Source organism: Porites lutea, chromosome 1 (genome assembly GCF_958299795.1).
Source record: "Porites lutea chromosome 1, jaPorLute2.1, whole genome shotgun sequence".
NCBI classification, from domain to species: Eukaryota; Metazoa; Cnidaria; class Anthozoa; order Scleractinia; family Poritidae; genus Porites; species Porites lutea.
The window spans coordinates 54,389,968-54,461,593 of record NC_133201.1 but is presented as its reverse complement, the minus strand read 5'-3'; the positions used below and the strand labels follow the sequence as shown (position 1 = coordinate 54,461,593).

At 38.8% G+C, this 71,626-nt stretch overlaps 5 protein-coding genes, 1 long non-coding RNA gene and 1 pseudogene across 6 annotated transcripts in view; 3 read left to right on the top strand and 4 right to left on the bottom strand.

The window, feature by feature from the left end:
- Window positions 1–4,083, bottom strand: part of LOC140922038 (uncharacterized) — a 4,973-nt gene extending 890 nt beyond the window's left edge. Inside the window, exons 1-2 of the long non-coding RNA XR_012164059.1 lie at window positions 3,819–4,083; window positions 1,805–1,840 (exon numbers count right to left, since the gene is read on the bottom strand). This is a non-coding gene — a long non-coding RNA (uncharacterized lncRNA). The remainder of the gene's footprint in view (window positions 1–1,804; window positions 1,841–3,818) is intronic.
- Window positions 4,084–15,423: 11,340 nt separating this feature from the next.
- On the top strand, window positions 15,424–16,671 carry LOC140921810 (uncharacterized; annotated as a pseudogene).
- Window positions 16,672–36,551: 19,880 nt separating this feature from the next.
- Window positions 36,552–49,166, top strand: LOC140921729 (mannosyl-oligosaccharide 1,2-alpha-mannosidase IA-like). The gene is made up of 12 exons (XM_073371740.1): window positions 36,552–36,839; window positions 36,957–37,264; window positions 38,777–38,992; window positions 39,682–39,762; window positions 40,579–40,673; window positions 42,167–42,290; window positions 42,655–42,748; window positions 43,511–43,626; window positions 44,103–44,201; window positions 45,402–45,519; window positions 45,865–46,037; window positions 46,685–49,166. The coding sequence occupies exons 1-12, from the start codon at window positions 36,584–36,586 to the stop codon at window positions 46,916–46,918; spliced, it is 1,914 nt and encodes a 637-aa protein (XP_073227841.1). The 5' UTR covers window positions 36,552–36,583; the 3' UTR covers window positions 46,919–49,166.
- On the bottom strand, window positions 49,044–52,569 carry LOC140921932 (uncharacterized). The gene is made up of 3 exons (XM_073371948.1): window positions 52,328–52,569; window positions 50,926–50,998; window positions 49,044–50,587 (listed from the first exon to the last, which is right to left on the bottom strand). The coding sequence occupies exons 1-3, from the start codon at window positions 52,561–52,563 to the stop codon at window positions 50,393–50,395; spliced, it is 504 nt and encodes a 167-aa protein (XP_073228049.1). The 5' UTR covers window positions 52,564–52,569; the 3' UTR covers window positions 49,044–50,392.
- A 6,871-nt stretch (window positions 52,570–59,440) lies between these two features.
- On the bottom strand, window positions 59,441–63,736 carry LOC140921739 (patched domain-containing protein 3-like). The gene is made up of 2 exons (XM_073371751.1): window positions 62,180–63,736; window positions 59,441–61,021 (listed from the first exon to the last, which is right to left on the bottom strand). The coding sequence occupies exons 1-2, from the start codon at window positions 63,276–63,278 to the stop codon at window positions 60,225–60,227; spliced, it is 1,896 nt and encodes a 631-aa protein (XP_073227852.1). The 5' UTR covers window positions 63,279–63,736; the 3' UTR covers window positions 59,441–60,224.
- A 3,969-nt stretch (window positions 63,737–67,705) lies between these two features.
- LOC140932262 (5-hydroxytryptamine receptor 7-like) lies at window positions 67,706–68,621 on the top strand. Its single transcript, XM_073381888.1, has one exon. It carries the CDS (start codon window positions 67,737–67,739, stop codon window positions 68,619–68,621), a length of 885 nt encoding a protein of 294 aa, XP_073237989.1. The 5' UTR covers window positions 67,706–67,736.
- Window positions 68,622–70,617: 1,996 nt separating this feature from the next.
- LOC140921532 (patched domain-containing protein 3-like) overlaps window positions 70,618–71,626 on the bottom strand; it is a 10,327-nt gene continuing 9,318 nt past the window's right edge. Inside the window, exon 5 of the mRNA XM_073371539.1 lies at window positions 70,618–71,626. This exon is cut by the window's right edge and continues 589 nt beyond it. Within this exon, the coding sequence (XP_073227640.1) occupies window positions 71,419–71,626 (208 nt within the window). The 3' untranslated portion in view covers window positions 70,618–71,418.

The following is a 71,626-nucleotide window of genomic DNA, read 5'->3' as shown; positions in this document are numbered from 1 at the left end:
GTGACAAAAGGGTGGACATCGAACAAGAGATCAACAACAAGTATAGTCAACAAGACTTAGTATCTTCATCTGGCATGAAGATACTACTTGTGAAAGATGAAGGTCTAAAAGTTGCCCCTTTTGTTTTGGAGCACTGGGTACTATTCTGAAGAAACTGGAGGTTTAACTGAAAAAACATAAATAATTCTGGGATTGAGTTGGCACTGCACTTCAAAGAACAGTCTTGCTGAGATCAGCAAGAATCCTCCAAAGTGTCCTTGAAGTTTAAGGTAGCTTGTTGCCACCCAATAAATTCAATGGGTTTGAAATTTCTGGCATTGACATACCTGCTGTGAGGCATGCACAAAAATAAATTGGGAATTGAAGGAAAAAGACAGGTGATTGTCCTCAATAACATTATTATTATCAACAGCCGAACAAAATAAGGGTACTAATAGACCTTTTTACCGATACGGTGGCCATATTGAATTAATTCAATTTAAGGAGTATTATAGGATGCCCAGGGGACATTAGCACATTTTGCTTGTATTTTGGAGCGCTTTTCGGGACATTTTTTTCTTAAAGTTTTCTTAGAATAACATTCTAATGGGAAAAAAGATCCTTGTGCCATGTTTGGATGTAATCATGATCACCTTTTTCCCGAGAAATATACAGTGAAAGACCATATTTCTAATGCTGAACTAGAAAAAGGCGATCATTATTACATCCAAACAGGGCACAAGGATCTTTTTTCCCATTACAATCTTATTCTAAGAAAACTTTATGAAAAAATGTCCCGAAAAGCACTCCAAAATACAAACTAAAAAAAAATTAATGTGCTCATGCCCCCTGGGCATCCTATAATACTCCTTAAATCGAATTAATTCAATATGGCTGCTGTATTGGTAAAAAGGTCTATTAAAAGCAGTTTACATATACACTGTAGATAAACTATCTCCAGATCATACGTACAGCTATTTCATACATTATTTTTTAAAAAGGTTAATTTGCACAGTGGTTCAAAAATAATAATATTGTCTATCTTAAATGCACAAAAAATTTTAACTAACGGTAATTTGGACAAAACCTGGAGCTGAGATACAGTGTTTTTGAAAAAGCAAAGCCGAATCAATGAAGGGTGAAATGAAATGTAATGCTGTATTGGTATAAAATAGATTCTCAATAATTGCAAATCTATTTTGTCAATGCAGTTTTTATAAAACAGCTTGTGTGTTTATAAATCAAGCACTACACCTACTGGAAAACGTGACTGCATGTACCGCTACAATGAAGAGGTCCCATAACAAAATACCATATTTATTTGATTAAGTGCCTTGCCTGGGTGCTCACTAAAGTTTTGCACCTTGAGAGTGGGCTATTATTCAAGTTGGTCACTTAAATGCGTGTATTTGGGCTGGGTGTTTAATGAATTCTCACAGTTTTCATCAAAAGTAATTTTGTTGGAGATAGAGTAATTTTGTTTGAGTTCCAAAGCAGATTTTTAACTGTTCATTGAAAGTTTCTTTGAAATACTGTACTAAGAAAACTTGGTCTCTTAATTTAGTAGAACTTAGTCTTTTTCAATCTAGCTGGTATGGGGTAGGCACTTATTCGAGGTTAGGAGATAATTCATTTTTTTTCTGCCTATAAGGTGGAGGGTTATTGGAGGTGGGCAGTTACTTGAGGTTGAGCACTTTATCAAATAAATAATAAGGTATTCTATTTTCTTTTCAGCATTTGTTGTTACATGTAATTACAAATTCTCAGTAACATTGACTTTTCTTCTAATTTCTGGTACAAACCCCTCAACCCCAGTGTCACTTACCTGCACAATATTGTATAGTGCTCCTAAGATGTTTGCCTAGTATTGAAAGGAAAATCAGGAATCAATGAAGTTCACTTGTCACTGCTGCCTTAATTACCCACTGAAATGTAAGATACTGAGTATTTTTACAAATTAATGTACAGGGCCTGTGCCACCACAGTCTTACTTCACTTTGTTAATATTAAACAATAAATGGTGTGGGATGAGGTTTTGTGATAGCCAGAAATAATCAAGGGAGAGGTTTGACTAAATGATATCAGCTGAGCCGAAGGCCGAGGCTGATAACACTTACTGAGACCTTGATTATTCCAAATATCACCTGGTCTCCCTGGTCTTGATCAATGATCAATGATCACTGTCGTGTAAACAAAAAATCATAAGTTTTGTTGAAAATATACATGGTCGAGTTTGAAATGTGACGCGGTAAGTGGAAAAATGCACCAAGTATTGGCTCAGGCATTCAAGCTTAAAAAAAAGTAGCAATGTAGGAAAATGTGTCCCGTGTATGTATAGTTTTATTCACAGCGTTGAGTTGAAAATTGTATAGTTCTACTATGTAACTGTAATTTGATGAAGCGAGTTGAAAATACACAGCGAGCAAGGTCAAATAGAAGAGTTGGGTTTAAAAGCTAATGTTGAATTTAAAATTCAAACCATAAATTTTCGTGGGGATCTTACACTATACGGACTGAAAAACACTTTCACAACTTGCAAAGCAGTCACCTTGTGTGGTAGTTCAGAGGTGAAAAGTGAACCAGTATAGAGAATAATATTCAATAACTGAAAAAAATATATCTCATGCCTCTTAGTTTTTCTCACATATCGTATTTGTCCTTGCAAAATCGAAGGCACACTACCTGCATTACTGTGTAAATGTAAATTTTTAACCAACAACAATGCGTTTTGTACTTTTCTAAGTATCATGATTCAGGACGATTGCAAGCGGCGTACTCTTTTTCGTGTTTTCACTGAGGGGCCATGTCATCTTTGAAGGTATTTATTTCTTCTCCTGTATATGTGACAATCGACCCCAGCACTTCCTCCATTGTCACTTCTCCGTTTTGTTTGGTTGAACTTTGGCTTGCCATTTTCTGGGCCATGTTCACAAGATTTTCTTCTTCTCTCGTTGTCGCGAGCGAAATGCCTCTCCGAGAATTTGTAGTTCAGTTCAAAACAAGGAAGAACCTCCGGCTCACTATAAAAACGCTTTTGTTTGTTTTGAACTCTTCAAAAGGTGACAATGGTTTTGAAAACATTTTAAAATGACATTGTAGAAAACCTTTTTAGCAGTTGTTGTTTTAGAATTTGACGATAGTTGTTACCTACATGTAGATGCGAAACAATATTGCGTAGCCTCGTTTTCAACTCGCAATTCCACACTAAATACTTCGCTTCTTTAACCAATCAGAATGCGAGATTTTACTCAGTTATGCGATTCTCAGTAGAACCTAGTGTAAGTGAAGAAATATTACTTGAAAATACGACATCACTGTTTCATGTAAACAAATTTGTCCTGAAGCATTACATTTTTATCAAAAGTTACAGGCAAAAAGGATGAACTTTAGGCCACAAGTTTTCGAAAACCTCTATTCTTGGCTTGCAACCACATGACAAGGCGGTCATATTGGTGGTGTGTTGGAGGTCATTACAATAGAATGTTTTTTTTTTGAAGAATTTACATGAAAATAGGGTTTAGTTCCCGGAGGAGAGAAAAACTTTTGTTCTTAACCCTAACACACCACTAATATGGCTGCTGTGACGTCAAGTGCAAACCAGCAATTGCAATCCATTTTAATCTTCTTCAAGTTTGTCTATCTGAACCTCCTTTTGTATTTGCTGTCTTGTTTATACCTTCTTCAACTGTTGTGAGTAGTTATTTTTATGTTTCAGTCAATATGGTGGCGGTTTCATCTGTTTAAATTTTGATAAATTTCGTGCCACAGCTCCTTTATAAAACATTGATTTCATTGAAAACTTAAAATGATTTAAATAGTTTGAAAACAGGGCAGCTTACCTTTTCTTGCTATCTAATTTTCCAGCAAAATCCTGAGTCTTGAAGCGCTTTAGTAGTACAGTCCTTAGTATACTTCGGTGTTCAAATTCTCAGTCTGCTTGACTGCGTCTCCTGTGTCGAAAGGGTTGCCTCTTAAGATCTATCGACAACTGAAGGTTGAACGTTCGATGATAATGTGTTACAATCCTCAGACGTCCTGTGATGCTATCGAGAAGCATAATTATGGACTCAAACTTCTGAGGGAAATCAAACAAGTTGGCGTGATCGAAACAATCGATTTCAAACTTTCAAAATGGACGCCAAATCGGAACCTGAAAGAGCATGTGCAAAGCGAATACCCGCTGACCAGTTGCTTTGCTGTATTGTTTCATTTCCAGGCCTCATTCGAACGTATAACCCCCAGGTTTTTTCTTCTTTTTTCTTCTCCTTACAGAGGCGATACCCGGGAAGCGATAAAGGCAGTCCAAAAAACAATGTAGTATTTGTAGAAAGTTAGTCAATACTCCGTTGAAATTAAGTAGCCATAGTTTTTCGAGAATGCCGTCTGTCGTTCATCGTAACTGAGGAAATAGTTATCACGCATGTTCTTTCTGTTTTGAATTTGTTTTCGTTCAACTGGTTGTGACAAAGACACTGTATTATTTTTCAAGAGTAAGTGACAGGCCATTTATGTTAAGTTAATACTGCCTTCCATGCCAGTCACCCGAACAGAATTACACGATCTCCAAAAACAACAAGCCAACGATTCTCATCGTTAGCGGCGTGAAAACTACTTCGGTCATGCTAAAAACAACAAAGAAAACAGATCCTGCTACCAGAGTGCACGTGGCAACCTTACAGATACTCAACTTTCATATCTCGCGTAAGAGCATGAGCGTAAAGTTGTTGCAACTTTATGTTACCTTCATTCAACCTTTAAGCCAAGTGCGTAAATCTTTACCAACCTCGGCGTACCTTGGAAAGTTTGCGTAAATGAGTTAGTTGTGTTTTTATTAGGTAACGTTTAATTTTTCCTAAATTTCAGTTTTCACGCCATTTTACCTCACTGTCGAAAGTCGACATAGCTTTGGCTAACTGATATCGTTAAGAATCAGAGCTCGTATATTTCTTGACACACCGCAGAAGACGTGTCCGGGCCACGATTTGTCCTGATTTTTCACGACAGAGGTATCGGGGACACGGACACCCTCTGAAACGCCGCGTTTCATGACACCTCGCGTGTCGGTATACGATTTGCTAAGTGCCATGGGAGTATCGTGGCCCTGTAAATTCCACTAAATTACTTATTTCACGCAGTGACCTCTTCGGAGCCCATGTTGAAACATGGATATGGTTGAGTTTGAAGAGAAAAGGAACAGACTTGATCCTGATTACATTTGATAAGCTCAAGGAGTTCACAGAAAGTGACGTTAAAGAAATATCGGTCTGTAATTCTCAGGGTTATATCTTAAACCATTTTTGTAGATGCAGGACTGAGACGTTCGCGTCCTTCCAAGCCGATGGCAGCTTACCAGATTGTGAATCGAGCGACTGTTGGAAAATTTCGGCCGGAATGTGAGCTAACGCAGATGCAGCCTCTTTAAGAACTCTTGCAGGGATGAGATCAGGTCCACATGCTTTGGCCGGTAAGGTTAACGTTATTTTCGGAAGCAGCTTCTTTTATTCTTCGGTAACAATCTTCTAGCACTTTTCGTTTTTCAGCTGCTTCGGCAAGTTTTTCCTCCACAGCGCGGCGTTTTTCTTCGATGAATCTTTTTCCAGGGGACAGTAATTTTGGTCTAATCGTTGGGCGGGAGACGCTGGCTTCACGTTGAAACCACTGTGCTTCTTGTCCAACACTTGCCTCGGTAACACCTCAGACAGTTTTTTTCCTCGTTTTAGAAGTTGAACGTTTCTCTGAGGATGAGGGGAACTTAGTTTACGGTCTTTCACGTACGGGCGTTCTCAGACGGCTAACCATATTTAAGATAAGTCTTTTATGTCCTTCAGGGATTCCCGCTAGATCGTTTTCTGTTAGATACTTTGCGCTCGCTGTTGACGTAGAACCATTGCTTCGTAATTCACCAGCATATATTAATAAATCTTCATCCACTTCTTTAAGAAAGTCCTCGATATTTTTTTAGCTTTCAATACCAGTGAAGAGTTTTTCGCTGATTTTTCACTGATTTCTTGACCGCGCTGACAGTGAACAGTCAAGAGAACAGAGTGAGCCACGAGAACACCGACACTACCGAGGGAACTTCACATTTGGGCGGAAAAACGTCAAAGTTTGACACCGGAAACTCAGACGTTTGACGTCACGTGAAAACATGTTTTGCGCGCGTGCGTTCACCGGTAGGTGCAATCGACGGTAATCTAATTTAATTTACAGAAAATGGTGTCTGGTTTAGGGACGGACCATTAGAAAAGTTATGGGGGGGGAGGGGGGGGGGGCGGGCGAAGTACAAAAAAAAAAACTCATGCAAGGGAAAATTAAGAGAAAAAAAATTCATGCATGCAGAGTAGACCAGGAAAAAAATTCCTGCATTGGCCTTCCACACAGTTCACTCTTATAATTTTGGGTCTGTAAGTCACTATCCGTGATAATTTAACATTCTGCAAAGAAAACTGACTAGCTGGGCCCAGCCTGATATAGCATTGCAGAAAAACATTACACTCACGGACTAAAGAAAATTGCCTGGTTATTCACATCCAGAAGGCACTTCGGAGAAAATTGGAACCCTTATTCAGCTGTAATAAAAAAGCTCTACGCTTCAAAAGAGGTCAAAGAAAATGCGCTTGCATCAGAGAGCAAATCCTGCCGACCAGAAAATAATAACTACAGTCAATCGATATGTATGTCATGACCTCTCAGTGTGAAACATGTGGCTAAAATCACATTTGCTCAGTATAAATGCAGAACCTTCCAGAGTAAAATCTACCCAGCAGATAAAAACAATTTTATTGGAATAAGCAGCATTTTGGCATGAGGAAAAAGTCGTGTAGGCCTACCACCCCCTTTTATTGCTATCATTTGGTCTCACGTTTTGGAGTGGGGGGCACTATAGAGGAGCTGTAACCATCAATGGCACCTGGAATTACTATGATGGACTATGGGAGAGGCACAATAAAGGCCAGGGACTCAAAAAATGTGCAGCAAATGTCCCATCTACTCCCACTGGCTTTCTCCTGTCCCACTGTGTCTATATTGTGTCAGATCTTTTATAGTGGTTGGACATAAATTATTTTATGTATCCTTTAAGAACGCCACAGTCAACTTTTTCTAGGACGGACACCTTTGGGGTCGGTACTAAGTGTCCATCGTAGAGAGATGTCTGTCTTATAAAGAGTCAAATAAAAGGAGTAAGAAAGGCAGGAACCAACTGTGGGTGTCCGTTTTACAGAGGTGTCCGTTAAGAGAGAGTCAACTGTACACTCTTTTAGAATGCCTTATTTATAATGCTGTTTACATGTAAAAGTTCAGCAATGCAATATGAACCCGCGCAGTACCAATGCACGTACAATACAGGATACCTTGTTTATAAAAGGCTATTGTGAACTGTACCTTAGAATATGTATCAATTTACTTTCGCATACGTGCCCAGGTAGCCTGTATTTAAATTATACCCTTGGTTAAGTGAACAACTGAATGATTTAATATGTTTTTAGTTTAGTGTTACTTCAAGGAAAAAAAAATATTCGTGCACAACATCTTGACAAAAAAAAATTCATTCACGGGAAACATTAAAGAAAAAAAATTCCTGCAGCTCGAAAATTCCCCGCTCCCCCCCATAACTTTCTAATGGTCCGTCCCTTAGACAAGGTAGTGAATTTCAAGGACTTTTCAAGACCTATTGAAGAAATCAAGTGCTTTTCAAGGACCTTAAGTAAATTTATCGACTTTTCAAGACGACCACTCACGTTCAAGACTTTTTCAAGGATGCTTACCATGTTTAACTTACCTTATCTTATTATATGGCTGAGTCTGTTTTCGCCATGCAATTGGTCAATTTGCGGTCCGTAACTTGCTATACGGACCAAGAGCCATAATGGGGCAGAGACGAAAACGCCCAGTCTAGCCCTTGGGATATGTGAATTTCACCAAAGTTATTTTTAGACTAATTAAACGCTTGAATTAATCGGAAATTGGTTTCCCGAGAAGTCTGCAAACTTTTATTCAGCGCTGTCAAGAAATAATGGCGTCCAGCGTGGTGCGTTTCATCAACCAAAGTGATTTTGTAAACAAACAAAATGGTTTTGTCTTCAAAAGTTGTCCCGAATGGGAGCTAGATTCCACGATTTCGTTGGAAATGACTGATTTGCTAGATGATATATCAGTTTATTAGGAGGAATTGAAGTCCGCGGACAGCGATCCTAATCATGAAATTTCAATTTCGGTACTGGAACCTCGGGAGGAAGAAATAAACAACAGCAAAAGGCAAACAGAGGAGTGGGAATAATCGTCGCACAAAACAATCCAAGCAGCCAAACGCCAATTCCAGTGAAGCGACGTCGACGCGCAATTCGAACGAAAACGCTAAAATGCAAGCAAATCACAGCAGAAATTAAAACAGGAAAGCAGCAGAGGTGCTAACAAAAAAAGGCGGACTAGAAAGTAAACTTCATCCCATGTGTCAGAACTTCGTATCAGAACAGCTCTAACAATAAGTCATGAAAAATTGGGAAACCAATCGAAAGCTAATGGCTAATCGAAGAAATATATCTAAAACTTGTTTCTTCAGTGGCAGAGGACGCAAACAAAACCCGCCAAGTTCATTTGACATTCGAGGTTGTGGGCCCAGCGTGTCAAAACATTGCGGGAAACCATCACGTTCGAGGACGAAAGAAAATCGCTTTTAGTTAATCAGATCTAGGGGGCACTTTGGAGAAAATCAAACAACCTAAAACCTTATTTAGCCGCAACAAAGGGCGTTATTTGGATCAGAGGGCCAATCCTGCCGACCAGAAACAAAACCCACAGAAAATCAATATGCGTGTCATGACCTCTCAGTGTGAAACAAGCGGCAAAAATCACATTTGTCAAATCAAAACTTACAACCCTCCAGAGCATAATCTACCCGCCAGAAGGAAAAAACCTATTGGAACAAGCAGCATCATTTTTAAGCATTTTAGTTAATTCTTTGACTTTCGTCTGTTTCGTTTCATAATTAGGCGGACTTCTTCTCACGGCTTTCTCACGAGGGAAACATAATTTGAGTCCTCTTCGGACAAATCATCGCTTATCCTACGCTTGTGAGTAGGAACGCTAACTTCAATTTCTTAAACTGAAATGTGCTCATCAGGCTCATCCAAATAGTGATGCCGAAATCTAGACACCTGTAAATCTCACTCGAAAAGGGTCATGTTCAATATTCAAAAGTCCATCGCCATCACAATATTCTGCTTTGTTTGCTTTAAGGCAGTCACGCGTGGACTTGATGATGTTTCAAACAATCGATTAAAATGAGCGGACGTCCCAGGAATTAAACTTCCGTTTAATTACAAGCTCTAAAAATAACTTTAGTGAAATTCACATATCCCGGCCAACGGCCTAAAATTCCCTCTCTGTCCCATTATGGCTCTTGATACGGACCAAATTTTTTAAAGAAAATGCTCATTTAGGAGCTCTAAATCTCTTTACCTCGCAAAAAAGGTTTAAATAAAGTTATAAGACGCCTGTCAACCTTTAGGGCCTGGATGTTGACTTTGGCCTTCAACATCTTAAACTGTGTTTATTTGTGAACGAAAGCGCTGAAGAAACTAACTCGTAAACTTATCAAAGAGGATTCCAGTCAGTGTTTGAAAATTTTATCGTAGTACACAGTTAAGAAGACGAAAATCGACTGGCAGAGATTTGAGATGTTTTGCCTAAGAGAAAATGAGTAATTTCTCCGACAAATATGATAACATACCTGCACCCGATTATCTTGACAAGCTAGCTTCTTTGCCATTTGTAGTGTTTTTTCAAAGACCAACGAAAGAAAGATAGAAGCGAGCTCCAGCCAGACACAATGTCCAGATTACAGTACTTACAGCGTAGGTTATAAAACTAGTGAAGCGACATCACGAGCCGCCTTTTTGTGCTTTACTTTAGAGGTTTTCCTGGCTGACTTGCTTGATTCTCCCTTCAGATGTTTTGTCTGAATAACAAAATTCACTTTTCCCTAGCTTAACGCTAATAATAGCGCAAGTTTTAAAAGAAAAATGGTTAAAAATCACCGGTTTTGCTCATTCACAACAACAAACAAACTTTTGAATTAAGCTGGTAACGATTCCGCCCGGGTTAAAAGGCAAGGTCGTAAAAAACTGCCTGCTCTCGGAACCAATTAGGTTGCAGGATTTGAAGAAAAAAAAAAGGGAGAGAGCTGAAGGAGAGAAACGCCTGACACAGATGCTTTTACTGGAGTCTTCCACCCCCAAACAGCATGATTCGATACCATCCAATCAAAGTCACTTCCGGTCATTGGGTTGTCAGCTTCACGAGTCAAAAAGCTCACCTAAAATAAATCTCACTTTACGGTCTGGCCGAACTCCGGTGCTTGTGTTCCATAAAAGTATCACATACCGGTAACATGAAATCATAACACCTAGGAAAAATTTCAATGGCTTCTCCTTGCCGATCGCTCTTGCGGTCGGTGACGTCAGGGGGTATTTAACAATTATTCCACGAGAGCGCGTTGGATATGAGATGATAGAAAGCCAACGAGGCGCGTAGCGCCGAGTTGGCTATAATCATCTCATATCCAACAAGTGCGAGTGGAATAATTGTTTTACTAAAAACGCCCACAAAATCTCGTTGAATCTCCCCGACTAGAACAAACCGGACAAGACAAGAGACTTCCGCTATTCACATGTCACACGTCTATCAAAACTGTCAACGCGCGAACGGACTCGCCTGGACTGCATGAATGAAAAATCAAAACATTGTAGCGATGATTTAAAAAACTCATCGGGATTCTAGGATTTTACACAGCAGAACAGCTAAAAAAAACCTGGCAGATAATGTGAAGAAGAAGAATTTTTAAGTGACAGCCGTCGAAATTACTGTAAATTTGGATTTTCGGTGCAGTTATAAAAGTAAGAACAGGGTTTTTGTCTTTTTTCTTTCGATGAAATTGCATTTCTAGTATTCTAAGAAATGAATTAAAACGATTTGCTTCGGGCGCCGTTCTATCCTTCGCGAAAAAAAATATCAGCTAGCTTCCAATTTTAAACTGACGCTTTCACCGACCATATATGGAGAGCATGGTATAATAGCTCATATACCATAACGGCTAAGCCAATCAAAATGCTAGAATTGCATTATCCAATGATTCAGTTTTTAATAATGTGTGTTATCCAATCACTGCCACATCCAGATTTTGGATGTGTCACACGATTTGCTGAATGGTTTTGTGTCAGGCCTTCCTTTCTCTTCTCCCCCTCCCCCCTCCCGCATCTAACATCTCCTCTCCCCTAGCCCCTTAGGAAGGCTTGATATTCAGGCTAGGACCGGAAACAAGGGCAGGACGCACGATTTGACAGTCATTTGACAGGTGTCAAAAAACAAATCTTTTTATTGGCACACGAAAACAATAGCACATAACAAAGGCTTTCCGAGAAAGAAAAAACAAATTCACCATGTCGAAAAAATTCATTCGGTCAAAACTAAGAACACTGTAAGTTTTACCTCTTTAATGTAACGCTGGAGTATTTTGGAAACCGGACACTGTGTCTGTGTAGAAGTCGTTTCCATCTTTCCTCCCTTTGTCCTTGTAAAAAAAAAACGCAAAAGGCAAAGAAGCTTTTCAAGGTAAGTTTGTTGTCATTGTCGAAGGATTCGCTAGTAAATTGTTTTTGTGACAACCTCTCTTTCTGCAAGTTCATTCTCGTCTTCATGTGAGCTGTGTTAAAATGTTCAAACACTGGCTAGCATTCTCTTCCTCGGTAAGGTTACGATTCAGTTTCTACACCAGCTTCGTTCTCATTAAAACAAAGCTAGGTTAAAATTTGGAAAGGCAAAGTCAACATCCCAGTCCTCAGAATTTACCGACATATTTTAAAGTTTATTCGGTCAAAACTAAGAACACTGTAAGTATTCACTCGTTAATATGACGCGGGAGTCTTTTGAAAACTGGACATTGTGTCTGGCTGGAGCTCGCTTCTATCTTTCTTTCGTTGTCTTTGAAAAAACACTGCAAATGGCAAAGAAGCTTGTCAAGATAATCGGGTGCAGGTATGTTTGTTATCATATTTGTCGAAGGAATTACTCATTTTCTCTTAGGCAAAACATCTCGAATCTCTGCCAGTCGATTTTCGTCTTCTTAACTGTGTACTACGATAAAATTTTCAAACACTGACTAGAATCCTCTTCGAAAAGTTTACGAGTCAGTTTCTTCATTGCCTTGGTTCACAAATAAACACAGTTTAAAATATTGAAGGCCAAAGTCATCATCTAAGTCCTAAAGGTTGACAGGCGTCTTATACCTTTATTTAAACCTTTTTTTGCGAGATAAAGAGATTTAGAGCTCCTAAATTATATTTCCTTTAAAAAAATTGGTCCGTATAGCAAGTTATTATATACGTACTGAGAAATACTCGCCAAAAAGCCATGTCGTAAATTTTCGTACGCAAATTAGTTCTAGCCAATCAGAGGAGCGAACGATGGTTTTCACACGTGAAAAAAATGATACGTCCAATCAGAATCGCGAACGATGTTTTTTCACGCGTGAGAAAAATGATACGTCCAATCAGAAGCTTCAGAGGTGTGTGAGTTTCGCGCCAAAATTCCCGCCTTTTATTGCAGCTTGCAGCGCCGCTTCGCACACATTCAACGAGAAAAGTTTTACTCAAAGAGTTTTTCGCTAAAAAAGCGAAAAACATTTCGGAAATGGAGTGGAATAGTTTCGTTTAATTCATTGTCGATAAAGAAAACGGTAGAGAGCCGGCGAAACAACAACGGGAAAGGGATAAACAGAACGAGACGTAAGCTTTTGTTGTGCTTTTTGTCGGAGCTACTTTGCCCTTCATTTAAGCTTTATGCTTATATTGAAACCGGCCATTTTACTTAAATTCACTCATTTTTAATTGCGCATTGACAACAAACAGTTAAGATTACTTATAGTTCTTGGATTACCTCATATCCTTACATTTATGTTTTTAACAAACGTTTTTACTAAAAAGCTGATACTTCGTTTTCGTGGTCATTTTGCGGTAAGTGTGTAGCGGCAAGTTTTAGCATTTTTGAAAGATTTACAATAAAAAGGCCGCCAAATGATGAATGTCTCAGTATGTATATAATAAACACAATACGACATGGAAAGTGCTTTGTACGGTATTTACGCACTCGTTGTTTTTGTATCAGAAATCTCACTCGTTCGCTGCGCTCACTCGTTCGATTTCTGATACGTCAACAACTCGTGCGTAAATACCGTACGCCAGCACTTTCCATGAAGTATTCTCTATTTACGGACCGCAAATTGACCAACTGCATGGCGAAAATAGACTCAGCCATATAATAAGGTAAGGTAAATTAAACATGGTAAGCAACCTTGAAAAGGTCTTGAACGTGAGTGGTCGTCTTGAAAAGTCGATAAATTTGCCTAAGGTCCTTTGAAAAGCACTTGATTTCTTCAACAGGTCTTGAAAAGTCCTTGAAATTCACTACCTTGTCTAAGCCAGACACCATTTTCTGTAAAGTAAATTAGATTATTTCACCGAGGAAAATTTGGCCCATCCTCGGGGTAAAAACCTGTAAAACTAATCGGGCAGATGGGTAACCTAAATCATTTTTGTGCATAAACAATATTTTAACGTATTTCTGTTTCTTTTTTTAAAGTGTCACTTCTGTACCTCAGATGCAATTGCAAGTCATACACAGTCAGTTTGCAAAGCGTTGTTGAGGAAAGTGGTATATGATCAACCACGGCTGAAGAAGTAAAAATTGTAAATGACTGCACCACGTGTTTTAGCCAATAATTAAGGGTGCTCAAAAAAGGGATAAAGCATGCCGATTTATTGAGTAAAACGCAGCCCTTGAAAAATGTAATTTATTATTGAAAATCCATGAAAAGTCCTTGAAATTTGATTGTCTGAAGTTGTACAAGCCATGTGTCTAGTAAAGAGTTGGCACTAAGGTCCTTGAGATCTGAGGACTGCAACGGCGGCGTAAACGTCACTTGAAAAGTCAATTGGCGTTTCTTTTCAATTTTCACCGCGATTATTGTAACTCGAATGTAGGCAAACTCTCTTGAAGATTAATTCTTAAGAAAAATATTCAAGCCCAAAAAAGGAAGAAAATCTTCACCGCGATTATTGTAACTCGAATGTAGGCAAACTCTCTTGAAGATGAATTCCTAAGAAAAATATTCAAGTCCAAAAAAGGAAGAAAATTTCGTCGTCTTTTTGTTTAAGGTGATGTTCCACGAGACTATTCTCAACGACGATTTTAAAAGCAACGCAAGTACAGCGTTGCAATGTTGGATCAATATTACAACTATTTAAGACAGGGTTGCAACAATGTTGTAATACTGTGTCCCACTGAAAATCGTCGTTGCAAATTGTTGTCCCTTCTCCGTGTAACATCACTTTCTGCACTTTTACGTCCTCCATAAAACGTGAAATTATAGTCATTTTAATAGAACGTCGTAGTCGTACAGTGACGACAAAAATAATGTACAAAAAGCATGATGCACGTGCAGAGTTGTTGTTTTGGTTATTAGGTCACGTCCACTCGAGTCCGGATATTTTTGAAACTACAGATTTTCGAAACGAATCGGCCTTTACACGAAAGCAGTGAAACCGCCCACCGAAACAGCATCCGCTTGAAACCTCGTTCCAAAGTGGTTTAGGTCTCTGTCAACGCCAATCTGGATAACAAAATATGCGGTTTCAAAAATGTCCCGATCCGTGTGAACGGGGCCAAGACCTGTGATTGTTTCTTTTCTTTTCTTTTTTTTTTTTTGACGTCATTCGTTGCATTTGCTGTTGCCATCGTCGGATCTTAAGGTCCCTAATTTTCCTAGGGGAGGTTTCATAAGAGCGGTTGCTGTGAGGAGACAATTGTCACCTTAAATTATTTTCAATCATATTCCCGCACTGCTTTCTTGTGTTTATAAGTTTGGACGATTAGGAAATATGATAAATTAGATGAATTTCTGACGATATTGAGCGGAAAGCACAGACAAAAGACAAAAATCAGTGCAAACTAAGGTAAAATATTTTCTTATTTCTAATACTTCTGTATACATGTGTATCAAAAGTCGTGCCAAGTGGTAATGATTTTCATCTTTACGTACAATATTTAAATTTAAAAAGCTGGAAGAAGTGCCACTGCGTCGTTTTCTGTACATGTTTGGGTGACTTTTGTCATGGTTTATGCTCTATTAACTTTGCGGATTTCCATTTCGCCATTGTCCCTTTCGGTTGAGATTTTAGTTTTTTAGATTTTCAGCTTTCATTTTTGAGTTGTCAAGTTTCATTTCACTTTTTGCTCTAACTTCTCTATTTTCCGTTTTTGTTTTTGTTTTTATTTTTGCCTTAACTTCCTCTATTGTCACATAACTGAGTTTCGCTCATTGTTTTCAATGTTTCCATTAATAACAATGTAGACGCTTTCTTTTTACATTGGCCACCTTGTCAGCTTCCTGATAGTTCCTGCATGGCAACACTGACTGGCTTTTAACTTTTCGACACTGGCCATGAAAAGGCGACAGCTAAATTGTATGACCTTTCTATCAAGGTCTTGCGGACGTCGAAAGATCTCAACAAGGAATCTTTTATGGTTGTTAGTCTTGTGTTACGTGTTTTTTGTTGTGCTTCTTATGCATAAGTTTGCTCTCCGCATGAGACATGTTGTTGACAAGAAATTCATCTATGAAATTAACTATTCATCTGGCCAACCAAAGATAAACTTCTCCGTAGTTACACTGAAGCTTAAACCAAACTCGTCGCTCTCTGCGGATACAAGGAAAATTAATACCGCGACTCTACAAACTGCGAGAACAACCGATGGGAGAGAGAGAAATGCCACCATACCAACGAAGAAAATTAATTGTCAAAGCTGGTGCCACTTAAAAGAAAACTCATCGAAGCCTTTCTTTTTAACAGCCGTGCTTCTTGTGCGAATTTACTATACAGACCTCGCGAAATTAACCACTCGGGAAATGAGACATTGGCTTTATTATCTTCGGTATGCTGGATTTGAACACGTTTATATTTATGATGCTTGCGTGCTTAAGAACGAGTCACAAGTACTAGCTTTGAAATCGCTTATTGACGAAGGATTTGTTACTTATGTAGACTGGAGTCACAGAGCATATCCATATTCTATCGACGGCACACAGAGTGCCGCTTATCAGGACTGTATTGAGTGATTTGGGCATGAAACTATGTGGCAATCAGCGATTGATATCGACGAGTACCCTTTCAGCCCGGCGGATCAACAACCTATGTTCGTGCAAAGAGCTGTAAAGCAGTTTAGTAAAACGGTGCCCCAAGCATCAGAATTAACCATGCAAAACTTTTTATTTCTAGGAAAACCACTGGATGATAGCAAACACCCCCTGCTTGTCGATAGGTTATGGCGGAGAACACATGGACCCGCAAACGCACTTGTTAAGCCGATATACAAACCCGCTCATGTGAGACGGGCCGCAATACACCACAACCATCTTGCGAAGGGAACATCCAAGGATTTTCCCGAAGATCTACTTCGTTTAAATCATTATTGGGGAGCTAGACTACAGAATTGGGGAGAAGACACCCCCGAAATTATTGCGAAAACAGAACCGGATCATTCAATGAAATATATTGTACAAACCTTAAACGTCTGCTTACAAGAGTGTTTAACGAGCCCCGAATTTGTTTACCACAAACAGTGGAACTGATTGGATGGCTTCAAATAATCAGAAGCACTGGGTCTGGGTAAAGTGTCCCGTCATCAGTTTTCGAATTTCTGTGCTTGTTCCTTGGACGTCATTAAACAGTATAATATTCCGCCCACTGCATACTTATTGTCCCGTCACGGGGAACTAATTAATAGGGACCTTACGAAACTACGACAGCAACGGCAACGGGAACGTCGAGAAAGCAAACAGGTTTAATGAGCAAAACAACAACTTTGCACGTGTATCACTTTTTTTGTATATCTCTTTGCCACCCCCAGTCCGGGATCGTTATCAAATTTGATAACCTCGACCAAAACAAACCACGAGCCAATCGCTGTTCAAATTTTCGTTCACGTGACCTAATTTGGGGGAAAGCGTTATTGAATTCAATATGGCGGAAGATGTCGAGATGTTTTCAGAAATAGAAAGGAGTATTGCCGAGACAGCAACTCACGTACATGGCAATTTTTCATAACAGACATCTCGCAGTAGATTGTAAAACTGGTGAAACTGCATTTGAGACGTATTTTTCCAAATAACACCTCTGCGGAAAGCTTCGTGTATTTCAAACAAATCATCAAACTCATACGTCATTTGTTTCTACTGAAATGTTCAAATTAAAGAGACACAGTGATGGAAGACAATGGTTATTCTGTTAAGGATAGAGGTTTTATTTTTAACATCGTCTACAGAAGTTTGCTTTTTCGAAGTTCATTCTGTGTTTTCCTCTTGTCACGAGGAGATGATGTAGATGATGGTTGTTGTCCATAGATCTGTCAATGAAACAAAAACGGAACATGCAGACAATGAGTATGCCTTCCATTGATTAGCACATACAAATAACTGTTTAATTTTTTTATTGTACAGGTAGCGAAAGCCGTTGTAGCGGAAAACTGAAAATTCCCGACTTTTCAAATGGCCACCATGTTGTGACGTCACCTGGCTATCAAATTTGATAACGATCCTGGACTGATCCCTGCACAACTACGACGTAAAATGGCCAAATTTTACGTTCACTTGAGAACGGGAACGTCAAGGCGATAAATTCTAGCATCTTTGTCCGAATTCGGGGGCGGTCCCCTCTCTTACGTCAGCTCCAACATAAATTTCCTTCTTTTCAGTATTTGGGCGACTTGGCATAATCGCGAAAAAGTTAAAGGATGCGAAGTCTTTTTTTCAACTATGTTTTCATTGACGTCACCGTTGTCGGGTCGTAAATTACCTAATTTATGGGAGGAAACCTCTCCTACCCCAGCCACTATGGTGTCTTTTATACTACAGGCGCATTGGGACAAACCAATATCGAGAAAAAGACCTCCAGACACCTGTAGTCCTTCCATTACTCAAAAATCCCAACCTCAGCTACACTCGCATTAGAATTGAACAACACGAAATGTGAGAGTTTACAGATTTCACAAGTTAGGGTAATTACGACAACCTACGATCCGACATGGCGTAATTTGCATCAACATTCATGTCATCAACTTTAAGAAACAACAGTTTTGGGAAACAAACCTGGCCCGTTGTCTCTGGTGTCCGAGGCGATTGGTGTCCCGCAACCCCCCATTACCACAGAACAATAGAATCCATACACTTGATTCTTCTAAGACGGAGGCTCTTCGTGAGCAATTTGACACTGCGTTCAGAGATGAGGACTTGTCATCCATACCCTCTCCTGGAATCTCTCCTTGCGATAGTATGCCTAATATTCGCATTTCTCTGCAAGGTGTCAAGAAACAGCAAGAGAATATCGCTGTAACCAAAGCATGTGGACCTGATCTCATCTCTGCAAGAGTTCTTAATGAGGCTGCATCTGAGTTAGGTCACATTCTGACCGAAATTTTCCAACAGTCGCTCGATTCTGGCAAGCTGCCATCGGCTTGAAAGGACGCGAACGTCTCAGTCGTGCATCTACAAAAATGGTTTAAGATATAACCCTGAGAATTACAGACCGATATTTCTTTAACGTCACCTTCTGTGAACTCCTCGAGCTTATCAAATGTAACCAGGATCAAGTCTGTTCCTTTTCACAGTTCAAACTCAGCCATATCCATGTTTCAACATGGGTTCCGAAGAGGTGTCTCCTGTGAGACACAGCTGATTTCTTTATAGTTCACGAGTGGTTAAATGTACTAAAAGAGCGAGGCCAAGTTGACGTCGTCTTCCTAAACTTTGCAAAGACGTTCGATTAGTCGTGCCACACCAGCGGTTAATCAGAAAAGTTGATTATTGTGGTATCCGGGGTAACTTAAAGCTTTGGATTAAAGACTTTCTTAATTACTGATCGCCGGCAGCGTGTAGTCGTTGATGGTTCGTACTCCAGCTGGTCTCCGCTCAAATCTGGCGTACCACAAGGAAGTGTATTGGGTCCAACAAAGTGCCACATGTTACGTATAACGTTAAAAGGGTATCAGTCAGAACCAGCTTGTTCGTGGCAGCTCGATTTACATTGAGACAACCCTAAACTCCCGCGAGGAGTGAAACGAATTTTCAGACCTATCATTATGCCAGACAGTTGCCAGACAGGAGACTCTTTGTCCTGTTGCACTCGCTCATTAGACCGTTGTATTTATTCAAGTTTATGTTTTTATACCTCTCATACGTACTAGCGCTTTTTTCACACATTTTGATTTACAGCGTTCTTTCATATGTATAACAACACTTAATACGCTGAACATTTTACATATACCTAACGATGCCGTTGATCAGCGAAAGCTCGGAATCTAATTTTTATTTTAGAACAAAGCAGTTAAAGACCTCACTCGAAATACATTTTCCTTTCTAACTTTTATAGTTTTGATAGAATGGAATTTTCCATGAAACATAAGAGCTAACTTGCCCCAATTTTCCAACAAAGGTTCAGGCCATGTTGTTATTGTTTGATAAAAGCGAAACTTAGAATGTGCGGAGACTGTTGTTTCAAACTTGGGTGAAATTTATTTGCCATCCTTTCCTATAGCGAAATCATTTAAACCTCTGAAATTATGTAACAATTCGGGAAGAACCAATAAACCTCTTTAGCTAGCTTTCGTAGCTGGCGGGATTAGCGCGGGAATGGTGTTTTGGCGGCGGAACGGCGAGAAGAGTGGGTACAAGTCAATTTGAAGTTCCCAATACAGGTCTACTTCGTGGTATTCACGTGACTATCTATGCATGATTTATGAAAAGGCAAAGGATCAAGTTCCCCTGGAACCTCTATTGGGGAAACAAAACATACAAGCTAAAGAGGTTTATTGGCACATGCCGAAAGGTACCCCTAGTTTCAAGTAGACACTACTATATATATAGAAAATACTTCATTGACAGTGCTTGCGTACGGTATTTACACACGAGTTGTTAACGTATCAGAAATCGAACTAGTGAGCACAGCGAACGAGTAAGATTTCTGATACAAAAACAACGAGTGCGTAAATACCGTACAAAGCACTTTCCATGTGGTATTGTGTTTATTATATACATACTGAGACATTCATCATTTTGGCAGCGTTTTTATTTTAAATCTTTCAAAAATGCTTAAATTTGCCGCTACACACTTACCTCAAAAGGACAACGAAAACGAAGTATCAGCTTTTTAGTAAAAACGTTTGTTAAAAACCTAAATGATGGTGAGGATATGAGGTAATCCAAAAACTCTACTGTTTGTTCTCACTGCGCAATTGAAAATGAGTGAATTTAAGTAAAATGAGCGGTTTCAATATAAGCTTAAGCTTAAATGAAAGGCAAAGTAGCTCCGACAAAAAGCACAACAAAAGTTTACGTCTCGTTCTGTTTTTCCCTTTTCGCTGTTGTTTCGCCGGCTCTCTACCGTTTTCTTTATCGACAGTGAAACAAACGAAACTATTCCACTCCATTTCCGAGATGTTTCTCACTTTTTTAGCGAGAAAAAGTCTTTGAGTAAAACGTTCTCTTTGAACGCGTGCGAAGGGGCGCCGCAAGCTGCAATAAAAGGCGGGAATTTTGGCGCGAAACTCACACACCTCTGTGCCTTCTGATTGGACGTATCATTTTTCTCACACGTGAAAAAACATCGTTCGCGATTCTGATTGGACGTATCATTTTTTTCACGTGTGAAAACCATCGTTCGCTCCTCTGACTGACTAGAACTAATTTGCTTGCGAAAATTTACGACATAGCTTTCTGGTGAGTATTTCTCAGTATATAATAAGTATATATAACGTCTGTTGTCCGGCGCGTACTATCTCCTTCATACCCCATAAATATCTACGGGAATCTCAAGTGGAAATCAGGAGGTCCAACGAAAATGCCGCTGACCATAAACATCCCCTCACACGTATTCCTAAACGTGAGATTATGATATCCTGGCTTCACTCTTGTCGAAACGGTATCAAACTGATCAAATCCGTAGGTTTCCGAAAAATAAACAGCTGTATTATTATCGTTATCAAGCCAAATGGTAGCATTACATCGTTTGTTCATGACCATAACTGTCACGGACCGCGAACGGATCGGAAGATCTTTAACTTTCAGATCTGGAACGAAGACACTTAGTTTAAGGTAACTAAACCTTTTCTCCCCACACCAACCGCCAAAGGCATCTGGACGAAGCGGTTTGTTCTTGCTTTTTAGTTTTAAACACATTGAAAAGCCTACGTTATCTACAATTTTAAATTTTAGACTTGGGTGGTGAATCGGTTTAGACGCATCTGGCGTTTTTCCTGTCCAACACAGTGGTTGTCTCAAAATTTCTGATTCGCTTTTGATAAACAGAATTTTCGGTAACTTGATGTCTTTGGTTTTCAGCACTTGACCAATGCCTTTGTTAATATCGCTTATTACTTCCTTGAAAACACTTCTTACATACTTAATCATCATCGTTGCCACAAGCGCGTGCGCGTTAATGTTCATATGTTTGCCATCTGTACCAGTCGTGTTCTTAATCACAGCTCTCCATTCTCCCTTTTCTTTATGGCAAAGCAATTCTCTTAAACTCAGTGAAGTAATATTGTAATAGCGTGCGAGCTTAGTTTGACCAAAACATTCGAGATTTTCACATAGACTGTTATTGCGGCTACCCTTATAACGTACGAGGTTAATAAACAGTACCGCTGGCATCGACGGATGCGTCAGGACTTGTCGAGTTAATTGCTCCAGTGGCATAATCTTGTTGTCGTCATTGACAGAGACTTCTATAAGGACAATATCAATCTTTTCGCGAGCTGCAAGGAACGTTTGGTAGCAGTAAGAATAAAAGTAACTTCCACTTGCCCCAATAGCCAGTTGAATTTCTTTCATAAGGGCCTTTGTTATACTACCAATCGATAAATTCCACCAATCGATAAAAACTCTGAAGTATAATCCCTCTAAGCTCTTCTCATCTCCTCCGAAATAACCTCCTGCACTATTTGACCCTCCCAGCACGACAAGTTTGATATTTTCGCCCCCCAAAGCCTTTTTTAGAACCTTCTTCATTCTGCCAGTATTACCAGCTTTAATGGCGTTTGACATCAACTTGTCTTCAAAGTTCCATGGACTGAACACATCGTCATCGTTTTCTAGCGCACCTTGTACTTCGTCGAGTTTTCCATACTGCAGCAAAGTAGATTTTAAAGAGCTGGGCTTGACGATGTACATAGAATACAGGAACAGGATGACACAAGCGAAGAAGGCAAATAAATACTTGCTCAAACGCCTCATGGTTTTTCTTGTCCACGCGGAGACTGTAATTGTTGCGTAGGATATATTCTTGGATGCGAGTGTTTCCTTTAATTTCTCGTCTAGAAGAAAAAGCAGTCTATATTCCAGGCCTTGTAAGGACTTTTCTATTATTTTTATTATTATGAAAAACTACAATTATTATTAACTTAAATTATTATTATAATTATTTGTAAAATAATACCAGGCTCTAGGACAACAAGAGTGCCATGTGACATTAAGAATGTAAATATTGACGTCGAAGTTGTTGAAGGAGCCATTCAATCGAACTAGTGATGAGCTTCCTTTCTTTTAAATGGCAAATATTCGTCATTAACACATTGTGGACGCTATTTAATTTTCCCCCTTTTTAGTGATTATCTTAGTAAGAATTCAATTGACCTTGAAAATAGTTTCTTCTGTTCTTTAATCGAAATGAGTTGTTTTAATTGAAATGAAATGTTCTTAATTTGAATAAACTTTGTTTAATGAAATGAATTTTTTCTAATCAAAACTAAGGGGTTTTTTTAACGTGAAGAAAATAGTGTTTTGACGAAATAGTTTTTTTTTTTAAGTGAATTAATTGTCAATAGGATTTTAATAGTTAGCACTGTTCTCAATAAAATATGTTCGATCAGTATTTGTAAAATTATTATGTTTCCAGTTAGTGCCGATGGCGCTAGAACGACCAGACACAATAATAAAGGGCTATGTATGTATGTATGTATGTATGTATGTATGTTCAGTAGATAAGCACCGAAAGCGTGAGTTACTAGCGGTTTAATTTGGTGGGCATGCACTACTCAGGTTGGGCCCCCAATCATTCATTCATTCATCTCTGAGCTTAAAAGCGTCATTGTCTGAGAAAGTGTTCCAGGGGCCAAAGTGGTCAACCGATTTGGCTGAAGCTTGGCACGGAATTTGGGTGTGATTAGATATTTTAGAAGCCGGTTTGGTTCACTTCTCTGAGTTTCAGTTCTGGAGTTACAGGGGAGTCTCTTTTTTTTGCCCTTTGAGAACCAAAAAATTAAATCCAGCCTTCCAGGGGGCATTTTGAAAGTGCCATAAGACCCTACTGGTACGTATACATTGTGCTGCCAAATGAATTTGACCATGAACTCTACTATAATAGAACTTTCAGTTTATGCATGAAACTTTGTCCTCAAGGTATTGAACAGAGAGGAGCCTTGGGCTAGAGTTAGGCCAAAATTGACGTTAAAATTACAACCCAAAATACTACCCATTTTTCAAAATTTCAGTATATTCACCTGCCTTCTTGCATAACTTCCATACCTACTTGCTTCCTACCTGCTTTAGTCACCCAATCATCAAAATCAGTTGAGAAAAATTTGGCTTATTATGGTCTATTGAATTTTTGGAACAAACACTTCATGCCCCTCTAAGGCAAAATGGAATTTTGAGCATAACTCCGGCCATAAACAAACCATATTGTTAACAAGAAACCGTTATTCTGTATTTGGTAAGTGAAAATGAATTGTCAAAACCAAATCTGAAGTTCCGTTGATTAGAAATACACCAAAAAAAAAATGATCTAAAACGGTTCTCTTATTAGCACAACAAACACATGATTTAGTAAAACAAGGGTGATTTTTTTCTTTGAAAACCTAGTAACCATCATAGAACACAAATGATGATATTCTCACCTAGACATAACGATCTTTTTACAAGATGTTTAAATTTTTCTTTGATTAATATTCAGTTTCATGTCATATTTCTAAGCATTACTCCAAGCATGGAAAGTCTTCATACTTTGTCAGGCCCATTTTCTTATATTTTTACCAGATAAAGTTACCTTAACAAAACGTTCGTTAACATATAATCTTCGTCTGACGTTGTAATAGCCTGAATATAGTTGTTGTAAATGCCCATCAGCAAAGGAGCATGATGACCATACAATACACAGATTACACAAACAAATATAAACTTCACTGAGCAGTAGAAACTGAATATTAATCAGAGAAAAATTTAAGCATCTTGTAAAAAGATCGTTATATCTAGGTGAGAACATCATCATTTGTGTTCTATGATGGTTACTAGGTTTTCAAAGAAAAAAATCACCCTTGTTTTACTAAATCATGTGTTTGTTGTGCTAATAAGAGAACCGTTTTAGATCATTTTCACTCTAAGGCAAAATGGAATTTTGAGCATAACTCAGGCCATAAACAAACCATATTGTTAACAAGAAACCGTTATTCTGTATTTGGTAAGTGAAAATGAATTGTCAAAACCAAATCTGAAGTTCCGTTGATTAGAAATACACCAAAAAAAATGATCTAAAACGGTTCTCTTATTAGCACAACAAACACATGATTTAGTAAAACAAGGGTGATTTTTTTCTGTGAAAACCTAGTAACCATCATAGAACACAAATGATGATGTTCTCACCTAGATATAACGATCTTTTTACAAGATGCTTAAATTTTTCTTTGATTAATATTCAGTTTCTACTGCTCAGTGAAGTTTATATTTGTTTGTGTAATCTGTGTATTGTATGGTCATCATGCTCCTTTGCTGATGGGCATTTACAACAACTATATTCAGGCTATTACAACGTCAGACGAAAATTATATGTTAACGAACTTTTTTTTTAAGGTAACTTTATCTGGTAAAAATATAAGAAAATGGGCCTGACAAAGTATGGAGACTTTCCATGCTTGGAGTAATGCTTAGAAATATGACATGAAACTGAATATTAATCAAAGAAAAATTTAATCATCTTGTAAAAAGATCGTTATGTCTAGGTGAGAATATCATCATTTGTGTTCTATGATGACTACTAGGTTTTCAAAAGAAAAAAATCACCCTTGTTTTGCTAAATCATGCGTTTGTTGTGCTAATCAGAGACCCGTTTTAGATCAATTTTAAGGTAAGGTTCGGTGTATTTCTAAACAACGAAACTGATTTGGCTTTGACAATCCATTTTTACTTACCAAATACAGAATAAGGGCTTCTTGTCAACATTTTTTTTTTTTATGGCCTGAATTATGCTCAAAATTCCATTTTGCATCGCCTTAGGGAGGCATGAAGTGTTTGTGCCAAAAATTCAATAAACCACAATTAGCCAAATTTTTCTCCACTGTATTTGATAATTGGGTGACTAAAGTAAACAGTGGTGTAGGTATAGAAGTTATGCAAGAGGGCAGGTGATTATACTGAAACTTTGAAAAACAGCTATTTTATGTTGTAATTTTAACATCAATTTTGGCCAAACTCTAGCCCCAGACTCCTCTCTGTTCAATACCTTGAGGACAAAGTTTCATGCATAAAACTGAAAGCTCTATTATAGCAGAGTTCATGGTCAAATTCATTTGGCAGCACAATGTACCAGTGAGGCCTTATGGCACTTTCAAAATGCCCCCTGGAAGGCTACTTAAAGGGCAAAAAATGAGATCCCCCCTCCCTCACCCTTGTAACTCCAAAACTAAAAGTCAAGGAACTGAGCCAAAGTGGCTTTTGAAATATCTCTTCACATCCAACTTCTGTACCAAGTTTCAGTTAAATCGTTTGACCACAACTTTTGGCCCCTGGAACACTTTCTCAGATAATGACACTTAAGCATTAGAAAGATGTGACTTTGCCAGATACATACATGTGTGGTTTCTGTGAATTTGGTATTTTTCAATTATGCAAGTGTTTTCACGTGACTCCTCATGGCCAGAACATAATAAAAAGTCTTTACACAAAAAAGGCAGCCCTTTTGGTTGTGAGTTATTAAACTGGACTGGTTTAGGACAATGTGTAAAGCAAGCATCTACAAAACTGTGCCCGGCATTTTTTTTTTTTTCTTTTTTACTGTTTTAGAAAATAAACAGTTTTTTCCACTAGACCCAGTCCCCCAAGGTAATTTTATCGGATCGTAACGCCTTTGCTTTTAAATATCTACACAAGGCCAAGCACAGAGGTGCTATATTAAACGGCCTTAACATTATGCAACCGGTAAAATAATTGCGGACACACGAAAAAGTGTTGCCGTTTCAAGAACAAGCTTTTTCAGTCGATGGAGGTTACGTCACCTAATTTGCAAAATTTTAATTGGTACAAACTAAAAATGTGTGCAGCTGGCAAAGTTTTATGGGTCTACATCTAAAGCTCTTAGACATAGACCATCCCCTCACTTTTGAAGTACGCAAATTGAGGTCCATGGCCTAATTTACTTGAAGACAGAAAATTTTGAAACATTGAGTTAATGTGGCATTACCATTTCGAGTCATCTTACAGGCCATCTATCTAATACTATCTACCTATCTGATACTAGGTATGCATATAATGCTACCAAAGGTAATTACTTTCTCAGAAAGAAACTGACTTGGAAATTCTTAAACGCTTATTTTCGAGAACTGGAGCAAAAGTATCGAACCTATTTTAAATTCCTTCTGATTGGAGAGATCAACTTCTCATAGAAAATTTAAAATTCCAGGATTTCTTTTCCATACTCTCATTTGGATAAGGGATACTATTTTGAAGTCGACGCTTAAGTTCTAAGTAAAATCCTCAAGCTCTTCAAAATAGATACGATGTATTGAATATATTTTTCTATTCTTAACAAATATTATTACTAATTTTCTCTGTGCAGAAACTTCAAATTTTGTTCCCTTCATAAAATTATTATTACCGGTCTAGCTTTTTTTATTTTCTTTCTTGTCCACTTCACCAGTCCCACCTTGATTAGCTTAAGCTAACTGCGGGTTGCGTGAAATATTTCCTTTTTCCTTTCTATTCTACTTTAATTTAATCCTTGTAAAGTGTTTCGCGTGCAATAAAGTTGTTGTTGTAACATGATATAAAATGAATCGTATTTTGAACCGCGGATAAAGATTCGCAGTATGTAGAATGAACAACCCAAGCGGTAATTATTGAAATTGGGGTAATAGATTCAAAAAGATAAATACTCACTGGAACGCTGCACTTTTCTTGGTTTGGTGTTTTCTTTCTGCCTGTGTGGTTATTTTCCCGATCCGATGCTTATTAGTGATTTCTTACTGGTGCGGAAAAAAGGGGTTGAAAGAAATCGTAACCACACGAAAGCAAAAAACACCAAACAAATAAGGTAAAGCGTTTTTTTATGGAAAATTCCAGCGAGTACTTTATCTTCTTGAGTCTATTACCCGAGTTCCCATACAAATCCTTTATGTTCACGGCCATATTTAGGATTACGCAGTATGATACCACCCGTATCAATTTTTTATTGATACTGAGCTTGGGCTGCCTGTGATCTACAGGGAAAAAGTCCTTTGTCAACAATGTTGGGTTGTTGACGTCGTTATTGTAACTTAACGTAAATCAAGAGACATCGTTGTTCATAACAAACGAAACGCGGCTAATTATTTTGATAACAACTAGAAAAATAGGAAAATCGTTTTCTTGCTTAAGAAATTTTCCGGAATAATTTAAAATTTATTTATATTCTGGAGTTTTAAATCATTCCGGAATGCACACTTGATTGACTTCCGGCATAACAAGTTATGTTGATAAATGTGGGCGATTGGTTAACAGAATTAAAAGCTTGCTCTTTGTGCTTGGATTTTTAAACTTAAATATTGAAAATCTTGTTCTGAGAGTATTTAGCGTTGAGAAGTTTGTGAAAAGGACGTGATGGAACATCAACTACTTCGCTATTTCAAAAAGTCAGCATAAGTTTGTGGCTTACTTTATGCAGCACTACCAGAGCCGAGCCTTCCCTAAAAAGGGTTTCAATGGGACTGTTGTAATCTCAGTTTTTTTTAACTCTTCGTGAACAAGTATCTAGTCTAGCTTTAATTCTCTTGATATACCTTTGATATTCTGAGCAGAAAGGATAAAACTTAGAATTTACTCTGTAGAGTCAAATGAATTATTAATAGACCACCTCATTTAAACTCCACTGAGCACTTCATTTCGAATTTTAAGAATAAAATCTCTGTTCTATCCTTTGTTAAGGGGCTGGCTAAAAATTAAGGTGTATGTGCCGTTTCCTTTTACTCTGACCATTACCTGCGAGCAAGCTCTCTCTTTGTGGATCAGCTCTTTCTGTTGTTTTGTGCCATAAGCTCGGCGTAAAGCATCTAACTGTGAAATCATTTACGAAAACATGCTAATTTTCAACACATTCCTTTTTCCTAGTATCGAAAATAATAACAATTAGTTCATGCGTCAGCGTCCATATGGCGAGATATTGAGCACGCGGAAAGTTAGTCCAGTCAATCTAGGCATTTTTGAGGCTCAACGTCAAACTAATTGCAACAGAATTGTTTTCAACGCCATTTAAGTAAGGGTGGCCTATCTAGCAACATACTAAAAATCCGCCAAAATCCGTTCGGTGGAACATGTCAAAATTAAGCGTTAAACATTTGAGCTTTTAACACAGGGCACCCACGTTAGCTGAAATTATACGTTCAAACAAAAAAACGCACGAAATGTGTTTGTTACTTTCATGGAAAAGTGAAAGAAGAAAGAATAACTGCTACTGGTTATTTTCCCGATCCGATACTTATTAGTGATTTCTTACTGGTGCGGAAACAAGGGGTTGAAAGAAATCGTAACCACACGAAAGCAAAAAACTCCAAATAAATAAGGTAAAGCGTTTTTTTTATTGAAAATTCCAGCGAGTACTTTATCTTCTTGAGTCTATTACCCGAGTTCCCATACAAATCCTTTATGTTCACGGCCATATTTAGGATTACGCAGTATGATACCACCCGTATCAATTTTTTATTGATACTGAGCTTGGGCTGCCTGTAATCTACAAGGAAAAATCCTTTGTCAACAATAGGGAACTTAAGAACCACGACGACGGCTTTGTTGACGACGACCGGAAGTGAGATACCGTGCACTGCGCAAGCGCAGTTAACAAATTTCGTCGTCGTAGAGTCGTCGACGACGCCAAACACATAGTACAGTCACGTCGTCCTGCAGTCCACAAGCTTCGGCAGGTATAACTCCCTGTTTTTAAGCGATTTTTCAAGGGCTTTGTATTTTTTCACCTCGTAAATCCAGGTATCCTTTCTTTTTTCTGCTAACAAGCGATGTTGATTTAAAATTTGACTGATGAATTGTGTTTACTTCGAAGACAACACTGAGCTGTGCAGGCCGAGCGAGCGAGCTCGTAAGTGACAAATTTATTTGTACGTATTTAGGTCAGGCAAATCATATATCTTTAATATAGAGGAAATGAACTTTATATAGAAAACAGCCATCGCATCGGAATGTCTCTTTTTCCAAATCTAAACTCTGACAGACAATCGGACTCGGTCATGTCATTCAGATTGAACGTTGAATAACCTTCGTACGGAAAGCAGAGATTTTTCCATTCGAAAAGGTCAGACAACACTAAACATTCTTCATCGTCAATGAAAGTAGACGTACGGCTTATAAAATAAGATCTTGCATCGTCTTAAAAGACGCCTTTGCGAAAAAACTTTGTTGCGAACGAACATCACAGTTGTACTACTTCTACATGTTTGCTGACATTCAGTGTCGTCGTCGTCGACCTACCGATCTACTGCATCTTAAGTTTCCTTTTTCCCGCCGAAACTGACGTTCTCGTTCCAGTCCTTTCCCAGTCAACAGACGTCGTCGTCGTGAACTTCGTCGTGGTTGTTAAGTTCCCTAATGATGGGTTGTTGACGTCGTTATTGTAGCTTAACGTAAATCAAGAGCCATGGCTGTTCATAACAAACAAGACGCGGCTAATTATTTTGATATTTCAAAAAGTATTTATATTCTGGAGTTTTAGATCATTCCGAAAAGCACACTTGATTGACTTCTGGCATGACAAGTTATGTTTGATAAATGAGGGCAATTGGTTAACAGAATTAAAACCTTGCTCTTTGTGCTTGAATTTTTAAACTTAAATATTGAAAATCTTGCTGTGAGAGTATTTAGCGTTGAGAAGTTTGTGAAAAGGACGACGTGATGGAACATCAACTGCCCCGCTGTTTCAAAAGGTCAGCATAAGTGTATGGCTTACTTTATGCAGCACTACCAGAGCTGAGCCTTCCCTAAAGAGGGTTTCCATGGGACTGTTGTAATCTCAGTTTTTTTAACTCTTCGTGAACAAGTATCTACTTTAGCTTTAATTCTCTTAATATACCTTTGATATTCTGAGCACAAAGGATAAAACATAGAATTTACTCTAAAGAGTCAAATGCATTATTAATAGATCACCACAGTTAAACTCCACTGAGCACTTCATTTCGAATTTTAAGAATTAAATCTCTGTTCTATCCTTTGTCAAGGGGCTGGCTAAAAATTAAGTTATATGTGCCGTTTCCCAGTTTTACTCTGACCATTACCTGCTAGCAAGTTCTCTCTTTGTGGATCAGCTCTTTCTGCCGTTTTGTGTGATAAGCTTGGTGTAAAGCATCTAACGGTGAAATCATTTACGAAAACATGCTAATTTTCAACACATGCCTCATTTCCTAGTATCAAAAATAAATTAACAATTAGTTCATCCGTAAGCGTCCGTATGTTGAGATATTGAGCACGCGGAAAGTTTGTAGGGCACGAAAGAGGCGTAATAGTCCAGTAGCCGAGGTCAGAAAATTGTCGTTTCGTTCACCCCATTTTATTTAGAATTTTAGGCTTATGAAGAAACTAGCGTCTACTTTTTTCTGTGAAAGTTGATCAACAAAGAAGAACGCTTTCTAAGCAAGGGATGGGATTGTGTGGAAAAATTACCTTGCTTAACATGTTTGATAACGCGACATTATTCCTAACAAATTCTCGATTCCTTACATGCCTTACTTCAGGGGCACCCAACGACGGTTTTCCTCAAAATACGTTGAAAACACTTTTTAGGCTATCTGGAGTACTTTTAGATCTCCAGAAATGCATTCTAAGCGGCGCTACAAAATTTTTACCTGTTCGGTCATCCTAGGGGAAATTACAAGGGCTTCAGTACTATTTTTCCGAAAATTTTAGGTGTAATTTAACATTTTACGAAAATGAAAATTTTTCTGATTCCTCTCTCCATTACATTTTGGAATCTGAAAATTTTAGTTTTCCTTTTTAGAAAGATAGTGTAACCTAGGAAGTAAAATATGAAATATTCAACTTCAGAAAATAGTAGGGAATTTATTGAATGAGCTTCGAAAATTGTACATGAATGGAACATCCACCTAGAAATTTTTAGCCGTCCTCAAGCAAAAGATAATTCTAGGCAGTGTTTGCTTCTCCTGACAGCTAGATATTTTAAAGAAAGCACTTTGTGAATCTGTGTTGATCCTTGCTGTATTGCAGTTACTGCTGCAGTTGCCGTACTGAGAGTCTGCATAATTGATCTTCGACAATCGCTGTTGTACAAGAGAGTTGCAATTTCGATCACTCGTTCGGCGGTAAGCGAGTCCTGGTCTTCTTCCAAACACCTTTGATAAACTTTTGGATTCTTTAGACCGTGGAGAATAGCGTCCATGAGAGCCATGTCCTTAGCGTCTTCTGGCCATCCGCATGCATCAGTGATTTGCCTGCACTTTTCGATGTACTCTGGGAATTCCATATCACCTTGAGTGAGCACTTTGTACTGTGTAGCCGCGACTAGTTTGCTCCCTCTGGGTTTGCATTGCTCCTCCACCTTTCCGCGATGTATCTCCCATTTCTTGCGCGCGATTATCGGATGAAATTGTTGCCTTGTCCAAAATATTTTGTGAAAGGTTTGAACCCAGGAGTCATTTCAAAAGAAGGTTGAGTTTAATCGTTCGGGTGAACGTAGTCCTCAATAATACTGTTGTTGTTGAAAGTGACTGACGTTTGGACAACCTGTGTGGTAGTCATCTTCAGAGTCAAAGTGAGTTGTATCACGTCAGTTGATGGTATTATACTCTGGTTATTGATCTGATTGGTCAATTACGTCGCAATGTTATTGGTCGTCTGTCAGTTAAGCCGTGATGTTATTGGCTATGAAGACTCGTAATCAGTAATTGGTGCTTTTCGATCCGTCTATTGTCACAGTTAAACAGTCGTCTATTGTTAGTCAAATTGCCAGTCATTCTCTCGTAATTAGTTTTGCTTGATCTCGTCAATAAGTCGTTTGTACTGCGCTGGTAACTGTTGGCTACGATTCAGTGGCGTTTGTTCTAAGTTGGTAAACCAGCTTTCTAAAGTAAGACGTTGATAGTAGTCTGTAGAATACGTTATACATGTCGTAGCCATGTCGTAGGTATGAGGCGGTTAAGGCAGTACCAGTCATACAACTTCTGAAGGATGACGTTTAAGACAATAGCAACCATATAAGGCAAGAGAGGATAAAGGAGACAGAGAAGGCATCTCCCATACACACCCTATTCCATAGGTAATTCGTCTCGAGTTATTTTTAACACCACAGATCTCAAGGGGGATTACCAATCACATAGCGCCAATGTGTTGCGCGTGGATGACCCACGCTCAGAGCCACGCGCCCTTCACGAATTGACGCAGAACAAAATGGCGGAAGACGCGAAGAGCGATATTGCTATTCGTTTTGTCGACGAAAACAACTACAGAGGGATTTCTGCTAAAGTTGTGTCTGCGAAACGGAAATTAAAAAAGAATCGCCCTTCCTCTCTTGTATAGAGCTAACAGTACAGCAGGGAAATCCTTAACACACTGAATATTCTCTCAGGATCATTTATAACTTACAGTTTGAAGAGAGTAATTTCTGGTTTGATATTTATTCTTTTATTAGTCTTTTATTATTCAACAAAAATAACACTTGGCGTCCTACTTGCTTTATTAGGGAGCTTTAGCAACGACGACGGCGACGGCAAAGAGGACGTCAAAAAAGCAATTGGTTTTCTAGGCAAAACAACAACTTTGTACGTACATCACGTTTTTTTGTACATTTCTTTACCGTCCTTGCACGACTACGACGTGAAAATGCCTAATTGCAAGTTTTATGGAGGACGTAAACAAGCGACGACGAATCTCTTTTTCTCCCTCCAAGTTTGAGTGCGGTCCTCAAAAAATCAATTCCAGAGAAATTCGCCTACACTTGCCATTTTCAGCAAATTGGAAAAAACGCGACAAAGATTGAAAAAACAGGAATTCATTTTAAAACTGACGTTTTCGCTGCCGTTGCCATCGTCGATGCTAAAGCTCCCTATTGTAAAAACGACCGGTTTCAATAGACCGGCGAAATTTCTCATTTTATTAAAGCACTGAGGTTACGACAACTTCGAGTTGAACTGATTTCACGGGTTGTCAAAGAGTCCAGCGATTCCCGTTTCCAAGGTAAGCGCGGACTCATTTCGCTTCAATATTCAGGAATGCTCTCGATCTCTTTACGCTTTCATTGCCTTTCTCCCGACATGTTTTGCACGGCGTTTAGTCATGCGAAACCTCCACGAAACATCCACGCAGCGCGCGAGGTAACTTTATCCCGATTCTAAAAACAACTCGAGACGAATTACCTATGGAATAAGGTGGGTATGGGGGATGCCTTCTCTGTCCCCTTTATCCTCTCTTGATATAAGGAGAAGACGCAGTCGCGCAAATCGTAGTGTCGTCAGCATACATGTGAATTTCGCCATCACAATCCTCAATTATATCAAGCAGATCGTTGCAAACTGAAACAACAAAAACAGGGTCGACGAAGAGACAGCAACATACCTTGTAAAAAACTCTCCCAAGCCAGGACGTTTTTACACTATCCCAAAAATACACAAACCTGGTAACCCCGGCCGTCCAGTAGTATCTAACATCAGTCACCCCACAGAATGAATTTCACAGTTCATCGACTTCCATCTTCAACCGCTAGTTACCAAACTCCCCTCCTACACTACCCACTTTCTCAAAAAACTCAATAATATCGGCTAATTACCAGACGGTGCTCTACTCATTACCCTTGATGTATCTTCACTTTATACCAACATACCTCAAAGGACGGAATCCAAGCCTGCAGCGAATTTCTTGACAGTCGTATAAATCCCTCTATTCAGACAACCAGACTCTTTGATCTCATCTGTATGATCCTCACACATAACACTTTCATTTTCAACGGACAACACTACCAACAGGTTAATGGAACAGCGATGGGCTCGAAAATGGCTCCCTCTTACGCCTATTTCTTCATGGGGAAGTTTGAAGAACTAGCTCTAGCCGGTGCAACCCACTCCACCCTTATCTGGTGGCGTTATCAGTATTGACGACATCTTCCTTCTACTAGTGGTCACATGGCGAGGATAAATTACATGAATTCATCACGTACCTAAACAACCTACATCCCACAATCAAATTCACTAGTTCGTTTTCTCAATCTAAAATCCCTTTTCTTGATGTCAACGTTCTACTAATCAACGACAAATTACAAACCGACCTTTATGTCAACCGACCTTTATGTCAAGCCTACAGACAAGCAACCATAACTCCTCAATCCATCCCATCCATCCCACACTAAAAAATCGATCCCTTTCAGCATTGCATTGCGACTAAGAAGAATTTGCTCGAAAGATGATTTCTTTAACAAACGTCTCAACGCACTCACCACACATCTCATAAACAGAGGATATAAACACTGTCTCAGCCAGCAAGAAATAAACAAAGTACGCCTTATTCCAAGCAGCCAAGCCCTCAAAACATCCACAAGACAGGAATCTGACAGAGTACCATTTGTAGTAACATTCAATCCAGCTCTTCCCAACATAAACCATAATATTTCTGGCAATCTTAACATCCTTCATTCTTCACAACGATGCAAAGAAGCACTTCCTTCTCCTCCTCTTATATCCAACCGCCGTTGCAATAATCTACGTTACATCTTAGTCAGAGCCAAACACCGCAGACCACCCCCCAAAACACCTGGAGCTTTCCGCTGTAACAGAAGTAGGTGGAAGACGTGTCCTTTTTACAGAAGGAACCACGTCTCACACCTTCTCCTTTACCTGGACGAACAACGACGCATCCGACACCACATCTCCTGTTCATTTTCCAATCTCATTTGCATGATCCAGTACAACGAATGTAACATGCAATACCTGGGCGAAACTAAACGCCAGCTCAGTGACAGTTTTGAGCTGTTTTGGAGAGCACCGACGCTCCATAGAAAAAGCCAGAAATCCACATCACTTTTATCATCTTACCACCGTTTCAGACCACTTCTCCCCTCGAGATGATTCCATCAAGGACATAAAACTTATTCCATTAGAACTAATTAATTAAGAAAGGGACAGTATCCGTAAGGCCCGCGAAGGATTTTAAATATCTAAACTCAAAATACTTGAACCCCATAAGATGAACAGACGAGATAAAATTTAATCTATTGACATATACAGGATATATATTTTTTTATGTAACCGTCTTTATACAAGTTTTTGTCTATTGTATTTCCTCACCAATCAAATTTTATTTTTTATTTTTTAAAATTATTTTATGTAATCAAATGTAATCGTCTCACTTAGCTTTTCTAGCCCCTGATGAAGACTAGTTTTGTCTAGTCCAAATATTGGGCAAACAAATTTGTAAACCTTTATAATAGCTGTCCGATCAGCCTTGCCTTCAATTTTTACATGTAACTTCCGTTTATTATTTTACAGTAGTATATATTCTGTCAGGATATTCGTGGTTTTTCCTAATAAGCCCGATGAAGACTGGTATTGGCCAGTTGAAATATTGCATACCTCAGCCTTTTTTACGTTGCTTGATCAGTCTTTGCACAAGTCTTTTTGACTTTAATTCTATTTTTAATTGACAGTGTTCATTTTGGCGACATAAATCCCCGGGGGGTACTCTCTTACATTAACCTTATAGATATTGCTCTGAAATAGTATCAAGATTAAGGAGAGCAGGACAGCATATTTTATATTTATTTATTTATTTATTTATTTATTGATTTGTATTGCGCAAATATCAATCCAGGGAAAGAAATTTTCATCTGCGCATAACATTGACTCAACAAAATCCTAAAATCCTAGTACATATTCCAAAAAAAACAAAATTTACAGATCGTTCCCAAAAATTAGTAAAAATAACAATTTAAAAATAAAAATTAATCTTTAAAATCCTATATACAAATCCTTCTTAATAAAGAGAATAAAAACAATAAATTAGCTGGGAAACGCCTTCTGAAATAAATGAGTTTTAAGAGCCTGCTTGAAAGCATTAACTGAAGATATATTTCTAATAAAAAGGGGAAGATCGTTAACTGGGCTGCCTGTGGCGAGCATACCCCCACTACGACTTGCCAGAAATACCCCGAAGCTATGCTTGCCACAGGCAGCCCAGTTAATGATGCGCTTACGGGGGTCCTTGATAGCATTGTGTCAGCGGAGTTACCCATGATGGCGGCCTAAATCTTCGACCATGGCGATTTTGCCAACTCACCATAGCAGATTTCAGCCAATTCCCGTCCATAGATCCGGTCTTAGACTCAGAGAAAAGTATGTTTTGTTGTTAATTTTTATAGCTTTTCTTCTTTTATGCTTTGGAGCATTCTTCTTCGTCCCAGACTTGAGAGACCGGACTTACCTGGAGAACGCGTACAAAAAATTCGTAGGTGCCGGTGGCGATATTTTACCCATTAGACCCCCTAAAACACCCATTGTGAGGGATGTCGAAGGTAAATATCTGATATTTTTGTCAACTTAAAGACTTTTTGACTTGATTTAAGTAAACCTAAGGCGCTATTTTGCAGCCTTTGTCGCTAATCTTTAATGTGTTTTCGTTTCCACGCGAGAAGCCACCTCGCTGCCTAACAAGAGAGAAGCCGACGATCTAGGAGCTGAAAGTCAGAATGTTGAAGTTAATGTACCTGAGAAAACTCCGACAAAACTGTCCTTAAACCATAAGGAATTAATGGAAAAAATAAGAAAGGACAAAGAGAAGTTTAGAGAAGAGAAGAAATCTCAAAAGGAAGCTGAAAAGCGCGCTAAAATTGAGAAATTAGTGAACAATTCTAAGGTGGACGAGACTGGAGCGATGGGAATCACCGGGGGAGAACCTTCAGATGAAATAGCAAAGACACGAAGAAATTTTATAAAAAAGGTACGTTGATTGTTTGATGCCATAAGTACGTGGATAAGTTTAGTGCTTTGTATATGTAGTTACGCGTTTTCAGTATTCATAATCATTAGTCGGTACTGTTTATTAATGTTGACAGTCGAAGAAAAACTACAACCTGTAACCCAACTCAACGCAAGAGCGATCAGCTTTAATTTTGATCACCAATTCACTCTTAAAAGTTTAGGAGGTTATTTACTTTCCAGTCATCCTTTACAGCTCGAGAAAGATGTATCGTTCCAGAATATTCAAGTTTTATTAAACAGTGTAGTTAGTTTGTTAGTGACGTACACGCTAAGTTACGTTTCAGGTTGTCATTGGTAGCATTGAATTTAATCTTACATGGTTAAAATAAGCTACGATTTTACTTGAGAAGTCTGTACTTATTAAATGTGGGTCAAGTACTGATACTGCCTCAGTCATTATTCTTCTGAATATAAGTTTTGCAATAATTAATTTTGTTGCATGCTCAGCTTTGATATTTAGAATACTTTGATGTCACTGCTGAACAAATTTTATTGTTTACTCACCTGGTATATATCGTTAAACCAGATGTAACTTTGGTTTAGTTAGTTGCTGACTTTTCAAAAAGAAAAGAGCCACAGTGCTTTTAAGCTTTTGCTGATTGATTCTAATGTCTTGTGTGAGACTAACAACATCGATCACAACTTTTTTTAAACAATGGTGTATGAGGTTTTTGTGATATTCAGAATAATCAAGGTCGAGGTAGGTGTTATCGGCTGAGCCAAGTATAGTTTAAAAGGACAATTGATAATTTGGTCATGTGATCGATTATTCATGTTTGCTGTTTGCTGTAAAAAAGGTTCCAAAATTCTTTAAGTTGTAGAATTGAAAGGCTTACCCTCCTTGACTTATTGTGAATGGTCTTAACTACATTAGCCTGTGCTGCAAATGGAAGTCCGTCCATGAAACAGGGCTGAAATCCTTGTTCTGGGTCCCCACTTGTGCACCAGGGCCGGGTTGTTCAAAGCTTGGTTAAGATAACCCAGGGTTAGTGCAAAATTTGAATTCAAATATGAAAGCTTATAAAGTAAATTCAGTTTAATTCCTTTTTCTACAAGTTGATGATTCGATGCTCTATGAATATCAGAGAAAACTGTCCGAGAAAATGCTTTTGAACAAAAGAAAAAGAATCCCGGGTTAAATTTAACCCTGGGTTAAGTGCTAATCGGCCATCGAACAACTGGGCCCAGGATTTGAGTAGGCGCCAAAAAGTCAGATATAAAAAAATCATTGCTGATTTTTCAATCAAGATCAAAGGAAATTCAAAAAGCACTTCCGGTAATTTGTTGAGTCCTTTGAAGGTCCAGAACAAGAATCATGGTGCTGCTTCGCAGATATTACTAACCGAGGTTAAATTACGTCTTTGAGGCATGCTATAACTACACTTGCGGTGAATTAATTTGCGTAACAGTAAATCCAAAGAGCCTATGGAGAACATACAAGTGGCTTTTTGTTATCAAAATGTCTTACTAGATGATGGAACATGCCTGGACAGGATATGTTAATCATGCATGGGGTGCCAATGAGTTACGGCCAATAAGCAAGTCGGGACATTCAGCATCAATATTTGGAGCTTCTTCAATGGGTGCTACAATAGTTGACGCATTGGACACTTTATACATTATGGGAATGAAAGATGAGTTTGAGCGTGCAAGGAAGTGGGTGGCAGTATCACTTCACTTTAATCATGTGAGTACAAAAGAATCTTAATGTACAAATTACTCTGTTGCTTGGGCAATTCAATTACATGTACTGTACGGCAATTCAATTACATGTACAGTACATTCATGTTTGTTTGTTTCCAACTTGGCCACATGGCAGACTTAGTGATGATGGTGTTTTTTGAATGCTAATCTGCAGTCTATGTAGAATTCCAGTTCCTACTTTTGCAAGAAAAGGTTTTTGTCTTTGCTCTTAGCAGCCATTTATTTTCCCCTTTATCCTTAAGTATTAAATCGCAAATCAATCTCTGAGAGGCTTATTAATTTTAGAACTTTCTTTATCTAGACCTGGCATTATGTTTTTTGGGTGGGGGCAGGGGGGGGAGGTGCTTGTTGTTTAATCAAGGAAACACAATCTTCTTTTTTCATACCAAAAAGAGGCAATTATTCCAGGGACAGTGATTAATGAAGTGATTGCTTCATTGTGTTTACTTGCACGCCAGAAGATATACCCTTAATATTAATTTTTGTCTCATCATCCCATCTTAACATACCTGTATGTGTAAGATAATCACAGCAACTGAACATGGGTTTTCTTAATGTTCCTAATTAAGAAATTGGTTTCCTTGACTAAATTTTAATGCACTTGAATCAGCAACTTATATGTGAAAACCTCATCCAATTATTAATTTTTTTCATTGCCATTTCTCTAAACAGGCTTCAGATGTGTCTGTGTTTGAAACCACAATACGATTTCTTGGTGGACTTTTGTCTGCCTATGCTTTCAGTGGAGAAGAGGTATGAGCAACAATAATGTTTACTTGCTTTTGAATATGTAAAAGCTTATACAGTATAGTTTTAATAGTAACTGTTAGACATACATATATGTGTATTATTGGTTGATATCAACCCTCTAAAGTGCGCAAACTAAGTAGACGGCAGTGGAAACTGCATTACAAACTGTGGGCAATAGATCAGGAGCTCCCTTTGTGCATTTTACAGAGGCTCCTACTTGGTTTGCTTTAGTATTTGCTTCTTGCTTTCTGGCCTGTCAGGAAAGTCATTAATTGTTACTGTTAGTATAATTACCTGTATCAACCTCTCCCTCACTCTCCCCTCTCTGGTATGTGTCAAATTTTGATTAGTATCCCCTTGACTGGTTCAGTGTGATGGTTTGCCATAGATATGTTTATAGGTCAAAATTATATTCAGGTTGATATTTTTTAACCTAGGTTGATTCTCAATTTCCTTTGTCTTCCATCCCTAATTCATGAATTAAGGCTAGGAGAGATCTTAGGAAACTGGGAATCAACCTAAGTTAAAACATTTTAACCTAAATTTAATTTTGACCTGTAGCAGATACATGTGCAGTGTACCTCCTCCATGCTCGACAGCTGCCTGGCTCTACCAATCTTTCAGGCACCAGCTCCCTTGCTCATCTATTGTTGATTTAAGCCTATGCAATAAAACTCTAAGAAAGCTGCAAAAGCCCAGGGCTTGTAAATGTGGGGTTCTATCAATGATAACTTGCAGTATTAACCTGTACTTATATTTTGGCTAGTTTTATTAACGTACATATCATAATTTGTTATTTATACTGAATCTGTTTTACAGGTTTTCAAAGTGAAAGCTAAAGAAGTTGGCGACAAACTCCTGGCTGCATTTAACACACCGACAGGAATACCATGGGCAATGGTTAATTTTGCCAGGTTTGTATTTTAAGTACAGGGGAACCCTATTAATATGGACACCAAAGAAACATGCCATAGTGTCTATATATTATCTGGGTGTCCCTATTAAGCTGGCTCACTGAAAAAGCATCTCAGACTCATGCTGTATTGATATTGAGACTAAAAAAGACATAGAGGAGGTGTTTTATTTTATTTTATTTTATTAGATTCGCCAATTATTGGCAGGGTCACCGCAACAGCATGACGCCAATTACTGTGGGCCTGTAACAGTCCCTCTCCCCACACCGGGGACTATGTCTCCTACTCTCTACGAACAGTGTGTGGGTTCTTTAATGTCCCACAGAATTTACATATGCAAGGGTTGTGAGACGGGGCCTACGGTTTTTCGTCCTTATCCGAGTAGACTAGAAAGTCTAACCGTTTGCAGATTTCTTTACAAAGGCAGCACTTTCTCCTCAGTTATTTAAAGATCCTGAGTGTTGGTCCGACTGGGACTTGAACCAGCGGCCTCCCGCTTGGCAGACCAGCGCTTATCCAACTGAGCTAATTGGGCGGCAGTGTAGATAGAATGACTGCAGCAAAAAGCCAACAAAGTGAAAGTTGTGTAGTAGGAGACAAAAAATGTTTGATCAGGCTACAGTACAAGGGTCAAACACAGCGAAGAAAGATGGACTTATTGAAAGGAAACAATGTCACACTTATTTTGCTACTGTATTATTAAACTCCTTGAAATCCGTCATTATTGGAACATGGTACTTGTCTACAATAATTGTAGACACATGACTGTGACAAGGAAAAAAGACAATGCATAGATAACCAGTGTCCGTGAAGCGGAGTGGACAATTTGAGGGTTTGTGCTTCGGGACACAGAAAAGTGGCTGTGTCCGTTCTCTGTATTAACCAGTGTCCGTAATACTAATTAGGTGGTTAATATGAGAGAAAATACATATATATGTATATGTAATGTTTGAGCTTTTCATCAGGACAACTGAAGCTGTATGTCCATTATAATGCTGGTGTCTGTATTAAGTGGGTGTCCATAGAGGGGAGTTTCACTGTAGAATGATTCATAAGACAGGGGCACCTTTCATCATCCTAAGACAACTTTACATTTTAAAAATCTATTAGGTTCTTCTCATTGTTTTCCCAAACATCTTAGTAGATGCTCTTTAAAGGTTAAGGGAAACAAAGATTTTCTGATATCTTTTGTATACTATTTTTCACACCCAAAATCTTAGGGGTTTTATATATTAAGTTTTCTTTTATTATTTGCTCAAGTTACAGTAAAAAATAGGTGTTGTCGTTGTTGTCATCGTTGTTGTTATAAATTCACATAAAACTTATTTATTATTATTTGCTGCATTTGCTGAGCAAAGTTAACTTCTACAACAGTAGAACTGTTCTGTTTTCCTCAACGGTAATGTCATTTGAAAACAAACGTCTCATAATAAAAATTACTAGTAAACAGAGCTGTGCAAATTGTGTTGTAACATTTAATCTTTTATCTGCAGTGGCAGTGGACATAACTGGGGCTGGGCATCTGGTGGTTGTTCCATTCTCGCTGAATTTGGCACATTGCACTTGGAGTTTGTGTATCTATCAAAGATCACAGGAGATCCAATTTACGCAAAAAAGGTGAGATTTTTGTCCTTAACCAGGGTGTTCATTAGGCATCCGAGATCAGAGAATTCTCCATTTTACTACGAAGAATTCTCTGACTAATGTTTGGTAGCTTATGACTATTTTTTTATTCAGACATGGAACATTTTTCAAAATATTCTTCCGTAGCGTTACACCTTTCTCCTATTACTAGGATTCTTAATAAAACCCTGCTTAACACACAAATGTTAGGGCAAATGTTAGGCTCGTGTTTACACAAGAAAGGTCAAGTAGCTTATGAGATATTTCATGGTATAACACATGAAAGCATTGCATGGACAGATCCATCAAGTATGAAGAGTTGAGTGGAGTTTTTTTTCTTGACTGGCGTTTTTATCAGGTGTTCAGGGTCCGTGAAGTTCTAGATCAGATTGACAAACCTAATGGATTGTACCCCAACTATTTAAACCCAAGGAGTGGAGTATGGGGTTCACGTAAGTTCATTTTTACTGTTTATGAGAACTTGAAATGGATCTGACAGTCTAAGAATAGTTACAATGTACACTGTAGTTCAAAATGACTTTCTCTCGGTATACACTCAAATCTGCTGCCTGTCAACAGGGACACTTTTTACAACAGGCTATTATACTACATGTACATGTACTACAATGAGTGTACAGTCAAGTCTCTCTACAATGGACACCTTTGGGACCAGCTTCATGTGTCCTTTTTTGAGAGATATCTAGCCTAAGGCACCTACAAGCAATATGGGTGCAAGAAAAAACAGGGCGCATATTAAAGGGTGACACATGAGGGGATAGGGAGGGCCTGCCCGAGAGGCCCATGAAATCGTGCTATTGGTTGAGAGGCAGCTCCTGGGCGAATGAGTGTTCTTGTTTCGCCAAAAAACTGTCATTCAAAGAAAACAAGATTGTTTGTAGACGTGTCGTACAAAATGGTGATGGTCTAGGACATGTAAACACTACACTTACAGGCATAAAGTTCTGTACTGGCATAATTGAAGATCATATCTTGGAGGACACTTAAGTGGGATGCTGGTTTTTTTTTAAAAAAATTAGACAACAGCATCTAAACTATGTATGTATCAGTGATTGTTTTTGCAATGTGCTGACTACAGCAGCACTGTTTAATAGTGTGTATCCCAAGTTGTGGGAACCATCTACTTATGCTTTTATTGGTGTCACTCTGCAGCAATGGATTGTAAGTAATGGATTGTATTTCTGTTTTTTTAACAGAACATGTCTCTTTGGGTGCTCTTGGGGATAGTTTTTATGAGTACTTGATCAAATCATGGGTAATGAGTGGAGAAACAGATAATGTGGCCAGGAGGATGTATGATAAAGCAGTGGAGGTTTGTATTATTAGCAAGCTCTTGTTACCAAAGTAAAGAGCTCCATTATTAGTGGGCACAATGTTCTAAAAGAAATGATAAATTATGCAAAATTTAAAGGCAAAGAGAATGCCACTTAACTATTGTAGGAAAGAGAAAAGTTATAACATTTACTTTAGTTTTATTTCATTTAATTTTTTAAATAAAATAATTGTAAGCTTGACTTACAGCTGTAGCAGATAAAGATGTCAAGCTAGTCAGAGATTTGTCAAAAGAAAAGATACAATCATGTTAATAGACCCTACTGATAAAATAAATTAAAATCATTGTCACACTGTTGTCTTCTTAGTCTTAAGTTCTGATTATGGAACGACATACACAGAATTTTGCAGTATTAATTATTGTAAGAAAATACATTAATTTTATTTTATTACTTAACAATGAATCATTACTAGCAGCTACTAGCTGTTAATAATAGTTGTGGATTGTCCTTAAAGGCTATAGAAAGAATGCTGGTCAGAAGATCTTCAGCATCCAATCTTACGTACATCGCAGAGTACAAATATGGAAGGTTGGAGCACAAAATGGACCACTTGGTAAGCTGATGTTTTGATTATAAATTTGTGCCACTGTCTAGAAACTGCGAAAGAAAACTGTAGTGTTACTCCTTTTTGTTTTACCAATTGAAAAATATTAATTATCATGCTACATGTAATGCGAACCCTTTCACTGTACTAATAGCAGCCAAAGAAAAAATTCACATAAAGTTCACATATCTTATATCAAGTCCCATGGAAAATAATTATTAATAGTACAGTGCAAAAGTTGTACCAAATAAATCTCATTTCAACTGTAACACTGTAGGATGTTGGTCCACAGATCTAGAAGTTAGAACGATGAATAATCTCACAATGACATTGTTTGGGCTCCATGCTGTAAAGGGTTATCTATGGTCGTCAAAGGTTAAGCAGGTTGTAAAAATATATGGCAGCTTGAAAGTTCCTGTGGACCAGCTACAGCGGTGCACACACATATAAGATGCACTTGTTTCTACAAGGTTGACCAAACTATCAGGGTCTATACTTCCCCCACTTTTTAAGAATAGCAGTTTGAGTTCTGTTACAATGTATGTCACTCAAGAATCGGAAAAGTGAAAGTGCTGTGAGATGGTGCCTTTGGTTTTGTTATTCTTATCTGGGAAAGACAAGTCAAGAACCATTGTAGAGGTCAAAACAAATTTTAAAGGCAACACAGTGTCATTAGTTATTTTTAGTTCCTGGGTGTTACCATAAACTGCCGCTTATAAGCCATCTGCCACTTATAAATCCCCCAAGTTAAAGGCCTATCTACCTGGAAGCAAAAAAAATACATCCGATTATAAGCCTGTGTACAGAGCCCTCTTCCCCTCAGGAAAAATCGGAGAGTGGGCTAAGGGGCCTCTTCTCCGATTTTTCATGAGGGGAGGGGGGCTCTGTACACAGGCTACCAATTATAAGCCCCCCTGGGATATGAGCTCCCTCTAAATGTATTGAAACTTTAAATTTATTATGAGGTTTTGACACTCAGTAAATGAAAAATGTATTAATTTTTTGATCAGCACTGCTAACAGCTCTGTTCCAGTTATACAGTAGGCCACCTTAGATATTAGCCCCTCCGTTTACGAATCAACCCATAAAACCCCTTACAAAGATGTATAAGCGCAAGCCTCATTATATACAGTAAGTAGCAGTTTATAGTGTGTTAAAACAAGTGCTTATAAATGCTTATTGTATGCATATACGTGCTTTTACTTTCAGGCCTGTTTCACTGCTGGGATGTTTGCTCTTGGATCAAAAGGTTCTAAAAATGAGAAGCATTTTGTCAACCTTGGAGCAGAGATTGCCAACACCTGCCACGAGTCTTATCGAAAGACAAGTAATCAAATTAATATTGAGAAACAAACAATAGTTTATTTAAAATCTCTGTGTCATTCAGATAAGGGGCAACTACATGAAACTCTTACAGATTGTTTAGTGCAATCATCATTTGTAGAGCCTGAAAACATTATAGCCACATTATGTAAGTTATACCTCAAAACCCGAGATGGGGGTTGAAAGGAGTATTAAAATAAGTATAAGGGTTGGCAAGAGTTGTTGCACCAATGATCAGGTCGCATTTATTTTTCCAGTTTGCTTCTTAGTTTCTGTGTAAGGATATTATTATTTCACTGTTATTCAAAGATCACCCCAAGTTATTCTTTGTTTTTTCCTATTATTACAGCAACTGGAATTGGCCCAGAGGCATTTAGATTTGAAGGACCTCATGAAGCAATAGGCCTGCGTAGTAATGAAAGGTACTACATTCTTCGACCTGAAGTTATTGAGGCATATTTCTACATGTGGCGCTACACGCACGAGCCCAAATATCGGGAATGGGCCTGGGAAGCAGCACAGGTTAGTAGGATGAAGGATGTTGCAGAAGCTAGGAAGATCAAGATTATAAAAAAATAATATAAAAAAGAAAATAAAAAAATGCTTTTCTAAAGAGTAGACTAGTCTGGATAGTTTAGGGGTTTTCTACTCGAAGAATTTTAATATACAGAATAATAATACAAAAGACAATAAGAAAGCAAACTAGAAAGAAGCAAAGCATTGGCTATTTAGGGACAGTCCATTAGAAAACTTAGTTGGTGGAGGGGGGGGGGAGCGGTGGTGGGCTTGACGTACAAAAAAATTCAGGCAAGGGAAAAATTAAAGGAAAAAAATTCATGCGCGCCAAGTAATCTTTAAAAGTATTTATGCCCGGCCTAAAAAAAGTTCATACAAGGGAAATGTTAATGAAAAATTCATTAGGCTCAAAAATTCCCCGCCCCTCTTCCTTAACTTTCCCTTCTGAGCAGTGGGTGAGTGGTTAAATCTAAGTTTATATTACCAATAGCACAGGCTAGTCGTGGCCATCGATGGTCATAATTAGCTAGGCAGTAGGCGATAAACAACATTAAAAATACTCAAACAAAACTGAACTTTCAAGAAATAATTATTATACTACTTTAGGAAAGGACCAAACAGGGTTTTTGATGTTTGGTGACTTTTTTTTTCAGAACATCGAAAAGTTCTGCCGGGTGGGGGCAGGATACTGTGGAATACGTGATGTTTCTCAGGTTCCAGTGTCACATGATGATGTCCAACAAAGCTTCTTCCTAGCAGAAACTTTAAAATACTTGTATTTAATATTCTCTGATGACACTCTTATTCCTTTAGATCACTGGGTCTTCAACACTGAAGCTCACCCATTACCAGTAATTGGCAAAATGCAGCCAGTTCAGTCAAGATAGTTAGGACATCTTTTAAAATTAAGTTCAAGTCAGTTTGGACATTTCCAAGTGCAAGACTAGAACAATAATAATTATAATATTAGGTGTAGGTTCTAGTAGACTTTATACCCAGGGGTTGATTCCTTTGGCATTTTGAAAATCCAAAGGTGTTACAGCTGAAACTGACAAGGGCAATTCCTTTCTCTGTTTTTGTATCCATGGAATTTTTTTGGAGTTAATTGTCACTCTGGGAAGATCGGCTACATGTACAAAAAACACTGCTTCCCTGCTTACGGGGGCTGGGCTGTCACTAAGCTTTCATTATGCTGGGTGTATGCAATTATTAGGCGGGGAAATGAACAGCTAGAAAGTTCTATTAGTTCTATTTTCGTTTTGGTGTCATATTAAAGTATCCAGGGGTCATGTTCATCATACATGTAGCAGGGGCAAATCCCCAATCCCCGGCCATAAGTGACGGCCATGCTGTATGGGCATTATAGTACCCGAATGTAATGAATATGGCCGGTGTAACCACAGCTATCATTCTAACAGTGGTATTAATTTTGTACTTAACATAATATAAGCTTAAAGCTAAAAACATAACAGCCTTTTTAGACAATATGTAATAATATTATTACCTATTGTCTAAAGGCTGTTATTAAAATAATATATTGTTTAAAAAGGCTCTGTGGTTCTTGTTTTTTATACCCTATGGCTACTACAGTAATTATACAACCAAAACACTACCAGAATATTTTGTGATATTCAATCAAGAAACTTACCCCAAAATGTCAAAATTAACTAAGGTACTTTTAACATCAATTCTAAGGATGTACACATGGATTAATTACTGTAAAATACTTTCATATAAAATTATGAGAAGTTTGATCGCAAGTGTCATGCTCTGTAGTATTCTTACAATTCTAGCCTAAATAAATACTATAATTTGTTTATATCTGCCAATTTTCAATGTACATCTTTTGTAATAATTTGCATGTAGTAGTTGTAAGAAAACAAACAACCCAAATTAATTTTCGTAGAAAGGATAAATAATTGTGTATCAAATCTAATTTCTCAAAGTTGATTATTTAAAAAAAATTGTGTACTCAGTAGACTTTCCCCTGGCGGGTCTTCTAAAAAGTTCCAATAACGTGTTTTCTGGCAAGACATTGCAAAGTGTCTCATTGTAATTGATTGAAGTTTTCAGATTGAGAAATTTTAAAGACCACAGATCAACAGCCTCCCAGGCCAGTTGGTAAATGCTGGAATAATAATGGGGGATGATGTCTATCTGGCTTTTCGATAATTGAAGATACTCTCTATCATTCTACATGTACTCTTCCTTTGCAAAGTGCTTTTCCCTGTTTTGTCTTCATGAATACTGCCTTGAAATTCCCAAAAATGCTATTGAAGATTTAGATTCACATTGTACAACATGACAAAGCTTTCTTTCTACTGACATTATTATACTGTTCAGTTCATGGTGTTCATCAGGCATCGGAGAATTCTCTGTTTACTAAGCAGAATTCTCCGGCTAATGTTGTGTAGTCTATGACTAGTTTTAACTCAGACGTGGAGCCTTTTTCAAAATATTATCCTATAACCTGACACCTTTCTCTCATTACTAGAATTCTTAATGAAAACCCCGACTGCTTATTACATCATCACACAAATACATGGTTTCATTCCGGGTTGATCCGTGTTATTTATTTAAGGATTATTTTGCACAGCTGTTAGTTTGCTCATTTCAGAAATTTGAGAAAATGTCAACTTGAATCTGATTTTTGTTATGTTTGCCTAATATTTCTGTTTATATGTAACCTGACTAATGGAGCTCTTTAGTGTGTTTGTTTGTTATCCCATTTCACTCCTCATGATGTTTTCTTCCAATTTCTTCCTGTCCACATACACAAGTTTGCATAATATATGAAAAGACAATGTACAAATTCCCTTAGTTGAGAACACGGGAGAAAACAAACAAGCTAAACAAATGGGGCTGACCATTTAACTTTTGAGGTGAGATGGGTGATCTATTAAAAGTAGTTGACTTGGATAAAATTCTTTCCCAAACTAATTCACCCAAAAAAGTTAATTGGTTGGTCTATGTGTCAGGTGTGAAACTGAACAAATCTCTGTTATATAAGTTAATTTTAAAGTAAATTTTAATGTATTGTAATTAGTTCAGGATGCACCTCACTGGGTAAAATGGAATGTCTTGTAACAGAACATGTCAATGTAAATCTATGATTACATGTCTTTTTGTTTGTTACTTTGTTTTTGTTGTACAAATATGGATTTTTATCCGGGGGTTAATTAGTAACATGCTTTTCAAGCAGGGCTAGACGCATTTTTCCAGCCTTATGACATGACGTGTACATCCCACATACGAGATTTAATTTCATATGATTTTCCATTGAAATTGCGCGTGGGGTTCTACGGGTCATATGATAAATCAGGTTAAGTACTCTTAAAAGACAAGACTGTGAGCAGACTTTCCTCTCCTGCCCTCTTTCTTGAATTGAGAAAATTGAGGCAAAGCTCGCGTTAGGTAAGTAATAAAACTACAAGCTGTATTTTGCATTATAAATTATTATAAATCAACTTGTGTGCATACTAATCTGAGGAGAAAAGGAACAATTATTACTTACAGTCTATAAAGTCTATAACTTGTGATGGTGAAGGCCACTGATGTAATCCTACAAAATTGTTTGCTCAAGTCTTGTTTACTAAGAGGTAAAAGGTAAAGTAGAGTAAAGTTACTTGTCTAAGGAAACAATCCGCAGGCGAGGCTTGAACCCCAGACCTCCAGATCCAGAGTCCGAGGTGTTAACTGCTCGGCCACACATGCCTCCACTGTTTACTAAAAACCACATGACCATTTCTTAAGGTTTTCACTCAGCTGGAGGCTGTGCTGTTTGAGAAATAATAAGGACTCAAAAAAGTTTCATCTTGCAGTGGTGCTGGACATAGTTGTGCATTTTCACCTACCCAATATATAGACAAGGGCCAAAGCAAGTCATCTACTAACTAAATCATAAACTACGACAAGGACACAAAGCCCCTCAGAAAGCACTATTTTACAGCTACTTAGCTGGTCTTCAGGACAAATAAGTAATTCAAGTTTTAACAAGGCCTGAGCCAGCCCTGATCTTCTTTATGGGACGATTTTGCCATATAAGCCTACTTTATAAGACCTCACTTGATGGTGTAATGTTTTCTCAGGCTTCTAGCTACATGTACATGTAGATTACTGGAAGTCCTTTTATTTTGGTCAGCTGAGAAGAATAGTTGACATCGTGAGACTGGATTGCTCATGTGTAAATTGGGTATCTGTTTAGTAATCCCAAGGTAGTGCAAGCAGCGAATCAGGACTTCCCCACGATCAGCCACTGGAATTTGTTGAAGGTTTCAACAGTTCCGTAGTCTCCTCACAGTTATTTGTTTGGTATTTAATTCACCATAATTATTATTCCCACTGTGAAGAAGTGACAATCATCAGTCACCAGACTGGGTATAATGTTCATCAAATTCTTTCCTTGCCATTAAAATCCTCGAAAATCTAATGCCACTCAGACGCCGTTTGTTTTTCTTTGTTTGATTTTTGTCAATTGCCAAAACCCTAAACCGGGACAGTTCAACTTCATCGCTTTCTTTAGATAAGGTGAGATCTATTTCATCACCTTCTTTTACCTAAAACAATAAAATGAACTGTGTAAGTTTCCTCAATTTAAGGATACAGTTGAACCTCTGCACAACGGCCTCCATGGGACGGAAGAAAGTGGCCATTGTAGAGAGGGTTAAACAAGAGTCAGTGTATGGTGTTCACCAAAATAATAAAGCGGCTGTTGTAGAGAGGTGGCCATTGTGGAAATGGCCTTTAGTGAAGGTTCAACTGTACCAGCTTCTTCTAATAAACTTTGATTGTTTGATTAATTATATAGCTTTTACTTCTGAAAGGTAACCACTTGAATGAATGCAAGGCACTACTTTAACAGTGCTAAAGGTAAAAAATGATCATAACAGCTTACCTCCAAAAATGCTTTTTTACAGTTCTCCTTGTTTACAAATAATTTTCTGGCAGCAATATAGTCACTTGCTTTCCTGCAAAACCAATTACTTAGTAAGTTAATAGGAAGGGAGGGGGGGGGGGGGGTGGGTGGGGAGTGGGTTACATGATAGAAGAGGCTAGAGACTGAATAGAGCTAGAAAACCACAGGTGAACCAAGCTCAAAAGATGAAACCACTGGCACTGTTATGTAAAGTTTAAATTATAATGAATTTTATGATAAAATATATGATTGCAGTTTCTGTAACCTACGCATGTCAAAGGATTTAAATAAAATCAGCTAACCCCGGGGGGGGTACTCCCGCGAATTTTGGATAGGGGTGTGCCGCGAAGGTCCGTGAACCCTAACCCTATTTAAGGACCAAGAAAGCGAAAACTGATACCCTTTTTAAGGTCCAAAGCCGAAAAATGACACCCTATTCAAGGAAAGAACAAAATTATTCATAGCATGAAAAGGAAAACTTTATTTCTTCTCTGTAACATTGGATGTATGGCATCAAGCATAAAATGCTAGAATACTTAAACGGATACATCAAGTTTAAAAAAAACCGTTCGTTTAGGCGGGCATTTTCGCACTGCAGTATTAGATAATACAATTAAGCTACCCTATATAAGGACGACACCGGGGACACAGAAACAAAAGGGTAAAAAAAGATACCCTATTTAAGGACCGAGAACCTCAAAAACCATACCCTATTCCGCGGCACGTACCTATGTAGCCCATATATGGGAGTACCCCCCCCGGGCAGCTAACCTTGCTTAAGTTGTGCGTTTCTTCTTCACTAATGTGGTTTCCGAGCTAATTTATTGCCATGAAACCCATTAAGAGTTTTCCACAAATGTGTACAAGAAAAAGTCATTTGACAATTTTCTGTATAGCCTGTTCCAGGCGTTCATTCTCTTTGTCCTGTCCTTATGACCAGAACGCCTGGAACAAGCTAGTTACTGTATAGCCAGCACCCCCAACTTTTTTGTGAATTTGCTCCTAAGAGGTGAGAGGATGAGGAATGTGAAGATTCGGGTGGAGGGAGGGAGGGACAGGGGTGTGTGTGATACTCTCATATTAAAAGCATTCCAACTCTTCAAGATACCATTAAAACATCGGGAGGTTTGATTAAGAACACGGTATCACCAAACCAGAAAAGGTATCATGAATACAATAACAGGAAATGTATCTGGTTTGAAAAGTGACGTCAGTGCAGGGGCAGCAGGGTAACATGTCTTCAGTCGTACTGCCCATTTTTAAATTAGTTAATTATATTTTGTAAAAATGCTTCATGGGTCCGAGGAGGCAAATAAGGCCTCCTCACATGGCTGGAGATCTAGCCCAAAGTCTTGCGAATCCAGATCATTGTAACACAAACCTTCTACCCATTCCGAGGCCACTCGCAATCACTCTATCCACTCGTAAACATGACACAACCAATTCGAGGTTTCTTCCTCGAGGAAGAGAGTTTTCGTCAATGTCTCGGGCGTCTGTGTGCGATTGATTTTCGTCGTTACTTTCTGCAGAACAGAAGTGGCGTGTAGGAAGGCTTGCTTTAGTGTACTTTAACGAGTTAACACGTCTGAAACCTCGTATGAAGGTCATGCAAGCCATGTTGATTTGCCGTTTTGGTTCCAGTCTTTCTCGCCTTGTACCTGCGTGGAAGGCGGGGGCTGTCGTGCGAGGTCGACACGCACACCAACTGTCCTAGAGAATGGCGACAAATGAAGAGCTGCGGAGAAGATCGGTAAAAAACCCATGAAAGGTCAAGATTCCGAACAGGCTACTGGTGCTGCTTCGGCTAGGACCTGCGCGCGGGATGCCCAAGCTGTACATCCCCAGAAGCCATTTTGACCTCTGATGTCCCTCAAAATAGGGTGCATGGTCGGAAGAAGCTGACGTTTTACTGGGTCTCCATTTGAGAGAATCAAGTAGTTTCGGATTGTGTGTGTTCAGATTTTGGCTCCCTATGTTTTTTTTTGAAGTGAGAACGAAAAAAAGAACAAACAAGATGGATGAAAATCTACGGGATGATCTCGCAGCTCCTACATATAAAAGGCCTCACTCGTGAATTTTCCTGACCACTATATTAAACGAGTTTCGTAGATACTAATATCACCATTAGTTATATAAACTAGCTAGGGATGACGGCTAAGGTATCTGCCAATTTTTTTTTTCCCTAACACAAAGCAAATATTTCGTAAACGACTGTAGTGACATCTTCGCTCAAAATTAGCGGCTTAGTGACTTCGTTCGGTGCAACCAAATTTCCATTCATTTGCTCCATTAGCTGCGTGCTGGATCGTTAATCCCCAGCGGCAACTAAAAAGGTAGCGATCAAAGATAAGTTCTGTTCCCTGTTTCTTATATCCTATAAGGAAGGTCGCCAGATTACAGTCAATGATAACTTTCTCATCATAGACGAGTTAACAGCTGGTTACATGTCATTCGGAATTTGTAGCGTATATATATTGCTGTTCTTTTACAACAAGTGTACAAAGTAGAATTCAGTAACCCTTTTAACGCAAGTAAGCTTATAATGACGTATGGCAGGAGCCTATCCAGGGGCACCCAACTAGAATATAGCTCAAAACTACTTAAACATAGCATTGTTGAACGTATTTTAGTATTTTAACGGTATATATAGAGGATATTACACGGTGGCGAGAAGATATGAATTTTATGTTCGGGATCCCTAGCTAAAAGTCTAGTGATCCGAAAATTATATGATCTCACGATAGGCTCCGAAAATTCTAGATCTCAAATCGTCTTCCGAACAGATATTTTCCGAAAATTGACGTTGCCTGGGTGCCACTGCCTATCACGATGATCTATCACAATAGGCTCCTGTGTATGGCGTGTTTTTCCTGTAAGTTGTCAGGGTGTGCTTGAGCACCTGCGAGGTACCATGAGTCTTCTTCTTGCATAGTATTATTCTACTTCTCTTAAAGCTATGTCCTTCTCAACTCCAATTCTCACAACCGTTCCAGCTGGCCGAAAAGTAGCGGTTTTTAGAGACAAACTTGGACATGTTTGGGTGAGCTGACCGTGGGGATAAGAAAAAAACGAAACCTCTGCGTGACTATAAAATCACACAGAGTTTGAATGTTTTGGTGTCAACGAAACTGCGTGGCTGCGATCGGCAACATAATTTAAACTAAAACGCTGGTTAACAAAGCCAAGGAGGAACTTAAACGGAGTCAGTAATTAACCAATGCAAGGTCAGCTCTAACACTCCACGAGCACCTGTGAAAAACTTTCATCTGACAAAGACAAGTGAAGAATCTTCCACAAAGGGAATTAAGTAAATTCGCAATCTAAGCATAAATTCAAGCACTAGTAAAAACATAAGATCAAAACAGGAAAACAGCCATGTAGACAAGCAAGAAAGAATGATCTCTCTTGAGACAAGTCTAGACTAACCTTGACCCGCTTAATGAAACCAGCCCCAAGTGTGCATAATTATGACACCCAATTTTTTCCCTTGTTTTTCGAAATGAGATGAGACAGATCTTAAAAATAACCTTCACAACGAAGTCGTTTATGGAATGCACCTAGTGGACTCTTTCTGAAACAATAACTATGAAAATACAACATATTTTAAATTGACTGGGCGGCAAAATCTGTAGCATTAAACAATTTTGCGTCGACTCCTAGTTGTAACAAAAGCTGAGAACCTTATAACAAAATGCAAAGAAAGAAATTTTAGAAGGGTTCAGTTTAATAATATTCTCACGCAAAAAGAAAAAATTTGCTTTTCTCTTAATGACAGGTGCTGAATATTCAGAGGATTTCCCATCCCTTAACTTTATGTTTCCTTTAAGAAGACCACTACGCGAAAGGTTTGAAATTAAATGGTTTTTAATTAGTTTGTTTTATTGGGAGAAAGACCTGCCGCTCTTCGTTTTCTGACCAACCAGATAGTTCCATGACTATTATGATCTATCGCGTATAAGTTTACACGTAACAGGTGTTTACGATCAGAATCAGAAAATAATTTTAAATTTCGAAGAAGCAAGAAGTTAGTTCTGTTGATCAAACCAGTGCCAAACAGATTATTTTAAAAGTACTTAATATGGAGTTATGGTTTTGGATTCTTGGTTGGATTCTGTCTATCCTGACGATAGCTGGAAATGGGTTCATTATTTTCCTTGTGTGCAAAAAAAGGCAGCTCCGCACCAAAACCAACGCCTTCATTGCCTCACTTGCAGTGGCGGATTTCTGTGTTGGAGTGAGCGTCGTTCCTTCCTTCTTCATTTGCGACATTACAGGAGGCTGCGATTGGCCTACAGGAAACCGTCCTTTATGGACATTTGGTATAAGATGGTTGTTTGGTTACGCATCTGTGATGAATTTGTGCAGTTTAGTACTCGAACGCTACATCGCCATCGTGAAACCTTTAAAATATCTAACTGCTATGACCAGATGTCGAGTTGTTAAAATGATAATCTTTTCGTGGACAATCCCTATAATTTTTGTAGTAGGTCCGCTATTAATTTTGTCAAGAATTTCAGCTATGTTTTTTGTAAGTATTTTTGCTATTTTGGTAGAGTTTTTCTCATGTTCTATATTAACTTTCTGCACCGCTTCGATAATACATGTTGTTTATAAGCAAGATAGAGCAGCACCTAGCTTAGGAAAAGTAAGTCGTTTTAGCCAACGTCGTGAAAAGTCTGCGATTGTAATGATGATAATTGTTGTAGGCTTGTTTCTTATTTGTTACGGCGTATATTTTCGCTGTAGTTTTGCAGCACTTTTTCTTAACATAACCTGTAATGATTTCAGTTATAAAATACCTCTGTTCATTTTAAACTCCGCCATCAACCCTTGGGCTTATGCTCTCTTCAAGAGGGACATAAAAACGATGATCAAAAGACTGTTCTGTAGGGCAACTTCCAGTCACAGTGTAATTCCTTTTATTTTAGCCAATCGTTCTGCCGTAGGAAGTGGGACTTCGTAAAATAGGTCCGCTTCGCTCATATGAAGCCAATGCGAGTTAAAATGACATTATTATTGCTTTTGAATAAATGAGAATCGTTCTTAGCAAGGGGGAATGAAAATTAAAGGGCAAGCAGGCAAAACTATTATCCATTTAATGATACAGAGATGAGATGGGAATTTTAAGAAGGGAAGACCTTTATTGCAGCTGGCTGTACACAAGGATAGCAGGACCTTGTGGTTTTTCGAATGAAAAGCGAGTTTGGGTAATGTATCTTACACTTAGTCTACTATTATCAGGACAAGGGTGAGGACTTGACGATCGCAGTTATCAATAATTTCGTCCTATATTACAGTGAATACATTAGAAACGTGATCGAAATATCTAGTGGGAGAGAATTTGTATTATTGTATTAATATTTATAAATGTTGCTAAACATTGTTTGCTTTGCATGAACCTCAGCTGTCTCATTCCCGTGGTTCCTAGGTCTCCTGGGCCCTTACGGCCAAGTGATCTAGCCTTAGAAAGTGCGACGCCAGGGCCCAGTTGTTCGAAGGCCGATTAGCGCTAACCCTACCCTGGGTTCCAGAGGCTTTTCATGCGCGGTTCCGGTTTCGGTTAAGGGCCAAGTCGCACTAGAGGACAAAACTGTTTATTTATGTCAAAAATCTGTCATCACAATCAAAAACCAAGTGCGACCGGTTTGTTCACCAATGGACAAAATTTGGTCGCGGACGGACAAACTTCAAAGATGCCGTCGACTACCTCTGGAGCAGGCCAAATTGAGACAAATCTTGGAAAACAATAGTGAGTGTGTTTTAATTCGGAAATGATTGGACAGGTGATACGTAGCAGAGTCTCTATGCTATAGACTTCGTTGTAAAATTAATCACGTTTTCATTTCGCAACAACATGGATCCCGGCGCGGGCGACCAATTTTTTCCGTACGAATATCCACAATAATTCTACCAGGATGGATCTATACTTTGCCAGGCCCTTACATGTTTAATGATCGAGGAAATCCCAGCCCATCTCCGACCGCGAGTACTGACTCGTTGCCAGTATCCCTCCAGTTCAGCGAAGATAGCTTAATGCCGGCATCAACCCCATCTTCTTAGCCCCGTACATCTTCGTCAGCCGAGAACAAGAAGGCTCAGGACAGATGGAGTGAAGAAGAGGAGAAGCTTTTAGTTCAAGTGTGGGCTGAAAAGCATGATCAGTTAGAAAGCCGAGAATCACAAGGCGCTCACAGCATGGTGTTGTGTTTTGTTCACAAATTTTGTTCCTAAGTGCGATTGTAGCTTTCCGGACAATTTTTTTGTCACAGGCCGATTTCAAGTCGGATTTGTCCAGAACAAATCTGAAATTGCCCTCTAGTGCGACTTGGCCCTAAGTCATAGCAATAGGTAGGCCTACACGACTTTTACCTCATGCCAAAATGCTGCTTATTCCAATGAAGTTGTTTTTATCTGCTGGGTAGATTATGCTCTGGAAGGTTCCGCATTTTACTGAGCAAATGTGGTTTTAGCCGCATAATTCACACTGAGAGGTCATGACATATATATCGATTGACTGTAGTTATTGTTTTCTGGTCGGCAGGATTTGCCCTCTGATGCAAGCGCATTTTCTTTGACCTCTTTTGAAGCGTAAAGCTTTTTTATTACGGCTGAATAAGGGAACTAAGCGCGTAAGTCACGTAAGTCACTATCCGTGATAATTTAACATTCTGCAAAGAAAACTAGTAAAACTGACGAGCTGGGCCCAGCGTGATACAGCATTGCAGAAAAACATTACACTCACGGACTAAAGAAAATCGCTTAGATCAGATCTAGAGGGCACTTTGGAGAAAATTGGAACCCTTATTCAGCCGAGGGCAAATCCTGCCGACCAGAAAACAATAACCACAGTCAATCGATATATATGTCATGACCTCTCAGTGTGAAACATGCGGCTAAAACCACATTTGCTCAGTAAAATGCAGAACCCTCCAGAGCATAATCTACCCAGCAGATAAAAACAACTTCATTGGAGTAAGCAGCATTTTGGCATGAGGTAAAAGTCGTGTAGGCCTACCACCCCCTTTTATTGCTACACCTTTAGAGTGATGTAGCCTTACAATTTTTTCACTAGTTTTGTTCCTTATGGACCAAAGAACAATGTTATTGTCTAACATGTGGATAATACTCTTACATTGGATGTCAGTGTATCACCTAAAATGTGCAAAATTTGCCGGTGCAGATACCTTAAGGTGTTGTGTCAGCCAGCAGTCGATCGACGAATCTCCTGGTAACACGCGAGAAAAAAACCTCTGATACCCAGGGTACGGTAACCCTGGGTTAAATTCTTATCCGGGTTTCTTTCTTTCTCTCTCTCTCTCTCTCTCTCTCTCTCTCTCTCTCTCTCTCTCTCTCTCTCTCTCTCTCTCTCTCTCTCTCTCTCTCTCTCTCTCTCTTTTTTCATCTAATTATCAAACGGTGGACAAAAAGAATTACACTGAATTTTCTTTTTATGCTTTCATGTTTGAATTCAAATATTTCCCTAACCCTGGGTTACCTTAACTTACTAGCTTTGAACAACCCAGCCCAGAACAACTGTTACTGACACCAGGACACGATGCTGTTAAATTTCAAAATATATTGAGTCGCATGTAAAGAATGGAACGAAGGTACATTTGGAGAGACAAATTAACGGTTATAACACTATAGATCCTATTGCTGGTTTTCACTGTCACGCCATCGAAAAAACTGTTCAATAGATGATGTCCAGAATGTTGGAAATGATAGACGGTACATTAGCAAAGATCCTCGCCAAGAATTCAGGTCGGTGTAATTTTTCGCATATGCGTGATGTTGGGAGAAATATTACCTGGATTTTTAAAGCTCTGTATGGAGACGCCATGTTGGTGCCCATCTGGATGGGCACCGACGGAAACATCTGTTATCGAATTTTGCTAAAAAAGCGTGAATTCATCCCTTGAAAAACTAAAAACCATTAAAGTAATACTTTTCCTAATACAAGGCTATCTAGGCCGCCACGTAAATGACGCGTCACACAAAAGGTTAGAAATTAATTCAAGCGTACTCTATCACAAAAGGAAGAACCCTTCCGAAATGAGAATTTGTAAAAAAAAAAAGAGCTCCTAGCTTCTCTAATACTTCACAAAAGTAAAAACCTCAGGAGGATGGATAATTTCCGCTTTATTTTTTCCATATCTTGTGACGTCATGAGAGAACCCAGAATAAACTATACCACTAGCTTCGCAATGGCAAAGAGTCATCATCACGTCGATTGCAAGCAATGTATTTTCTTTTCCCCTACTCCCGTTTAATTCAATACATTTCAGTTACGAGACCCCTAAATCAAAAGCATTCACCACCTTAGTTCGTTCTAATTAGCTCTTGGAAAATCGAAAAAAAACAGCATTTTCGAATTCGCAGTCCAAGCGCCCCCCACATTCCCTGGCTCACCATGCATTAAATTTAGTTTTTTTGAAGCTTATTTTAACGACCCGGAGAGAGAACGCGAAGACCGTGTTTTTCATTAATTTTGCTTTATTTAGTTTAATTCAAAGTCTTTCCATGTAAATCACAAGTTGCTAAAAATTCTTAGTTTTCAGCAACCACCACGACGAAAGAGATCTGAACAATGTATTAGTTGTAACTATCGAGTCCGATCTAAGGTTCTTGTATTTACAAGTGACGTTTATGAGACTGGCCGTTTCATCGGAACGCTACGATTGCGATTGTTTCGCGTGGCAATCGTAACGGAAACCAGGCTAATTGAATATTCCATCAAAAGTTACTGCTGTCAATGAGTAACAGCGATCTTGCAAGTAAAGGCAATGTTGCACGGGACAATCCGCCCCACAATATTCAGCGCAACACATCGCTGAAAACATTGCTGCTGTGTTACTTGGAACTGCCACAACATTGTTCCAGCATTGTTGCCATATTAAAAAATCGTTGTTGCATATCGACTCTACTACTAGGTGCACTACAAGGTGCGGTAAACGCTGAATTACAAGCGTGAAGCTGTCATGTAGTTATTAGGCTTAATTTACAAAGTAATTATATGATCTAGCTTGTTGAGAAACATAACTAGGAAAAGTTGCGAAATAATTTCGCAACGGCTACGTGGTACTGACTTCGACCAGTTGAAGAGAAGCTGACTTAGCCATAGTATCCTGTGTTTGTAATTTAATTCACAGGGACTCCACCAAAAGACTGATGCTACCCATAATTCATTTCCATATTATTTATATTATATTATATAATATCTATGTTTGTATGTTTATACGAGAGCACTATTCACACTAGTTCTAAGCCGGGCTACTAATCTAAAATTTTGTTGAGTCATCCGATGCAATGTTTTGCTCATTTAACGTAAGGGGAGTATCTTGTTCGGCATAACTCTTCGAATTTGAATTTCCGCCCTCTTCTTGTCCATGTTCCCTTGCTTGCGTTGTAAGGAAAAGCTCTCTTTCACTTTCTTCAGCGTTGGATTTCTGTGGAACCTCTGTAGGATCGTTACTCTCAACTTCAATGTCCTCCTTTTCCATGTCGTTTACTTCATTGTGGACATCACTCTCATTGTTTTCTTGGTGTGCCTGCTTAACTACAACGGTTCTGTCTAAAGGCCAAGATTGGTCATTCAGTTCAAAACCCTCATTCGATGAGGCACTCCTCAAATCACCCTCTGTGGTCGCCTTTATGGCCCCTTCATCCCCACCGTGTTGTTCGTTCATCACATAATCAGTGGCATCGTCTTTAGATCGGTAGTAATCATCAGTGCTTTCGTTCAAAGGCCGCTGCTCGTGCAGTTCAAAGCCCTCATTCGAAGAGGCACTTCTCAAATCACCATCTGTACTCACTTTTTCATTTCTTCCTTTGCCGTCGTGTTGTAATCTATCAACGACACCGTCATTTTCAGAATGGTACTCGTCGCTCACGTGAACAGCCGAGATAGGCTTCGTTATAGCAGGTTTCCAGTCGAATAAAGAGAGATATACTGGTAGTATGCACAGTCCGTGAAGAAGGCCGAACACGACGATACCAAGGAACATTTTAAAAAATATCCGGAAAATCTCGGAAGCGGCAAAGGCCAGAACTACCATGCCAAGAAAAGTACTAAAACCTGAAAGGAATTAGAATGAATGATTAAAAAAATGATGAATGAATAATACCATGAGTAAAATGATGAATGAAAAGAATGAATGAATGGACGAACGAACGAAAGAATGAATGAATGGATGGATGGATGGATGGATGGATGGATGGATGGATGCCCGAATGAATGAATGAAATGAAGAATGAAGGACATGAAGAGAACGAAATGATAATGGGTAAGATCAGCCAAGAGCCTAGCAAGAGTTTGTGAACACGGTTAATTTCGCTCATGTAAAAAGAAATCTAAAAGTATACTTCAGTCTAAAACACAGTCTAAGTATTGGACGGACGTTCCGGGTAATGGGCCCTTGATAAATAATAAAGCGAAAAGAATTCAGCTAGTATCCTTTAGTCACTGGTGATATTGTCTCCTTATTAAAATTATTTCAATTTTTAAAACTGCGCATAGAAATTCTGCTGTCAAAGCTGACTATTTTCACAAAGTAGTGCACGATTTTGGCAAAAAGGTATCACGCCGAAATCCATCCAGGGATCCGGGGAGAAAGTTTGACAACGGGGACTACCGGCTAAATGCCAAGTGCGCCAGTCGAAAACTTTCCGTCCAAGTTGCATTTTGCTTGGCTAAGACAGAAATTAAAAAAAGGAAAAATGTTTTAGGTATTCCTGCATGAATGCATGTGGAATATCAAAATCCTAAACACCCAACCCTACACTGACTACACACAAAGGAAAACAAGAAAAATTTTGTTTTTTTCGAAGCAAGAGCCGGTTCCCCTACAAGCACTCAAGCCCTTTCCCCTTTCGGCACGCGCGTACTGGCGACTTTCTCGCTTAATCAACATGCAAGCCTGTACAAACTAAGTTCGAAATCTGGGCCAAGAGAAAAACACGTTAGAAAAGGGGACGCTATTTAGCGTTTAGCATAGGAATGCCTGCTCCGCAATCTACACTTATTCTCGTCTTTTCATCAAGAAGGATTCGTAACTTTGATGACAACCCACGGTTTGACAGAACCCATTTCATTCTTTTACCATAATGCAGAAAAGAAAAAGCTAGTAGATTAGGACTTTTTTATTCATGAACAACGCCTATCCTCTGGGGAAAAAGGAGGAAAAAATGAGGACAAAACGGTTGTTCTCTATTAACTTATCTTGAATAAACTCACCTCCCATCAAAACGCTGGCGCCAAGCGTGCTCAGAGCTTCGACAACACGTTCATTAGCTGTGTCCTTGTCTGACATCACGTAAGCATGCGCAATATGAGCGCTGTAGTCAACCGTGAATCCTATAGCCATGACAAGATTGATCATGGATACAGAGTTCAGAGATACGCCCCAGATCACCATCAATCCAAACAGCTCACATATCAGGGCAGCAAAGTTTAGCACCACTAGGAGCGTAACAGTACAGTCCACTAGAAAGGGGCTTGTAACAATCAGTACAGCTAAGGCCGCGATTAAAAGGTTCCTTACGGTTTCCCTTGACGTGATTGCGTACTGCTCAAAGAAAATGAAGGGTCGAGCGATGGGGAATGCTGCAAGGTTTTTCAATGTACCTGTTTGGAGATCTTCTCGAAGCGTTAGCATGGCATTCTTCTGAAAAGAAGAACTGGTCGAGGTTTTCATGAAACCCATAATTCGAGAGACTTCGACACTTTTATTGTCTAAGGAAAACTTCACGTCTTGTTTAAAATTTGAATACATATTAAGAAACGACAACAACTCCGGCGTAAAGTTCGACCCGAGAATATTTTTATTGGTGTGCTGGGCATACTGGGAAAACACTTCAATCCAGGACAAAGTTCTGTTTTCATAATACTTGTTAGAGGTCACAATTTTGGACAGACTTCTCAATTCTTCCTGGACAGATCTATTTCCATAATCGATATTTCCAGTTTCGACAACACTCACAGGAATGGACAGCTCAAAGTACTCTTCTTGAGTAGATAAAAATTTCTTGAGGTAAGAATCATCCTTGGCCAATATTCTTCTGTCAAAACTTTCATCCACCTTTGTAACACCATATTTCCCGGCCGCTAGAAAGCACCAGGAGAAGATTATCACAAAGACTTTGACCACGGATAAGGTAAGAAATCGGGCCCAGGCTTCCATAAGCTTGTTAGAGGTTTGAAGACGAGGCTCGTCCCAGGCCGGGGCGTTTTCCCTTGGTGGTGGGGCGCGGCAGAACGGTAAACAGTCCCTTCGACCTGCTTTAATCCTTTTTACGTCGTATGACATGATGGCCACAAAATATGTGACAATCATTAAGTATGAAAAGGTCACAGTTAAGGCAGCATACACGCAAAAATACCTAAAAAATAAGCAAACAAGAGGTCTTAATGAGCCATTTGCCTTGTCCTTCTTATAGTAAATGCCTCTAGGGTAAACACAATATATGATACATCATGTTTCACCAAAAAGACTTGTTTTCAAATCTGCATTTGTAGAATTTCTTCGTTTTGAATTCAGAGGAATTTGATTCCGAACTTTCATGTATAAGGACTAAGAGCGCAGTGCCGACCAACATCAGGTGTTTGTTGCTTTTCTACTTAGCCACTTCAAATCTCTGGGAGTAGTGCATGGCAATCACTGCGAGATCAGAGAATCGCTCTTCAGACAATGTTGATCTAGAGCAAGGCTTTACAGCCGGCGGCTTGCAGGGAGAAAACTCTGCCCATGCAGAATCTTAAACAATTCCCACAATCCATAAACACTACCCAGAACCCCCAAAACACGCCCCAGTGAATCCAAATCATGTCTCAGAATCCAAATTCTGGGGTGTTTTTTTGATTCTGTGAAAGGTTTTTGGATTCTAGGAAGTGTTTGAGATTCTGGAAAGTGTTTTGTCCCTACGAGCCACCGCGGGTCTTGACTTGTTTCATCAGTATTAAACGACCATTCAACTTTTGGGTGGTGGGCATTCTGGCCGCCATCCTCGATTTTACCAAGAATTAGAAATCGGGTTATGAGAAATAGTAATTTTTCGTGCTTAACACATAAATAATCACTTTGCATCATTTTAGCCACAAAATTTACTTTTATTGTGAAAAGAAGTAAAAAAAACATGTATTTTCACTCAAAAATGGCTTGAACACCCGCTACTGATGACGTCATATCTCGTACCTATAGAAACTGGCCATCACTAAACCGGTCTGAAAACGCGCGCGAGGGATAAACGGACAGCTGCTGAAAACGTCAGGTACTGATGTTTTATCATCTAGGAAAAACTCAGAAAAACCTCAGAGGGTTAACACTGGTTTAATATAATTCGGAATTTGTAGCGTATAAATTGCTGTTCTTTTACGACAAGTGTACAAAGTAGAATTGAGTAACTTTTTTTGCTCCCAATGCGCCTCCGCCCCCTAAGTAGTTTTGACACTCATGCAAGATGGCAGCCCGTAACACAAAGCGCTCGATCTCGATGATCTTACGGGAAAATAGAGGACTGTGAACAGTCTAGTTTCTTAGATAATAGGAGTATATAGAGTTTGTACTATTAAAAATTTGAGCCAAATGATCTGGTACAATGTGATTTTTCAGTGTATACATTATTGTGGCTAATTGCCTTGTCCTTCGTATCTTAAGATTATCGCACCCAAGTTCATCCAGTTTCTCAACTGATCGTCTATCGTAACTAGAGGAGGTCACCACTCTGGCAGCTCTGTTTTGGAGGGTCTGGAGTCTGTTACGCATCCCTTCCCCACAGCTCCCCCACACTCTACTACAATAATCAAAATACGGTAGTACAATGGAGTTCAACTCGTACAGAGATCTTAGCCCCAAGCAAATCTACAGGATTCATGAAAATGAAAAGAAGCGAAAATACAATTCTCTCGTCACAGAAATAGAGCAAGGCACATTCACCCCACTGGTATTTACAACGACGGGAGGGATGGCTGACTAATGCCTGAGATACCACTTAAGATTAGCCGAGCTAGCGCTATTATATGCACAAAAGCACGAGAGCTACGCCACAACAATTTCATGGGTCAGGGCGAAAGTGTCCTTTGCAGTTTTGCGGAGCGCGCTCCTATGCCTAATTATAAGGGGATCGAGAACCTCCGAGAAGGAGGAACTTAGATGTTAAGGACAGGGATCTAGAAATAGAGAAGGGTCAAGCAGGACTTCCCTAGACTTAACAGTTATAAATGGTTTATTAATTGTCTTTATTTTATTTTATTTTCTTTAAACATTTGAAAGAAACGTTTAAATTTTAGAGGCTGACAGTTTTTTATTGAAATGAAATGTTCGAATTTTAAATCGACAGGAATTGTAAATAGTGTTTTGAACGAATAGTTTTTTTCTTTTTTTTCAAGCGAATTAATTGTAAATGTTATTTCTGACGAATGAGCCCGCGAAGAAGACAGAAATAAATATTTTGACGGCACGAGATACAACAGGGCCTGGGTACTAGGCCGGGTGCACCATGGGTAGCCATATCGGGGGTATATAAGAATGCGTATATCACGTGTACGTCATCTAGGCTTACGAACCACCCTCTCTTTGGTTTTTCTTTATTTTTGTTTTATTTATTTTTAGGAGCATCATATTCTCGATGACATTGTAAAGTCCCGTAGGAAGGGCTTTGAGCTTGAGCCTTGGTTCCTACCCAGATTTCCTGCCCGCATTTTTTCCCTTCGGGGTTTTTTTGGGCAGGTTTTTTCTGGCCTCCGTCTGACCGCATTTACTTCAGTTTGTAAGCGGTAGCTCAGCTCTGCTAGTTTTCAGTTTTTTCCCGTTTCTTATTTTATGTACTTGTACAGTTATCTCAGTTTTTGCACCTGCTCCTTTACTTGATATATTTAGTTTCTATGTATAGAAACTAGGTCAGCTGTCCAGGAACCGCTCTTTAGGAGGCGACATAAGTCTCGTTTGATGCAGTTAGGTTGCAGGCAATGTTACAGACTTCTAGCCAGGGTCGTTATCCATTTGTTTACTTTCAATGTCCTGCCCTAGCCTTTTATGGCAGCCTTACTGGTTATTGGGCTACGTGCCTTGTTGGGTACATTAGTGGAGATAATTCCCAGTTTTCCTGGCACTCAGCCTCTGAGCTCCTGAAGTGTTCCCGGTCCCAGTTATCCGTTGATCAGAGTTTTATTAAATTTCCCCAGCCTAACTGGCAGCCTAACTGGCACTAAGCCTGCGTGCTTCTTTGGGGGACTCAGGTCGAGATCGACCAGTTGTAGCAAATCTCTCTTTTGCTTAGCCTCTGTGCTCCTGCCGTGTTCCCTGTGCCAGTTATGTGTTGTCAGAGTTTTACTTATTAGTTTCCCCAGCCTAACTGGCACTAAGCCTGCGTGCTTATTTGGGGGATTTAGGTCGAGATCGACCAGTTATAGCAGTTTTTCTTTTTGCTTAGCCTCTGTGCTCCTACAGTTTTCCCTGTGCCAGCTATATGTTGTCAGAGTTTTATTAATTAGTTTCCCCAGAATAACTGGCAGCCTAACTAGCACTAAGCCTGCGTGCTTAACTGGGTGAACTGCCAACGTGTAATATCCTCTATTTAAAAATTTATATATTTCATGTAGACCATGATTCATTTGTTGCTCTAGGAGGTACTCATAAGAATGTGCAACATCTTCATACATCGGCACTTTAGAGTAGAGGTTACAAGATGGAAGACCATTTATATAAACAATAAATATTAAGATAGCGGACCATCTCACACAGAGTTTGCATGTTTTGGTGTCAAAGAAACTACTCGGGTGAGATCGGCAAATAATAAGTACTAAAACGCTGGTTAACAAACCCAAACGGGAACTTAAACTGACTAATGAACCAAGGCCCAGCTCTAACACTCACGACCACTTGTGAAAAACTCTCACCTGACAAGGACAAGCGAAGAATATACCAAAAATGGAATTATAATTAAAATAATGTACATTCGTGATCTAGCATAAATTCAAGCACTAGTAAAAAAATAAGACCACAACAGGAAACTGTCCTAGACCCACCGTAATGAAACCAACCCCACGATTAACTGAAGATGAGACAGATCTTAAAAATAACCTTCACAACAAAGTTGTTTATGGTATGCACCTGTTCCAGGCAGCTTAATCAGTAATTAAATGCCTTATATCCCTTTAAGTCGATGGTTAACTTTTGCATTGAGCACGGCAACGAGTTCAAAATAACCGTAAAGGCATAGCAAAACATAGCACAAAAGAAAGAACTCAAATATTTTCAGTGGTCTCTTTCTAAAAATATATGAAATATGAAAATACAATATATTTTAAATTGACTGGGCAGGCAATTTTTAATGATGTCTACAACATATAAAAGAATTTTGCGCCGACTTTTTGTTATCAGAAATTCGTCGCACGGTGAGTTAATTGTTACAAAAGCTGAGAAACCTTATAACAAAATGCAAAGAAATACATGTTTAGACCGGTTTTAATAATATTCTTACGCAAAAAGGAAAAGTTTGCTTTTCTTTTAATGACAGGTGCTGAATATTTCAGAGGATTTCCCATCCGTTAAGTTTATGCTTCCTTTAATAAGAACATCAATGTTTGAAATTACACCGTTTTTAATTAGTTTGCTTTATTGGTAGAAAGGCCTGTCGCTCTTCGTTCAACATTCTGTGACTATCTATCATGTCCATTAGTTTATACTAAACAGGTGTTTAAGATCAAAAAATAATTTTTAATCTCAAAGACACAGGAAAGTTTTATCGATCAAACCGATACCAAACAGCGTATTTTCAAAGTTAAAGTACTGAAAATGGAGTTATGGTTTTGGATCCTTGGTTGGATTCTGTCTATCCTGACGATAGCTGGAAATGGTTTCATTGTTTTCCTTGTGTGCAAAAAAAGGCAGCTCCGCACCAAAACCAACGCCTTCATTGTCTCACTTGCAGTGGCTGATTTCTGTGTTGGAGTGAGCGTCGTTCCTTCCTTCTTCATTTGCGACATTACAGGAGGCTGCGATTGGCCTACAGGAAACCGTCCTTTATGGACATTTGGTATAAGATGGTTGTTTGGTTACGCATCTGTGATGAATTTGTGCAGTTTAGTACTCGAACGCTACATCGCCATCGTGAAACCTTTAAAATATCTAACTGCTATGACCAGATGTCGAGTTGTTAAAATGATAATCTTTTCGTGGACAATCCCTATAATTTTTGTAGTAGGTCTGCTATTAATTTTGTCAAGAATTTCAGCTATGTTTTTTGTAAGTATTTTTGCTATTTTGGTAGAGTTTTTCTCATGTTCTATATTAATTTTCTGCACCGCTTCGATAATACGTGTTGTTTATAAGCAAGATAGAGCAGCACCTAGCTTAGGAAAAGTGAGACGATTTAGCCAACATCGTGACAAGTCTGCGATTGTAATGATGACAATTGTTGTAGGCTTGTTTCTTATTTGTTACGGCGTATATTTTCGCTGTAGTTTTGCAGTACTTTTTCTTAACATAACCTGTAATGATTTCAGTTATAAAATACCTCTGTTCATTTTAAACTCTGCCATCAACCCTTGGGCGTATGCTCTCTTCAAGAGGGACATAAAGGCGATGATCAAAAGACTGATCTGTAGGGCAACGTCCAGTCACAGTGCAATGCCTTTTATTTTAGCCAAACGTTCTGCCGTAGGAAGTAGGACTTTCTAAAATACGTCCGCTTCGCTCATATGAAGCCACTGTGAGTTAAAATGACATTATTATTGCTTTTGAATAAATGAGAATTGTTCTTAGCAAGGGGGAATGAAAATTAAAGGGCAAGCAGGCAAAACTATTATCCATTTAATGATACAGAGATGAGATGGGAAGTTTAAGAAGGGAAGACCTTTATTGCAGCTGGCTGTACACAAGGATAGCAGGACCTTGCGGTTTTTCGAATGAAAAGCGAGTTTGGGAAATGTATCTTACACTTAGTCTACTATTATCAGGACAAGGGTGAGGACTTGAAGATCGCAGTTATCAATAATTTCGTCCTATATTACAGTGAATACATTAGAAACGTGATCGAAATATCTAGTGGGAGAGAATTTGTATTATTGTATTAATATTTATAAATGTTGCCAAACATTGTTTGCTTTGCATGAACTTCAGTTGTATCATTCCCGTGGTTCCTAGGTCTCCTGGGCCCTTACGGCCAAGTGATCTAGCCTTAGAAAGTGCGACGCCAGGGCCCAGTTGTTCGAAGGCCGATTAGCGCTAACCCTACCCTGGGTTCCAGAGGCTTTTCATGCGCGGTTCCGGTTTCGGTTAAGTCTTAAGGTGTTGTGTTAGCCAGCAGCCGATCGACGAATCTGCTGGTAACACGCGAGAAAAAAACCTCTGATACCCAGGGTACGATAACCCTGGGTTAAATTCTTATCCGGGTTTCTTTCTCTCTCTCTCTCTCTATCTCTCTCTCTCTCTCTCTCTCTCTCTCTCTCTCTCTCTCTCTCTCTTTTTTCATCTAACTATCAAACGGTGGACAAAAAGAATTACACTGAATTTTCTTTTTATGCTTTCATGTTTGAATTCAAATATTTCCCTAACCCTGGGTTACCTTAACTTACTAGCTTTGAACAACCCAGCCCAGAACAACTGTTAGTGACACCAGGACAACATTGCTGTTAAATTTCAAAATATATTGAGTCGCATGTAAAGAATGGAACGAAGGTACACTTGGAGAGACAAATTAACGGTTATAACACCACAGATCCTATTGCTGGTTTTCACTGTCACGCCATCGAAAAAACTGTTCAATAGATGATGTCCAGAATGTTGGAAATGATAGACGGTACATTAGCAAAGATCCTCGCCAAGATTCAGGTCGGTGTAATTTTTCGCATATGCGTGATGTTGGGAGAAATATTACCTGGATTTTTAAAGCTCTGTATGGAGACGCCATGTTGGTGCCCATCTGGATGGGCACCAACAGAAACATCTGTTATCGAATTTTGCTAAAAAATCGTGAATTCATCCCTTAAAAAACTAGAGCGGTTTTCACTTGACTGTCGAAAGTAATTGAGGAATTGGTTTGGTTTTGGTTTTACTACGCCCTTTGGTTGGCTAGTGTATTTACTTTGGTTTTGGTTTTACGACAGTCAAGTGAAAACCGCTCTAAAAACCATTAAAGTAATACTTTTCCTGATACAAGGCTATCTAGGCCGCCACGTAAATGACGCGTCACACAAAAGGTTAGAAATTAATTCAAGCGTACTCTATCTCAAAAGGAAAAACCCTTCCGAAATGAGGATTTGTAAAAGAAAAAAAAGCTCCTAGCTGCTCTAATACTTCACAAAAGTAAAAACCTCAGGAGGATGGATAATTTCCGCTTTATTTTTTCCATATCTTGTGACGTCATGAGAAAACCCAGAATAAACTATCCCACTAGCTCCGCAATGGCAAAGTGTCATCATCACGTGGATTGCAAGCAATGTATTTTCTTTTCCCCTACTCCCGTTTAATTCAATACATTTCAGTTACGGGACCCCTAATTCAAAAGCATTCACCACCTTAGTTCGTTCTAATCAGCTCTTGGAAAATCGAAAAAAACAGCATTTTCGAATTCGCAGTCCAAGCGCCCCCCACATTCCCTGGCTCATCATGCATTAAATTTAATTTTTTTGAAGCTTATTTTAACGGCCCGGAGAGAGAACGCAAAGACAGTGTTTTTCATTAATTTTGCTTTATTTAGTTTAATTCAAAGTCTTTCCATGTAAATCACAAGTTGCTAAAGATTCTTAGTTTTCAGCAACCACCACGACGAAAGAGATCTGAACGATGTATTAGTTGCAACTATCGAGTCCGATCTAAGGTTCTTGTATTTACAAGTGACGTTTATGAGACTGGCCGTTTCATCGGAACGCTACGATTGCGATTGTTTCGCGTGGCAATCGTAACGGAAACCAGGCTAATTGAACATTCCATCAAAAGTTACTCCTGTCAATGAGCAACAGTGATCTTGCAAGTAAAGGCAATGTTGCACGGGACAATCCGCCCCACAATATTCAGCGCAACACATCGCTGAAAACATTGCTGCTGTGTTACTTGGAACTGCCACAACATTGTTCCAGCATTGTTGCCATATTAAAAAATCGTTGTTGCATATCGACTCTACTACTAGGTGCACTACAAGGTGCGGTAAACGCTAAATTACGAGCGTGAAACTGTTATGTAGTTAACAGGCTTAATTTACAAACTAATTACATGATCTAGCTTGTTGAGAAACATAACTAGGAAAAGTTGCGAAATAATTTCGCAACGGCTACGTGGTACTGACTTCGACCAGTTGAAGAGAAGCTGACTTAGCCATAGTATCCTGTGTTTGTAATTTAATTCACAGGAACTCCACCAAAAGACTGATGCCACCCATAATTCATTTCCATATTATTTATATTATATTACATAACATCTATGTTTGTATGTTTATACTACACTATTATTCACACTAGTTCTAAGCCGGGCTATTAATCTAAAATTTTGTTGAGTCGTCCGATGCAATGTTTTGCTCATTTAACATAAGGGGAGTAGCTTGTTTAGCATATCTCTCCGAATTTGTATTTCCGCCCTCTTCTTGTCCATGTTCGCTTGCTTGAGTTGTAAGGAAAAGCTCTCTTTCACTTTCTTCAGCGTTGGATTTCTGTGGAACCTCTATAGGATCGTTACTCTCAACTTTAATG

Coding starts and splice junctions, on each gene's coding strand:
- LOC140921739 (XM_073371751.1), bottom strand. CDS start 63,278: ATGATTGTCACATATTTTGTGGCCATCATGTCATACGACGTAAAAAGG. Junction 61,022..62,179: donor CGCCAGCGTTTTGATGGGAG/GTGAGTTTATTC, acceptor AATTCCTTTCAG/GTTTTAGTACTTTTCTTGGC.
- LOC140932262 (XM_073381888.1), top strand. CDS start 67,737: ATGGAGTTATGGTTTTGGATCCTTGGTTGGATTCTGTCTATCCTGACG.
- LOC140921729 (XM_073371740.1), top strand. CDS start 36,584: ATGGCGATTTTGCCAACTCACCATAGCAGATTTCAGCCAATTCCCGTC. Junction 36,840..36,956: donor CATTGTGAGGGATGTCGAAG/GTAAATATCTGA, acceptor TTTCCACGCGAG/AAGCCACCTCGCTGCCTAAC. Junction 46,038..46,684: donor GGGCCTGGGAAGCAGCACAG/GTTAGTAGGATG, acceptor TTTTTTTTTCAG/AACATCGAAAAGTTCTGCCG.
- LOC140921932 (XM_073371948.1), bottom strand. CDS start 52,563: ATGGCTTGCATGACCTTCATACGAGGTTTCAGACGTGTTAACTCGTTA. Junction 50,999..52,327: donor GGCCTCGGAATGGGTAGAAG/GTTTGTGTTACA, acceptor TTGGTTTTGCAG/GAAAGCAAGTGACTATATTG. Junction 50,588..50,925: donor GTAAAAAAGCATTTTTGGAG/GTAAGCTGTTAT, acceptor TTATTGTTTTAG/GTAAAAGAAGGTGATGAAAT.